This window comes from Nomascus leucogenys, chromosome 10 (genome assembly GCF_006542625.1).
Source record: "Nomascus leucogenys isolate Asia chromosome 10, Asia_NLE_v1, whole genome shotgun sequence".
NCBI classification, from domain to species: Eukaryota; Metazoa; Chordata; class Mammalia; order Primates; family Hylobatidae; genus Nomascus; species Nomascus leucogenys.
The window spans coordinates 42024604-42096692 of NC_044390.1; the positions used below are offsets into that span (position 1 = coordinate 42024604).

The following is a 72089-nucleotide window of genomic DNA, read 5'->3' on the forward strand; positions in this document are numbered from 1 at the left end:
TCTCTTCTGCTCATTTTGCATTTCTCTTCCTTTGTTAGTTTTTTAATGTGGAAACTGATACTCTTATTTTTGGATATTTTTTCTTTTGTTTAATGGGTTTACCTAACCCATTAAACTTAGGGTAAACCTAGCCTTCAGTTCTGACAATTTTCTCCTGTATTTTCTTCTGAACATTTTGTACTTTTATATTTTATGTTTTAATCTGTGATCCATTTTGAGTGAATTTGTGTTTAAAGTATGGGATTAAGTTGATGTTCACTTCTTTTGCCTATGGATGTTCAATTGCTCCAGCATTATTTGTTGAAAAGCCTTATCTGCCTTCATTTATTTGCTTTTACTGGTCTGTCAAAAATCAGTTGGTTATATTTCTTTGTACGTTTCTGGGTTATCTATTCTGTTATTTAGACCTACGTTGTTTATCCCTCCCCAGTACCACAGTCTCTTGTATCCTTAGCTATATAATAACCCATAACATCAGACAGGGTGATTCCCCCCAGCAAAGTCTTTAAAATCTGTCCACATTGACATCAACAGACACATTTGTTAGCGCCCTAAGAAATCCCTTCACTGTCAAGGCTTTGGTAACCTCTTCTTATGTGTCCTTGAGTCTCTAGACCACCTCTGATGGCCAGAAGTTTCCCAAGGGCTTCTGATACAAGAAACTGCCCTTCTCAAACTCATGCTATGCCTCCATTAAAACAAACTGACTAGCTACATACTAGGCTTTTCTAGAAATAGAGACTTTCACAGACCTAATACTTAGCTGCCCATTTGTTTTGAGTCAAGAAACAGCAACCTACAAACTTGGCATGGCTACCGAGGCCTCCTTAATACAGGATAGAGCCAAATCTGGGCCTTCTGGCGTATTCCATCTACAGGAGAGGTGGTCTCCTTTGTCCTCAGTCTCTTGCCACATGCCATGGTACTGGAGGAAGTCACCCCCTCTCCTAGACCAGTTGGCTACCTGGGGAGACCCTTGGGATTAACCAAGTAAACAGCAATAGCAGTTTGCAGACCATATGAACGACACTGCCAACCATCATAAATATTGATTTTTTGTGTGTTGTTTTTTAAATTAGTGGAATCTTGCTACTTTTGCTGTGGGCGGCAAGCCACCCAGGTGCCGAGGCAAGAGACCAAGGACACGAGCTGTTCCAGTATAATAAAATATAAAACAAGAATAGTCATACCAGATATAGCTTTTAGATATGATTATATATGAATATCATTAATCATTAGTTGGTAGTAATTACTCTTTATCCCAATATTATAATAATCCCCGCTCTATAATCATAACCTAGGAAAAACCAGGCCATACAGAGATAGGAGCTAAGGGGACATAGTGAGGAGTGACTAGAAGACAAGAGTGCGAGCCTTCTGTTATGCCTAGACAGGGCCACCAGAGGGCTCCTTGGTCTAGCGGTGACGCCAGCATCTGAGAAGATGCCCGTTGCTAGGCGGACCATGGTCTAGCGGTAGCAAAAGGTGTTAAGGAACAACACCCGCTACTTAGCAGACTGGGAAAGGGAGTCTCCTTTTCCCCGGGGGAGTTTAGAGAAGACTCTGCTCCTCCACCTTTTGTGGAGGGCCTGACACCAGTCAGGCTTTCCCACAGTTATCCGGAGGCCTAACCGTCTCCCTGTGATGCTGTGCTTCAGTGGTCATGCTCCTAGTCCACCTTCATGTTCCATCCTGTATGCCTGGCTCTGCCTTCTAGATAGCAATAGTAAATTAGTGAAAATACTGATAGTCTCTGATATGTAGAAATAATGACGTAAGCTGTCTTTCTCTTTGTCTTCTCTCTCTGCCTCGGCTGCCAGGCAGGGAAGGGCCCCCTGTCCAGTGGACATGTGACCCACGTGACCTTACCTATCATTGGAAAAGACTCACATTCTTTACCCTGCCCCTTTTGCTTTGTATCCAATAAAAGCGCAGCCAGACATTCGGGGCCACTACCGGTCTCTGCGCATTGGTGGTAGTGGTCCCCCGGGCCCAGCTGCCTTTTCTTTTATCTCTTTGTCTTGTGTCTTTATTTCTACATTCTCTCGTCGCTGCACACAGGGAGAGACCCACTGACCCTGTGGGGCTGGTCCCTACACTTTGCATCTTAGACAGGATGTCCCCAACAGTCAACACAATTGGCCAAACTTCAGGCAGTCATCTTAGCACTGGATGACCTGGTCAACAAATGGCCTCATCTTCACATTTATTGCAAACTATCGGGCCATTGCCTAAGACTTGTGCACTTCAGAGTAAAAACTCTAGGAATCTCCTACCTTACAGATACCTAAAATATAAATGTAAATCACACATGTCTCTAGATACACTATGGCCACAATACAAGGCCAAATAACTCCTTATTTCCTTCAGTGTTACATATTACTGATAATAACAAAGGCACACATTTCACTTCCCAGAATACACAATTCTGGGTTCTTGGTAAAGCTATCCAATGGAACTCTCATGTCCCTGATAGGTGCCAGATAGCCAATTTATTCTATTTTATTTTAATTTGTTATTTTTTTTTGTGGATACAGGGTCTCTTTACATTGCCCAGGCTGATCTCGAGCTCCTGGGCTCAAGTGAACCCCCCACCTCAGCCTCCAGACTTCCCATTTGAACTGTGCCCAGCTCAGATGCCCAGTTTGAGGTCTCAATTTTTCTTTCTTCTTTTTCTTGAGACAGAGTCTAGCTCTGTCGCCAGGCTGGAGTGCAGTGGCATGATCTTGGCTCACTGCAAGCTCCGCCTCCCAGGTTCATGCCTTTCTCCTGTCTCAGCCTCCTGAGTAGTTGGGACTACAGGTGCCCGCCACCATGCCCAGCTATTTTTTTTTTTTGTATTTTTTTTTTTTTTTTGAGACGGAGTCTTGCTCTGTCGCCCAGGCTGGAGTGCAGTGGCGTGATCTCGGCTCACTGCAAGCTCCACCTCCCGGGTTCACGCCATTCTCCTGCCTCAGCCTCCCGAGCAGCTGGGACTACAGGCGCCCACCACCATGCCCAGCTAATTTGTTGTATTTTTAGTAGAGACGGGGTTTCACCGTGTTAGCCAGGATGGTCTTCCCACAGGATGGTCTTCATCTCCTGATCTCGTGATCTGCCCGCCTCAGCCTCCCAAAGTGCTGGGATTACAGGCATGAGCCACCAAGCCTGGCATTTTTTTTTTTTTTTAAATAAGAATGTAGGTTCTATTATCACCATTTTAAAACAATGCTGTCAGGTGATAAGTGTAGTGCCTAATATCTAACTGGCTGCAAGGCAGTGGAATAACAATGATGACAGTTAACGTGAGTGCCATGGCTAAAGGCTTTCATTACATTGTTAACTGGTTTTAAAAAATAATGATGAATTATTTGAAGTTCAACAGTGGTTTAGGAGGTACAAGGTTTTTTATTCACTTGTTATACAATCACATTAGAATAAATACATCATATAAAATCTCATGCTGTCAATGCTGTAACCATTAAGTAATAATGTTTCCCACTTTTTCTGAATGGTCCACCAGTATAAATATCGGTATTACAAACCTAGAAATGACAAACGAAGATTCTTATGTTTTCTGAATTATATTATGAATTATCTTATAAGAAAGATGAGAATAGACCTGCCAATATTCTTCACATTTGAAAGTTTCCTACCAGCATAAATTCCCTGATGTTCAACAACGTTTGAGCCATACACAAAGCACTTCCCACATTCCTCAGACTCTTAGGGTATAACACTCATATGCTTTCTCAGATGCACTTTAAGGGCTGAACTGTATCTAAAGGTCTTCCCACATTTTTTACATTTAAAGGGTTTCTCACCAGTGTGTACCCGCTGATGTTCAGTAAGGAATGAATTAAGTCTAAAGGCCTTCCCACATTCCTTACATTCAAAAGGTTTCTCACCAGTGTGAACACTCTGATGTCCAATAAGTTGTCCATAAACAGTAAAGGCTTTCCCACATTTGTTACATTCATAGGGTTTCTCCCCAGTATGAATTCTTTGATGCTGAACAAGGTATGAGCCAGAACTGAAGGCCCTGCCACACCCCTTACACTCATAGGGCTTCTTACCAGTATGGATTCTGCCATGTCGTACAAGGCACGAGGCTTGACTAAAATTCTTTCCACATTCCTTACATTCATAGGGCTTTATATCAGTATGAATTTTCCGATGCTGTGTGAGATGTACGTGCACTCTGAAGGCCTTGCCACATTCCTTACACTCGTAGGGTTTCTCTCCAGTATGAACCCTTTGATGTACGGTAAGCTGATGGCGACTAATAAAGGCTTTGCCACATTCCTTACATTCATAGGGTTTCTCCCCAGTATGAATCCTCTGATGCTGAACAAGGTATGAGCCAGTACTAAAGGCCTTGCCACACTCCTTACATTCATAGGGCTTCTCGCCAGTGTGAAGTCTTCCATGTTGAACAAGATATGAGGCACGACTGAAGGTTTTCCCACATTCCTTGCATCCGTAGGGCTTTATCCCTGCGTGAATTCGCTGATGTGCATGAAGGAAGGAACTAAGTCTAAAGGCCTTTCCACATTCCTTACATTCAAAAGGTTTCTCACCAGTATGAATACTCTGATGTCAAGTAAGCTGTCCATACACAGTGAAGGCCTTCCCACACTCCTTACATTCATAGGGTTTCTCGCCAGTATGAATTCTCTGATGCTTAGCAAGGGGTGAGCTAGTGCTAAAGGCCTTCCCACATTCTTTGCATTCATAGGGTTTTTCACCAGTATGAATTCGCTGATGTTGAACCAGGTACGAAAAGGTACTGAAGGCCTTCCCACACTCCTCACACCCAAAGGGTTTTTCACCAGTGTGAGTACTCTGATGCCGGGTAAGCTTTCCATATACTAGAAAAGCTTTCCCACATTCCCCGCACTCATATGGTTTCTTCCCGGTATGAATACTCTTATGCACTGTAAGTTGATAGCTACTGCTAATAGTCTTTCCACATTGCTTACATTTGAGTGGCTTCTCACCAGTGCGAATTCTCCCATGCTTAACAAAGGCTGAGCCACTGATAAAGGCCTTACCACATTTCTCACATTTATAGGGTTTCTCACCAACATGCAATCTCTGATGTATGGTGAGTTGATGTCCATTACTAAAGTTCTTCCCACATTCTTTACATCTGTTGGGTTTTTCACTACTATGTATTCCTTCATGTTGAACAGGCTTTGAGTCTTGACAAAGAGTCTTTCCATATTCCTGACATTCACATGGTTTCTGTCTACTTATTTTCTGATGTAGAGCAAAAGATGGACAGTTTTCAGAGGTGGGCATTTCTTTACGGCCAATTGTATCATCTTCCAACTGCAAATCTGAAAGAAAATTTAAAAAATATCTTATTTTTCTATATGAAAAAAAGCTCTAGGGAAGAAAAGAGAAAAACTGAAAGTAACACCAACTAGAAATAAATAGCTCAGTAATATTAAAACACCATTATGAAATTCAAAAAAAAAAAGGAATGCAGAGATTAACAAGTATTTATGTAAAATAGAAAGGTTGGTGATTAGTGAAACAGTTTTCATTTAGGTGTGGATAAAAATCTTTGAAGAGCCTGTTAAAAAATGGATGTTCAAGCAGCATCCAGGCCCTCTGAATCAGATATAGGGGAAGTTCCTGGGCATCAATACTGTCAACCTTTCCAACAAATGTTTCTGATGCAGAAGAAATTTTTATAATCCATATTTTATTGTTCCTTCTAGGGGTTTCTTGTGGTGCTTACATTAAAATCCATGTATCTTTCCACAAATAATATGGTCCCTGCTCACCTCTCAGACCTCATATCAAGACACAACTCCCTCTGTCCCACACTGACCTAATTTCCCCTTTTAGCACCTTGACGTTCTTACAAATTTTCTCACCTTTTGCTTCCATGTGCAGGTGGCATCATCGCCTAAAAATCTTCTGGCATGTTTTATTTGTAGACTGGAGCTTTCTTATCCTATCCATGTTTAAAATAAAATGTCAATTTATCATGAATACGGTAAACTGCTAACTTTGTCTAAGGACGTCCATGTCTTTATTTTCTAGCATAGCACTTCATTCTTTTTTTTTTTTTTTCTTTTATTATACTTTAGGTTTTAGGGTACATGTGCACAATGTGCAGGTTTGTTACAGAAGTATACATGTGCCACGTTGGTGTGCTGCACCCATTAACTCGTCATTTAGCATTAGGTATATCTCCTAATGCTGCCCCTCCCCCTTCCCCCCACCCCACAACAGTCCCCGGAGTGTGATGTTCCCCCTTCCTGTGTCCATGAGTTCTCATTGTTCAATTCCCACCTATGAGTGAGAACATGCGGTGTTTGGTTTCTTGTCCTTGCGATAGTTTACTGAGAATGATGGTTTCCAGTTTCATCCATGTCTCTACAAAGGACATGAACTCATCATTTTTTATGGCTGCATAGTATTCCATGGTGTATATGTGCCACATTTTCTTAATCCAGTCTATCGTTGTTGGACATTTGGGTTGGTTCCAAGTCTTTGCTATTGTGAGTAGTGCCGCAATAAACATACGTGTGCATGTGTCTTTATAGCAGCATGATTTATAGTCTTTTGGGTATATACCCAGTAATGGGATGGCTGGGTCAAATGGTATTTCTAGTTCTAGATCCCTGAGGAATCGCCACACTGACTTCCACAATGGTTGAACTAGTTTACAGTCCCACCAACAGTGTAAAAGTGTTCCTGTTTCTCCACATCCTCTCCAGCACCTGTTGTTTCCTGACTTTTTAATGATGGCCATTCTAACTGGTGTGAGGTGGTATCTCATTGTGGTTTTGATTTGCATTTCTCTGATGGCCAGTGATGATGAGCATTTTTGCATGTGTTTTTTGGCTGCATAAATGTCTTCTTTTGAGAAGTATCTGTTCATGTCCTTTGCCCACTTTTTGATGGGGTTGTTTGTTTTTTCTTGTAAATTTGTTTGAGTTCATTGTAGATTCTGGATATTAGCCCTTTGTCAGATGAGTAGGTTGCAAAAATTTTCTCCCATTTTGTAGGTTGCCTGTTCACTCTGATGGTAGTTTCTTTTGCTGTGCAGAAGCTCTTTAGTTTAATTAGATCCCATTTGTCAATTTTAGCTTTTGTTGCCATTGCTTTTGGTGTTTTAGACATGAAGTCCTTGCCCAAGCACTTCATTCTTTGGTTTCCTACTGGTTTTCTTTTTCTTTTTTTCTTTGAGATAGGATCTCACTCTTGCCCAGCCTGGAGTGCAGTGGCACAACCACAGCTCAATGCAGCCTCAGCCTCCCAGGCTCAGGTGATTCCCTCCCACCTCAGCCTGTTGGGTAGCTGGGACTACAGCTGTGTGCCACCATGCCTAGCTAATTTTTTTGTAATTTTTATAGAGATGGGGTCTTGCCACATTGCCCAGACTGGTCTCCAATTCCTAGGCTCAAGTCCTCCCACTTCACCCTCCCAAAGTGCTGGGATTACAGGTGTGAGCCAATGAGTCCAGCCTCCTATACAAAAGAAATAATAGTAATAAAATATCTCCATACAAAGAATGATATTTTATAATTCCAATGAGAATTATCATTTGTTGTTAAAACCATGACAAGATATACTGCTAAACTGAAGAAATGTATACTCCTTGAGAATAAACTAAGATCACACAGATTATTGTTTAGTCACAAGGAGAAACATAATAATGTGGGGTTGGACCATTATCCCTGTAATCTAGTAGACAGTCTTTGAATGAGGAGCACAGCCAGACATTAGATGTCTCCTGATAAGATATACATTGCTTCCTTTGATATATTGAGACAAAACTGTTTACCACCTTTTAAAATATTACCATATTATTTGATAAGCCCATAGGACGAGATCACTGGGGTGGCCACTAAAGCACTGGGTTTGTACATAAAAACCAACTGCAAAACTGGATTAGATATGTTATCTCACTGAACTCAATATCTGCCTTTAGGATGGTTCCTGTTATCTCCCAGGATCACTGTGGCCCATTCATCCCCCTTGTCAGAAAAAAGAGACCTTTAGATAACTTAATTCAAAGAGGAGAGAAACTGGACCTTAGTTTGTGGCAAAAAAACTTCAGTCAGGCTGGGTGCAGTGGCTCACACCTGTAATCCCAGCACTTTGGGAAACTGGTGGGCAGATCATGAGGTCAGGAGTTCAAGACCAGTCTGGCCAACATGGCAAAACCCTGTCTCTACTAAAAATACAAAAATTAGCTGGGCATGGTGGCGGGCACTTGTAATCCCAGCTACTCGGGAGGCTGAGGCAGGAGAATCACTTGAACCCGCGAGGTGGAGGCCGCAGTAAGCCAAGATTGCACCATTGCACTCCAGCCTGGGCAACAGAGTGAGACTCCATCTCAAAAACAAAACAAAACAAAACAAAACTTCAGTCACCACTGAAAGAGAACTTTGGACTGTTTTCTTCTACCTCCGAGCCTTTTAATGTCATGCTACACAAGAGGACCCTCAAAATGGGGAGAACCATATTAGCACTGTAATCCAGATAACAGATCTGGACAATGTCACAAAGACACAAATTCATGTTCATGAAACTGGATAGGCAACTGGTTCAAAATCCATTGTTTAGAAAAAGTACCATGCCTTCCAAGCAAGAAACATTCTCATGAGAAGAATGTTGTACTCACATCTTTAAAGACCTCTGAAATCTTTAAAAACTCTAAAATGATTCAAGAAAGACACAAGAAATCAGGAAATTAGATAATTGGGATAATTCTTCTATATCTGGTTCTGTGGGCTCTTTGGATTAGGGATGGGATCTGTTCATGTGGTTGCATTTGGGTACAAGTCTTTGATCCTGGCCTAGAAGTGAACTATAAATTCTGATTGTAACCATTCTCTTAGGATTTGTCTATACTCTAGGGTTCAATGCCTAGAGTCATAAATGCTATTGTGCAACCATTTTCTTGTCAAACAATCCAAATGATATTCTATTTTTTTTTTTTTTGAGACAGAGTCTCACTCTGTTGCCCAGGCAGGAGTGCAGTGGTGCCATCTCAGCTCACTGCAACCTCTGCCTCTGGGGTTCAAGTGATTCTCCTGCCTCAGCCTCCCAAGTAGCTGGGATTACAGATGTGCACTACCACACCCAGCTAATTTTTGTATTTTTAGTAAAGACGGGGTTTCACTATGTTGGCCAGGCTGGTGTCGAACTCCTAACCTCAGGTGATCTGCCAGTCTCGACCTCCCAAACTGCTGGGATTACAGGTGTGTGCCACTGTGCCCAGCTCCAAATGATATTCGAAATAAAAGAATAGAAAAAAAACTTTTGGAGGTTGAAATGCCATAGTTGTGTACATTTGGATAATCATGGTCCCAAGAAGATAATGGCCTATCTTCGGATAAGGCTGAAGCATGACCAAAAAAGAGACAGGGGACACTGAGAACAGAAATCAATGAAATCCCGTATCTCTGTGTTAAAGAAAACTGAGACCAGCATACTTCCCCAAACCTGTCTTAACCTTCAGTATTCTATCAGGGCCCATTTTTAGTTTTTGAGTTTCTTTTTTGAGCAATTCTAACTATTTGTAAGAATTAGTATTTCATGACTTTTAGTCTTTCTTAAAGGCCTTCAAGAGAACAAAGAGAAAACTTACTTATTTTCAAAATATACTAAATTTCATTCAATTTTACAATTAGGGCTCTACTACACCTTTTTATAAAACTACAATCTACTACGAGACAGTAATCTTATTTTTTCCAGTAAGAATCATGTGTAAGAATAAGTTTCCTGGGAACATTTTTCTGTCTCATCATCCTAAGAGTTATTTCATCATTATTTGTCAATTATGCCCAAGCACGTGAAAAGAGAAAGACTAAATAAGAAAGTGGATGAACGATGGCACTGCCTAGAAAGATGATGCAGTAGTGAAATAAATCAACGCCATGCCATCCTTCCGTATCCTTACTGTGTTGCTCGAAAACCTGCACACCTTTGAAAGCTTGAAAAAAGTCTGGACACATCACCTGCATGTCTTTTTTTAAAAAAATTAGCTTTTAGGCTGGGCATGGTGGCTTATGCCTGTAATCCCAGCCCTTTGGGAAGCCAAGGAGGGTGGAACAGTCGAGGTCAGGAATTTGAGACCAGCCTGGCCAACATGGTGAAACCCCGTCTCTACTGAAAATACAAAATTATCCAGTGTAGTGGTGCATGCCTGTAATCCCAGCTACTCCGGAGGCTAGTGCAGGAGAATTGCTTGAACCTGGGAGGCGGAGGTTGCAGCGAGCTGAGATTGCGCCACGGCACTCCAGCCTGGGCAACAGAGCAAGACTCCATCTGAAAGAAAAGAGTAGAGAGAGGGGAAGGGAGGGGAGGGGAGGGGAGGGGAGGGGAGGGGAGGGGAGATGAGATGAGACACTGATAGGTAAGTTGCATGTGGACTGAGTGGAACTCTAAGTCTCTGATGGGAACTCCATACTCTGAGCTTCCCTAAATGTAGAATCTCTTTTAAATGGCACGTCTTCTGTGGGGACCTGGAAACCATGCCCGTGGAATTGCTATGGGTACTGAGTTCTGTGAAGTGCTTGTATCTTCTTTAAGTCGTGGCAGCTCGCCAACTCACCTGGTGTGTGTCTCGTCTTTCTGCACCTTACTTTTGGAGGGCTATGCAAGTGTATCCTGCGTGAACCACTGTAAGGATGCAGCCTGACAGAACAGGTGAGGCTGCCCTGCTGGCAAGCCGGGGTTCCTGCTATGGCATTTCCTAAACAGATAGAGCCAAGACAACCACAGGCAGTCTTAGTCTGAATGCGCAGTTGAGCCTAAGATGAACCTCCGGTGGGCACTGCAGGTGAAATGGGTTTTTGTGTGTTGGACTATCAAGAATCATATCCTTAATTCTTAGTATCTTCTGGAGTATTTAGGAATAAAGTCTTGCAATTGCACAACTTAAATGGTACAGCAAAAAATTTTTATATATACAGATATAGAGCAAAGTGGTAAATTATTAAGAACTAGTGAATCTAGGTGAAGATTATTATGGAGTTTTTAACTCAGTTGGCAAAATGCAAAAAAAGTTCCCAAATTCAGACTTTTAAGAATGGTATAATACTTCTAGATATTAAGAGATATTATAAAAAAAAAAGAAAATCCTCAAAGTAATATAAGGAGACCAATAGGATACAAGGTGTATTGGTTTGAACAGTATCCCCCAAACTCCTCTCCACCCAGTACTTCAGAATGTGACCTTATTTTTATTTTAATTTTTTATTATTATTTTTTAAAATCTCTTCAGAACCAAATGCCTCAAGAGGACTCATGAGTCCAAAAAGGACTCATTCTTGGCACTGCCTTGCCTCCCATTCTGTTTTTACCAGACCAGTCAGGCTTTCACCCCTAGATGCCCCTGAAAATTTCCTCCTTTAGCAAGGCTAAATATTGTGGTCAGACTGGGTGCCATGGCTCACACTTGTAATCCCAGCACTTTGGGAGGCCAAGGTGGGCAGATCACCTGAAGTCAGAAGTTTGAGACCAGCCTGGCCAACATGATGAAACTCCACCACTACTAAAAATACAAAAATTAGCCAGGCATGGTGGCAGGTGCCTGTAGTCCCAGCTACTCAAGAGGCTGAGGCAGGAGAATCACTTGAACTTTGGAGGCAGAGGTTGCAGTGAGCCAAGATTGCACCACTGCACTCCTGCCTGGGCAATAGAGTGGGACTCCGTCTTGAAAAAAAATATATATATATATATTGTGGTCAATTCTTATCACTGCTTAGCTTAGTTCACTTTTCAGGTGATCGTTCTTCTATTTTTTTTTTTCTTTTTAAGAGATGGGGTCTTGCTCTGTCACCCAGGCTGGAGGGCAGTGGTGTGATCATAGCTCACTGCAGCCTCGAACTCCTACGCTCAAGCAGTTTTCCTGCATCAGCCTCATGAGTAGCTAGGACTACAGGGGCATGACTCCATGCCTGGCTAATTTTTAAACTTTTTGTAGAGATGGGGGGGTCCTGCTATGTTGCCCAGGCTGGTCTCGAACTCCTGGCTTGAAGTGATTCCTCCTGCCTTGGCCTCCCAAAGTGTTAGGATTATAGGAATAAGCCACTGTGTCTGGCCTACTCTTCTATCTTGAAACACTTTCTTCATTTGTCTTTGGTGGCACCACTTTCTGGTTTTAATTCTACCTTAAAAGAGGCAGTCTCTTTTGCAGCCTCCTCTAGAAGACCTCTAAATGTTAAGAGTAGTCACTACTGGCCGGGTGCAGTAGCTCACACCTGTAATCCCTGCACTTTGGGAGGCTGAGACAGGTGGATCACCTAAGGTCAGGAGTTCGAAACCAGCCTGGCCAACATGATGAAACCCCATCTCTACTAAAAACATAAAAAATTAGTCAGGCATCATGGCAGGTGCCTATAATCCCAGCTACTCAGGAGGCTGAGGCAGGAGAATCACTTTAACCGGGGAGGCAGAGGTTGCAGTGAGCTGACATCACGCCACTGCACTCCAGCCTGGGCAACAAGAGTGAAACTCCGTCTCAAACAAAAACAGAAACAAAAACAAAAAAATAGTCACTACCTGCATTGACTCTCTAAGGGACCTCAGCCAGTGCCATGGCTTTAAATAGCAGCCAAATGCCAATGAATCCCAATTTTTTTTTTTTTTTTTTTTTTTTTTTTTTTTTTTTTTTTGAGACAGGGTTTTTCTCTGTTGCCTAGTCTAGAGTGCAGTGGTGTGATCATAACTCACTGCAGCCTTGACTTCCTGGGCTCAAGCCATCCTCCTGCCTCAGCATCCCAAGTAGCTGGGACTACAGGTATGTATCACCATGCATGGCTAATTTTTACATTTTATATAGAGATGGGATATCCCTATGTTGCCCAGGCTGGTCTCAAACTCCTGGGCTCAAGTGATCCTCCCAACTTGGCCTCCCTAATTGTTGGTATTCTAGGCATGAGCCACCAAGCACAGCTGCATCCCAAGTTATCACGTGTAAGCCTAAACTCTCCCTGAGCTCCAGACTTGCATATTCCACAGCCCACTTGGCATCTTTGCTTGGATGAGTAGTAGTCATCTCCAACTTAACATATGGAAAGCAGACACCTTTAGATCTGCCCTGCAACTTGCCCTTCCCTCTTTACCATCTCATGTGACTGTACCCCCATTCAGCTGCTCAAGTCCAAACCTGTTGATCCTTCTTGATTTCCCTCTTTGCCTCCATATCCATTTACAATCCACCAACATGTTGTGGGTTTTACATTAAAATGTATGATGAACACTCCGCCTTCTCATCACTGTCCACCATTAACATCCTAATCAAAACCACTCAGACCCCCAGCTTGCACTGCTCTTGCCCCCATTCAGACTACCCACTACAAATACCTGGAGTAATTATCTAAAAACATAAACTAGGATGATGGCTGATAGGGTTTGGTTGTGTCCCCACCAAAATCTCATCTTGAATTGTAGCTCCCATAATTCCCACGTGTTGTGGGAGGGACTTCGTGGGAGATAATTGAATCATGGGAGCGGTTTCCCCCATACTGTTCTCATGGTAGTGAATAAGTCTCATGAGATCTGTTGGCTTTCTAAGGGGAAATCCCTGTCACTTGGTCCTCATTCTCTCTTGACTGCTGCCATGTAAGACACGCCTTTTGCCTTCCGCCATGATTGTGAGGCCTCCTCAGCCACATGGAACTGTGAATCCATTAAACCTCTTTTTCCTTATAAATTACTCAGTCTTGGGTATGTTTTATCAGCAGCATGAAAACGGACTACCACAGTGGTGGAAGTGGTAGCATTGTTTTTGAATTTAAACAAATACCCCCATAAAAACAAACAGGATAGCAAAACTGTAAAAAAAAAAAAACTACAGACAACGTATACAACAAAACTACATGAAGAGGTACCCTCAAAATGGCAAAATTCTAGCAGACAAAGACAAAATACTACAGCTAAGACTTGTGTGGTCTAGGCATCTGTGCAGGAAAAGGCAGAGGGGGACAATGTGGGGTGTCTGACAGACCTGAGAACCTCAAAATAACCAGGTGTCCATAAGCATAGCAGGCTGATTTGAGAAGAGCAGGTAAGACTGGGGGTGAGAATATGGGATGCCTGGCAAAGTTTAAAGTGGCTAGAGGTGATTAATCAGGGAGGGAGAAAGGTAACTGTGATTAGGTAAAGGGCATGAAAACCTTAAGGGAAGGTAGAAGAGTTTTCTCTCTTCATTTGGAGAATCTGGGTTGAAGGGTATATGAAAATTCTTAGTACAACTTTCCAGCTTTTCTTTAAGCCTGACGTTATTTTATAAAAATTGTTTTAAAAAAATTTTTTTTTTTTTAGACGGAGTCTTGCTCTGTTGCCCAGGCTGGAGTGCAGTGGCACAATCTTGGCTCACTGCAAGCTCTGCCTCCCGGGTTAACGCCATTCTCCTGCCTCAGCCTCCCGAGTAGCTGGGACCACAGGTGCCCGCCACCATGCCCGGCTAATTTTTTGTATTTTTTTAGTAGAGACGGGGTTTCACCATGTTAGCCAGGACGGTCTCGATTTCCTGACCTCCTGATCCACCCACCTCGGCCTCCCAAAGTGCTGGGATTACAGATGTGAGCCACTGCGCCCAGCCTGTTTTTTAAATTTTTTATTTTACTTTAAGTTCTGGGATATGTGTGTAGAACGTGCAGGTCTGTTACATAGGTATACATGTGTCACGGTTGTTTGCTGCACCCATCAATCCGTCATCTAGGTTTTAAGCCCTGCGTGCATTATGTCTTTGTCCGAATGCTCTCCCTCTCGTTGTCCCCCAGCCCCCGTAAAAATGTTTTATCTTTTGACCAGAGTGATGGTAACAAAGGTATCTGCCTCATAATAACTCATCAAGCTGTACATTTTAATATGGTGTTTCTGGTATCTGTTTCCTATTTATTAGAATTTTCCAAAATTCAAAAATTGGAAAAATGTAAATTAGGTCACAGTTTCTAGTTACATTAGAAAATAATCCAAATTCCTGGCCAGGCACGATGGCTCATGCCTGTAATCTCAGTACTTTGGGAGGCCAAGGCAAGAGGATCACTTGAGCCCAGGAGTTCGAGACCAGCCTGAGCCACATAGTGAGACATTGTCTGTACTGAAGATTAAAAAAATTAGCCAGGTGTGGTGGTGTGCGCCAGTAGTCCCAGCTACTCAGGAGGCTGAGGCAGGAAAATGGCTTGAGCCCAGGAGTTCGAGGCTGCAGTGAGCTATGATTGCACCACGTATGCCAGCCTAGGTGACAAAAGAAGACTGTCTCATTCAAAAACAAAACAAAACAAATAAATTCAAATTCCTGCTAACACTCTAGCTTTTTTCTTCTTACTCCTCCCATTAATTCTGCCTGAGCCTACTTACTGCTCCTGAAGCACACAAAACTCATTCCCACCCAAAGCATCCACATCTGCTATTCCCTCTGCTTGGCATGTCTTACATAATTACACGGCCTGAACCCTCACTTCTTGTTCCTGTCTCTGTTCAACTATTACTATCTAAGAATATATGAATGAATCCAAATGTAAAAGAGGAGGTGAAAGCAGTGAAATTCAAAACACAGATGGAATAATGCACTGGGAAAGTGACTAAGTCCGTAATAAAATGAGAGGGAAACAAGAGGTGAGTGAGTGTTAAAATGGGTAAAGATGAAGTTCCTTTGGAGAGGCTGGTGAGATATTTCTTACCCAAGTCTCAGCCTTTTTCTACCCAGGCCCTAGGGCTTTGAAGGGAAACTTCTAAACATGGCAGAGATGCACCTCCTCCCTGACAGCTGGGCTGTTTCCAGCAATGATGGCCTTCCTACCTGCCATGCTCTTACTCACCTGTGCACCATCTTCTTCCATCTTTCCTCACTGTCACTTCAGGCTCTTTCCATTGTTCCAATAAGGCGATCACATGTGGTTTAGAAAGGGAATGTCCTGCTTATGAGATAAGAATGTAGAAAAGAAATAAAATATGAGTTCAAATATACTTTCAGCTTTGGTTAAATTTGCCATAAATGAAAGGTCAAACGATATTGGCCTTTATATCTCAGAGACGAGAAGGGCAAGGGGATTCATAATTCCAGACAGGTAGAGAAAGGTTTTATTTATGTAGAGACAGAGTCTCACTCTGTCGCCAGGCTGCAGTGCAGTGTGCGATCTCAGCTCACTGCAACCTCTACCTCCTGGGTTCAAGCAATTCTCCTGCCTCAGCCTCCCGAGTAGCTGGGACTATAGGCATGTGCCACCATGCCCAGCTAATTTTTGTATTTTTAGTACAGACGGATTTCACCATGTTGGCCAGGATGGTCTCGATCTCTTGACCTCGTGATCCACCCACCTTGGCCTCCCAAAGTGCTGGGATTACAGGCATGAACCACCACGCCCAGCTGAAAGGTTTTATTTTAAATGAAATCTATCACCTATCTATCTATCTATCTATCTATCTATCTATCTATCTATTATAAATATAGATAAGTGTATACTCATTTAAATATTTTTTGTGTCTTGATAAAAAACCAGGCCCGGTGGCTCATGCTTATAATCCCAGCACTTTGGGAGGCCAGGTGGGCAGATCACTTGAGGTCAGGAGTTCGAGACCAGCCTGGTCAACATGGTGAAACCCTGTTTCTACCAAAAATACAAAAATTAGCTGGGTGCGGTGGTGTACGCTTGTAATCCCAGCTACTAGGGAGGCTGAGGCAGGGGAATCGCTTGAACCTGGGAGGTGGAGGTTGCGCTGAGCTGAGATCATTACACTGCACCCCAGCCTGGGCAACAGAGTGAGACTATGTCTCAAAAAAAAAAAAAAAAAGAAAGAAAGTATGACACTGTGATTGGGAACATGGATTGTGGAACCTAAGTGCCTGGGTTCAAGTTTCTGCTACCGTCACCTATGGGCTGTGTGACCTTGTGTAACTCACTTAAACACACTGTGCTTTAGCATTCTCACCTAAAATGGTTAGCACCTATAGAGTGCTTGTAAGGATAAAAATCTGTTAATACAAATGTATATTAATATAAAGAGCAGAGAACAGTGAACCAGCACACAGTAAGCACACTGTGTGTTAATAACATTATTATTTTGCTAAGATAAAAACAAAGTCTCCTTAGACATCTATATCTATAGGATACAGATTTAATTTGCATTTACTCTTAAATGCAAAGTTCAGAGATGATGAATTTTAACCACAAAATCAGATTATTTTATATGAAATAAAATGAGGTAACTTCAGTTTTAAATGATTTGCTTATCCAATCCGCCGGCATATAAGTTGTATAGGTCTTCAGATAGAACAAATCAAGACCCTTTGTCTAGCTGTTTTGCCTGCAAGGTTGGTCAGATTTTCACAGAGCATTTAGAGCAATTTAGAGCAAACACATAATAGAAAACCTGGCCTCTTTTGTCAGTGTTTTGCAATAAACAATCTAGAATTCTAATCCTGTCACTGGATCATTTCCCACCTAACAAAGCTCAAATCATTTCTCTGGCAACAAGAAGAAATTGTGTTCAGTTCTTAAGATAGCCCTAAAATCTGCAATGGAGAAAGTATAACAGGGAGCAGATTCTCAATTATTTGAGAGAAGTACACTTACCCATTGACACCAAGTTTCTGTAGTTCTCCAACATGACATCTCTGTACAAGCCCCTCTGGGAAGAGTCCAGACGCTCCCACTCCTGCTGGGAGAAGGCTATGGCCACATCCTCAAATGTCACTGATCCCTGAAACTGCAAACCCACATATTTCTGGTAAAATCAAAGAAAATGCTTTCAAGGTGAAAGGAGAGGGAATAAAACGTTTCAGTGTAGTAAGGGAGCAATAACATAACAATCACATAGGCTGGAAGCTTATGATGTGGCAAGTGGATGAGCATGGTATCTGCATGTTCTGGAAGAATCCTGCTGCTATGGACAAAATGTCCTATATGTTGTAGGATATCACAATACTCCATATTTGTGGTGAAATGGATAAAATAATCCTAGTTTCCCTGTTAAGTAAAAGAGTATATACAAAGATATTGCCTGCTAGGTATCCAATGAAACAAATTCTCAAAAATGATTAGTCTCTATATTACTTTCCCTTTAAGAAGAAAATGGCTATGATTTCTTTTTCCAACTGTAGAATAAAATCTGTCTTAGAAAACAGCCATGACACAAATTTGTTGAATAACACCTCAAGCTTCAAGTTCATTATGTCAGATCGTAAGTGTTTTTCCTTATATTAATAAACACTTTTTTCCAAAGTGACATAAAAGTTATCTTGTGGATCTGTATTAAAGGTAAGTAACTTTGCAAGGCTGAGGTGGGTGGATCACATGAGGTCAGGAGTTCCAGACCAGCCTGGCCTATGTGGTGAAACTCATCACTACTAAAAATACAAAAATTAGCTGGGTGTTGTGGCATGTGCCTGTAATCCTAGCTACTTGGGAAGCTGAGGCAGGAGAATCACTTGAATCCAGGAGATGGAGGTTGCAGTGAGTCAAAATTGTGCCACTGTACTCTAGCCCGGGTGACAGAGCGAGACTCAGTCTCCAAAAAAAAAAAAAAAAAAAAAAAAAGAAAGAAAAAAAAAGTAATGATTTTATACTTATAAATGAAGACTGGACCAAATGCCTCAGTTTTCCCCAGTTCTGGTCATCTGTTCATCTACTACTGATAACAATATGCTGATAGTGTCATACAAGATCCTTAATACTTTGGCTGTTGTTTTTTTTAATTTTTTTTTTTGAGACAGAGTCTCACTGTGTTGCCCAGTCTGTAGTGCAGTGCTATGACCATAGCTCACTGCAACTTTGAACTCCTGGGCTCAAAGTGTCCTTCTGTCTGAGGGCCCCAAGTAGTTAGGACTACAGGCATGTGCCCCCATGCCTGGCTAATTAAAAAAATTTTTTTTGGTAGAGACAGGGTCTTGCTATGCTGCCCAGGCTGGTCTTGAACTCCTGGGCTCAAGTGATCCTCCCACCTGGGGCTCCCAAGGTCCTGGGTTTACAGGTGTGAGCCACTGCATCTGGCCATTTGGCTGTTCTTGAGTTAGTGGATTAGGGTGAAAAATGACTCAGAACCAAATGCATGTTGTCCAAGTCTGGCAGGTCCCATTCCATAACAAAATTGACCTCAGTATCACTCTCAGGCATCCCAAGAAGAACCATGATATCAATGTTTCACATCATAATCACATCCCCAATCAATCTTAAAAGCTTCATTGAGCATGTTATCTCATCATATTGAGACCAATCAATACAAAATTCCATCTTATCAGCTCTGTGGAAAACTCCAAATCTTCTGATGTGTGGCCAAATGAAGCCAACAGATCGAACTCATCAAACCACAGGTGGATGTAGGAAGCTCAAATACTTCTGCCACAGGACTTCAATCGTTCACTGCTTTATCACAGCCTTTCAGCTAAGACTTACTATTTACCTGCTTAGTAATTTGCTCAATGAATTCATGAACACCGATCAGAAATGAGGACCTCGTAAGGAGGAAACGATACTTTGACATCATTCTGCCAAATGGAATCAAGTAGGCAATTAGATGGTACACTCTGATGAAGGATGCTTCAGGTCAGTTAAGGAAAATAGCCACGTAATGTAAAAATCCCAATATTTCAAGAAGAAACACCAACTTACGTGCGCCATGCTTTGAGAACTGTAAGAACTGATCAGTCTTCACTGGGGTTCCTCTATCTGAGAAGTTCAAACACTAGAAAATCCAGAGAGAGGAAAAGGAGGCTTTAGTGTTCTCAATGACATACATTAATAAACCTTCCTGTCCCTTCATTTCAGCTTCCAAACTGTGCTACAAACACCCTCAAACAAAATTTGGAGAAGAACAGCAGAATTCAAACCCCAGTGAACTAAGCTGTACAGTTGATTGCAGAGGTGTGGCACTTCTTAAGGAAGGCAGAATCAGACACAGGCTTTCCCACCAGGCTCCCATTTTGGGAATGTTGATCTAGGTCTCAAATTGGATTGCACAATCTTCTCTTGAACAGATTCTCTTCACTCCATTCCCACGTTCTAAGCCTAAAAAAGAGTCCACATCACCCAATCCAGAGCTTCTTTAATGGTGGCAGTATAAATCTGAGGCTGGTCAAAACATGGGAGGTAGAGAACATAGGAGAAAATGACCAGGCAGCTACTAATATGGCTGTTTTCTCATCACTAAAATAGTAATAGGAATATCAGCTCCAACATGTGGTTGTCCTGAAGAATAAGAAAACCCACCCCAAAACTTAATAGAATACTTGCTTAACATGAGTTAGCTCTTTTGTTTTGTTTTGTTTTGTTTTTTTGAGACGGAGTCTCACCCTGTCATCCAGGCTGGAGTGAGTGCAGGGGCGCCATCTTGGCTTACTGCAACCTCCGCCACCCAGATTCAAGTGATTCTCCTGCCTCTGCCTCCCTCCCGAGTAGTCAGGACTACAGGCGCGTGGTCACACCCAGCTAAGTTTTGTATTTTTAGTAGAGACAGAATTTCACCATGTTGGCCAGGATGGTCTCCATCTCCTGACTTCGTGATCCGCCCGCCTCAGCCTCCCAAAGTGTTGGGATTACAGGCGTGAGCCACCGCGTGCAACCGAATTAGCTCTTATTATGGTAGTTCCCTCTAATCCACAGGGGGGAGATACACTCAAAGATCCTCAGTAGATGTCTGACCTAACCCCATATATACTATGTTTTTTCTTATACACACCTATGATTAAGTTTAATTTATAAATTAGGCACCATAAGAGACTTTTATTTTTCTGTTTGTTTGAGACAGGGTCTCACTCTGTTGCCCAGGCTGGAGGGCAGTCATGTGATCTTGACTCACTGCAACCTCCACCTCCTGGGAGCCTCCCTAGTAGCTGGGATTACAGGTGCCCACCACCATGCCTGGCTAATTTTTGTATTTTTACTAGAGACAGGGTTTCACCATGTTGGCCAGGCTGGTCTCGAACTCCTGACCTCAAGTGATCCACCCACCTCAGTCTTCCAAAGTGCTGGGATTACAGGCGTGAGCCACGGCACCCGGCCACCATAATTGAATAACAGCAATAACTAATAATAAAATAGAACAATTATAACAACATACTGTAATAAAAGTTATGTGAACATGCTCTCTCTCTCTCAAACTATCTTACTGTACCAAAATCACCTATTTTCAGATCATGGTTGACTGAGCGTAACTAAAACTGAAGAAAGTGAAACTGCCGATTAAGGGGGCACTACTGCATTGGAGTTACTACATAAACATTATACATCCTTTATTTCATTTTAATTAAAGAAACACTTTGTTTCCACTTAATTAATTTATGTATCTATTTTTTTTTTTAGAGACAGGATCTCACTCTGTCGCCCAGGCTGGATTGCGGTGGTGCCATCTCCGCTCACTGCAACCTCCACCACCTCCCAGCTTCAAGCACTTCTCCCACCTCCGCCTCTCAAGTAGCTGCGACTACAAGCGCACGCCACCACGCCTGGCTAATTTTTATATTTTTAGTAGAGACAGGGTTTCAGCATGTTGCCATGTTGCTGGTCTCAAACTCCTGAGCTCAGGCAATCTACCCGCCTCAGCTTCCCAAAGTGCTGGGATTACAGGCATGAGCCATGGCGCCCGACCTGTTTCCACTTTTTACTTAAAACGTAAGTTTCTCTGGCATGCTTTCTTTTAATTCTAACTAAAAAATTAAGAGCAACTCTTCTTTAAAAACAAACAAAAAACCAACAGAAAAGATTCTCTGACATTTCAATTTCCTCTGTCCCCTAGCAGCTAGAGAGAGAGAGCTACTGCCGTGGCATAATGCAAAATTGAAGAACCTTAAGAAAAGGCTGGGTCCTATTTCTGTGCAATATGGAGATTGATGGAAATGTTTACAGCTGTCATCTTGCTCTCCTTTCTTACATAATTTTGTCATTAGGAAAGTAATCTGCACAACAGATCCTTTGAAGTCCTTTTCCCTGCACTGATAATTTTCAGATGACGTTGCTCTCATCTTTAAAAGGTGTAAATACTTTATACAGTTTTTTCCAAACAAGAAGAGGCTTCCTGGCAATCCCATTTCTTCCCGCTGCATGCACAAGGTATCATATCTATCGTTTCCTTTTTAAACTGAGAGTTAAAGAGTCTTTTGCTCCTTTACATAAATCAATTACAGTGATTTTATCCAAAATAGCTCAGGTTCGCATGGAGGCCATGCACCCAGTCTTCGAGGGTGCACACCGGCCCCGTCCCACGCACCCTCCCTGACCTGCCGCTCCAGCACTCACGGGCCCAGGATCCTCGCCCGGTCCACCCAACGCTCACGCATGTCTCAGTCCGGGTTCCGCGCCGACCCGAGTCTGCAGAGTTCCCGGTGCTGTGTTCGTTTGCAGAAATTCAAGTTGCCTGGCGGGGCTGCTCCAACCTCGGAGCCGGGCGCTGACTTCTCCCTCGCTGAACTCCAAAGCTCGCTGCTGGGTCAACGACCACAATGAACTGGCGAGGTGGCAGAGGTTGAGGTCGTTCCAGCGGCCGCTGAGAAATGTAGTCTCAGGCTACATTGGCCGGATAGCAGCGGCCTGTGGGAAATGTAGTCCGGAGCCGTCACACCGCCGAGTATGCGCGGCGCAGTCCACAAGGCCGCCCACCCGCGCCCGGAGACTTCCGGGCGCTGCGGTTGGGCTGAGAGTGCGCACGCGCAGGCGGTCGCCGAGCTGGGCGCTGTAGAACTCCAAGCTGGGTGATTTTGGGAAGTCGGGGGGCGTCTGACACCTGAGGCCCGAAGTAGGTGGCCAACTTCTTAGAGGGCCAACCCAGGGCACTAACACACCAGGTCAGAAAAAGCAAAAGCAAAACAAACAAAAAATGATAATCTATACCAAAATATGTTATTACTTTAACACAAAAATATGAAAACTAGGTGTTTGAAATTATCTTTCCGTACTGTTTGCTTTTCGCTACAGAAATGCTATTATTTAACAGAACATTAATAGGATTTATAGTGGCAATTAGACTAATCACGTGTGAGAAAAATATATTTCTGTCCTCTGATACAGGAATTTTAAGTTTCTATTGAATATTTAAATTTTGTGGGTTCTATCTAAGATGCTAAATGTAAGACTTTTTAAAAGGAGAATGTAAATAAGACTAATCAAACAGATATTAACTATATGTAAAAGGCATTTATCTTTCTGTCCTATCGTACGTTTAGGAGATATTTACCCTTTCTGGTTCCTTTTCCAGTAATACTTCTCTGTATCATCTGCCTGTAGCCTTTATGGCATTCTTCTTTTGGTTTATGTAATGCTAAAACTGAATACAGGCAAACGTGAAATTCACCTTGACTGTCAGCTCCGCTTTTTGTTTGTTTTGTTTTTGTTTTGTTTTGAGACAGGGGCTCCCTCTGTCGCTCAGACTGGAATGCAGTGGCGCGATCTCGGCTCACTGTAACCTCTGCCTCCCAGGTTCAAGTGATTCTCCCACCTCGGCCTCCAGAGTAGCTGGGACTACAGGCGCGCGCCATTACACCTGGCTAATTTTTGTATATTTTTTGTAGAGGTGGGGTTTTGCCGTCTTGCCCAGGCTAGTCTCGAACTCCTGGGCTCAAGCTATCCACCTGCCTCAGCCTCCCAAAGTGCTGGGATAACAGGGTAAGTCACCGCGGCCAGCCGAGCTCTGTTCTTATTAAGCCCACATTACAGTGATTCCTGGAGTCAGTCCAGGGCGATGACATTGATAAGGAGGTGGGGAAGGGGAGTGCTGGGGAGGGAAGGGCGGGGTTCCTTTAAATGATATGGAAGGGGGGAAGGGAAGTGCTGGGTACAGGAGGGTGTGGTCCCTGGCTAGGGCTCCACCCCGGCCCTGTGCCCACTGACCTAGGTGAGGGCAGGCCTGTTTGTTTTCCTGCCCAAATGTTGCATTTCCCAAGACCACCCTGGCCTGCCACGCCCCCATCCTGTCCCTATAAATACTCTGAGACCCTAGCAAGCAGACACACAAGCCGCTGGACATCCAGAGGAGCATGTTGGCGGAAGAAGACATGACAGACGCTGACACGCGGGCAGGCCACCCACCAGAAGGACGCGGAGTTTGGCTGGGGCAGTCCAAAGAGAGCCGGTGTTGCGGAGCAGCCCGACTCCAGGGGAAAGCCATCTCCCTTCTGGCTCCCCCAACTGTTGAGAGCTACTTTCACTCAAAACCCTGCAGTCATCCTCCAAGGCCATGTGTGATCTGATTCTTCTGGTACACCAAGACAGGAACCCCGGGATACAGAAAGCCCTCTGTCCTTGCGATAAGGCAGGGATCTAATTGAATTGACTAACATAAGCCGCCTGCGGATGGCTAAACTAAAACAGCACTCTGTAACATGCCCACTGGGGCTTCAGCTGTAAACATTCACCCCTAGACACTGCCATGGGGTCGGAGCCCCACAGCCCGCCCCTCTGTGTACTCCCCTGGAGGTTTGAGCAGCGGGACACTGAAGAAGCGAGCCACACCCCCATCGCACGCCCTGCCAGGGGGACAAGGGAACGTTTCCCTTATCAACATCAACCTAAATAGCCTCGCATCAAAAGCATTTGACTGTCAATAGTTAGGATTTTCCCTACCAGCAGTAGCAAGTTTTTAGCTTTATTGGAATTAGTTTCCAGCTCTGCAAAAATGTTCATCCGCTTTGTAACTCCAGGCTTTTTTGGTAGAGCAGCTGTTAGTTGACCAGTCACTTCGCCTCTGTAAGTTCACCATATAGGCTATTCATGTCTAAAGTGTTCATTTTCAAACCCTCTGAAACTCATTGGATATCTATCATAATGTCTGAAGACAAATATTTCATTAACAAATAAGAAGGTGATAGACCTGGAGTGAGAATCCACCCAATTCATGTCAATCAGAGACAAATTTGCAAGATCCTGTGATTCCTGAACCAGCTGTGGTCACTGATCACTTCTGTCCTGGAGGAACTAGAGACATTCAAGACAAATAAGGACTCATCTATTCCCCTGATTAAAGGACTTTTCATAGAGGCTCCATTAGGGGCCAAATTATGTACAATGTGCTCTCTGAGATGGGGATGTGTAAATAGCTGTCAAAATGTCATCTGGGCAGAAATTTGTTTGTGAGGATAAATTTATGTTCGGGGTGAGGGGTGAATACAATAGAAATTTGTATTTTGCAGAGGGAAATGTGGGTTCCATGGTGGGTAGAAATACAATAGATTAGTAGAATACTTAGAATCTCAAAGAAATTTTTAAATCACAGGGTTTGTTTTTTCTTTTTTTGAGAAAATTTTTGAAATGATTTTGAAATGATTTATTCAAAAAGTGCCTCTCAAACACCAAGTGATCACTCCATAGATGACAGCTAAAGATCACAATCTTACTGCTATGCCCTTGTGTTTTCAGTGAAGACTTGTGTGACTATAGTGAGGTTCTAGGTGTTTAATCGTCGGAGGTAAATTGGAGATTTCAGATGAGGCTGTCTCATGGAAGAGGGAGGAAGGATACTCACAAACCCTACAGCCGGAATCTGAGCATCCAGTGGAAAATGACAGTCCCTGATCCCTCAGGAAACTTTCTCTGGCCTCTGTCAGTGATGTTCTAATCCAGGAGAGCAGAACTTTCCCCCCCTATAATGTTTCTCACTGCATTTCCTGAAATATATTTCATCTAAGTTCCATATGTTTATCTGAAAAGAATAGCCACTTACCAAATTGTGTTTCCAACTAGGATAGTGGCCGCAGTTGTATTATCTTGTGCATTTGTCAAGAGAGGTCATCCGAACGCTGAGATAAAGGCTTGGGATTCCATTGTCTCATCTCTTTCTGGGAGTGATTTTCCTCTCATCTGGAAGTGCAGAGACAGAGTCTTCATGGGGAACTGAGATTACCTCCAAAAAACATTTGTGAAGTGAGCGATTCCCAGAAGGCTGTTAATGTTGATTAATGAAATTATACAAAAAGAATCATAAGATAGCTGGAGAAGAAAATTATCTGTGATGCCTGGAAAAGATACGTCCCAGTGGGAGGTAAGTACAGAATACTGAGTTCTGAGATGTGAGGAAATTTAGTTGAAGTAATGGTTCTACTAGAATTGTGGCTACCATTCAATTTTTGTTTCTTCAAATTATGATTTATTTCTCTTCCTGATAACATTGAACAATCATAAATGTGGAAGGAAAGGAATCGTTGAGGGTAGATTTAGAGAGAGTAAGCAGGTGCCAAGCCATGGTTCCTGTGTGTTTTAGCAAATACTGAGCACGCGCCCTGTTGCAGATGCATTTCTAGATGTGTGAACAAAGAAATTTATCTACCTTAATTTGAACTGAGAGAAGCAGACAATAAATAATAAAGGAAATGTTATAAGTTACATAGTGACTTATAAGGTGTTATAAGTTATGTAACCTATGTTACATATATGTAACTTATGTTATAAGTTATAAGTTGTGTTATATACAAGTATATATTATATACAATATAACATATTATATACAATATAACATAACAAGTTAGTTATGTTATATATGTTATGTTATAACTTATGTTATAAGTTACATAGTGACTTATAAGGTGAAAAGTGCAATAGGAAAGGAAAAAGGAGGAGCAGAATCCAGTGATGAGAAGCCTGTGGAGTAGGAGGGACTCCAGTAGGGAATGGAGGGGGTAGGGTTGATCTCATAGGGAAAATGATGCTTGAGCAAATATTTAAAGGAGCTGAGGGAATAAGTGGTTTGTATTGGGGGAAATTCAGCCCCCGATATTTCACATAGGTTCTTTTCTATTTTCCCTAAGTGTCGGCCGGTCTGAGAAATAAAGGGAAAGAGTACAAAAGAGAGAAATTTTAAAGCTGGGCGTGGGTGTTTCTCATCGGGTGGGACAAGAGACTGAGAAAAGAAAGAGACACAGAGACAAAGTATACAGAAAGAAAAGTGGGCCCAGGGGACTGGCGCTCAGCATAGGGAGGACCTGTGCCGGCACTGGTCTCTGAGTTCCCTCAGTATTTATTGATGATTATCTCTACCATCTCGGAGAGGGGGATGTGGCAGGACAGTAGGGTAGTAGTGGGGAGAGGGTCAGCAGGAAAACATGTGAACAAAAATGTCTCTGTGTCATAAACAAGGTTAGAAAAGGTGCTGTGCTTTGATGTGCACATACATAAACATCTCTGGTGCATTAAAGAGCAGTATTGCCGCCAGCATGTCTCACCTCCAGCCTTAAGATGGTTTTCTCCTATCTCAGTAGATGGAACATACAATCAGGTTTTACACTGAGACATTCCATTGCCCAGGGATGAGCAGGAGACAAATGCCTTCCTCTTACCTCAACTGCAAAGAGGCCTTCCTCTTTTACTAATCCTCCTCAGCACAGGCCCCTTTATGGGTGTCAGACTGGGGGATGGTCAGGTCTTTCCCTTCCCACAAGGCCATATCTCAGACTATCGCATGGGGAGAAACCTTGGACAATACCTGGGCTTTCCTAGGCAGAGGTCCCTGTGGTCTTCCGCAGTGTATTGTGCCCCTGGGTACTTGAGATTAGAGAGTGGTGATGACTTTTAACAAGCATACTGCCTTCAGGCACTTGTTTAACAAAGCACATCCTGCATAGCCCTAAATCCATTAAACCTTGAGTCAACACAGCAGGTGTCTCTGCAAGCACAGGGCTGGGGCTAGGGTTACAGATTAACAGCATCTCAAGGCAGAAGGATTTTTCTTAGTACGAAACAAAATGGAGTCTCATGTCTACTTCTTTCTACATAGACACAGTAACAGTCTGATCTCTCTTTCTTTTTCTCACAATTTGGAGACACAGGAAGATGTTCCATGAAGAAGTGGTCAGAACAATGTCCTTTTGGCAGGAGGATGCCCACATTCATTGACTAGTTAATGTGAGAGCATAAAACCTAGCATTCCCTCCCAACTTGGGACCACACTGAAGGTCTTTTACAGATCCAGAGCTTCCTATGGGATTGGCTGAGGCCTTTGTTGTGAATGCATAACATGTCTACTCCCTCTGCCCAATCCTGTTTACTTCCTCCACCTTCCCTAGGTACTGAGGCCAAGAGCCATTCCAAGTAATTGTCCTGTGTGATAATCAACATCTCAATGTCTGCTTGCCTGCAAACCCAACCTGTGATAGAGTTAAATTAATTTGATGTTATCAAATATTCAGTTGAATTGTTAAAGCAAGCAATCTATATATGCTAGTAAAGAAAGTATCAATATAGGAAGAGGCTATCAGAAATAGAGATAACAGAACATCTTTTGTACTGCAGATTCAGAGGAAGACCAAGAAGCTATATTTTGAAGCATTGATCTAACAGCCTGGGTGACAGAACGAGACCCTATCTCAAGAAAAAATAATTATAATAAAAGGGTCAATTTAGACTAGGAGAATTCTGAGATCTCCTGGGCTTTTTCAGATGGTGGACTGAGGGCTGCAATTGGAGTCAGGTGGCCCATGTAACTGCATATTTCCATATGCAACTTCTATTTGGTGGAAATCAGAAGAGTTTAAAAAGCTAATAGGGGAATACAAGGACACAAGGGGTTTATCCATGAAAACATTTTAGATCTGGAAAGCCACTTTCTAAAACCACTAGCCTGGCATTGGTGCCATTCACAGTTTCCAAGTGGAAGTGGACAAGCATTTTAAAGGTATAGGGAAGGACTTTTCTCCAGCTCATATGGTGACAGCAAATTATGTGTAAGCATGACAACTAGAAATCATATTTTGTCCCAAACCAACATATAACATGTTCTGTCAGTGCAGGTGTGCCCTGAAGAGAAGATACAACAATAGGATTAAACTTACAAGGGAATTGTTGGGGCAAAGCACCTTTAAAGGATAAAGGGAAGCTAGAAGTGCAGAGAGAGAGCTTTCAGAACCCTGGCTGGGTGCGGTGGCTCATGCCTGTAATCCCAGCATTTTGGGAGGCTGAGACAGGCAGATCACCTGAGGTCAGGAGTTCAAGACCAGCCTGGCCAACATGGTGAAACCCCATCCCTACTAAAAATACAAAATTAGCCAGGCATGGTGGCACATGCCTGTAATCCGAGCTATTTGGGAGGCTGAGGCAGGAGAATTGCTTGAACCCGGGAGGTGGAGGTTGCAGTGAGCCGAGATCACACCACTGCACTCCAGCCTGGACAACAAGAGTGAAACTCTGTCTCAAAAAAAAATAAAAGAACTCAGTACCTGTGGGATTCCTGTTGTGTTATTTTATATATCTATATATCTATATCTATATATAGATATTGACCTGATATATCTCTCTCTCTCTATATATATATATATATTGAACTGATCAGTTCTTCCTGCCCACTGCACAGAAAAAATCAATCCACTGAGACCATGGCTTTGCAGTAAAGAAAAATTTTGATGAGAGGCTGGCCATGCCACGAGGGAGATGGAGTTATTACTCATCAATCTCCCTGAAATTTGGAGGCTGGGGTTTTTCAAAGATATTTTGGTGGGCAGGAGACTAGGGAATGGGTGCTGCCGATTGGTTGGGGAATGCAATTGTAGGGATGAGGAAAATGGTCCTTGTGCACTGAGTCTGCTTCTGGGTGGGGGCAACAGGACTGCTTGAGTCACAGGTTGGGTGGGGCCATCTGATTGTCAGAAATGCAAAAGCCTGAAAAGATATCTCAAAAGACCTGTCTTAGATTCCACAATAGTGATGTTAATTACCATTAACATAGTAATTAACATAGGAGGAGCTGGGGAAGTTGCAGATCTTGGGACCTCTGGAATAATGGCTGGTAATTGTTTAACTACACTTACATTTTAGTAGAATTCAGGCCCCTCTGATTTTCCTAACGTGGTAGCCTTTCATTAGTTTTACAAGGGTGGTTTAGTTTTTGGGAAGAGCTATTGTCTCCCAAAGTTAGTCTGACTTATGCCCAGGAATGACCAAGGGCAGTTTGGAGGTTAAAGGCAGGATGGAGTTGGTCAGAATTTTCTCTTACAATTTTTGCAAAGGCAGTTTTATATATATTGGTTTTCATCCACGGCTCCTGGCTCATAACTCTCGTAGCTCTTGTTACAGTCTTTTGTTATAATGTTGGGTGTGTTGGGCCCCAAGGGCAGACCTCAGGAAACAGAATCTCTCTCCTGCCCTCATTTCACCTGCCTCAGGGCATGACTGTAATCTTCCTGTGAAAAGTAAAGTAGAGGTTTCTCTTCAAAGACTTTCTTCCCTATGTAATTAGGAATAAATAGTAACTTCTCTTAGAAGCAAAATTTATTCAAAGACCTGTGCTAACATTCTTAAATATCTGCTAACCATAATAAAGAAATCAATGTACTTTATGTTCTTAGCTTCCACAATTTAGCCTAAATATTTGCCCTGAGATGCTTATGCTGGTCCAAGCAAGCATTAGGTCATAGCCTGTTCCTCTTCCTTATTTGAAGGTGTTTTTACCTTTCTCAGCATTCCACAAGTTACTTCCTCCTTCCTTTGTTCTCATCTGCCATTGCCTGTTTTAAAAACTTCTAAGTTGCTAGCCAGTCAGGACAAATACAGAATGTGAAGTCCCATTCCAGCCAATGGAAACTGGACACAGCAGTAGGGTGGACGCATCAGGTTGTAAATGACCCTGTCTCTTTGTTCAGTGTACTCTTATGGCAAAACTTCTGGCAAGTATACCCTTTCTGCAGAAAGCATAAAAATGACCTTGCTGAGAAAATTAAATTTATGTTCAAGTGCTATTTCCTTATGGCACCAGGAAACAAGCATTTCAAACATTCCCCTGCCTTTCTGATTGTGGGTCTGAAGACCCTCCCTTGAGCAGTTCCTGCCTCATATGCTGGGGGAAGGAATGCTTCAATAAGAACCCAAGAGGATTGGCTTTGGAGAGCTTTCAGATAGCTGAACACATGGGGGTTCCTGGAGGATGGTGTGCATGGGGAGGGCATGGAAGCTCTGTGCTCCTTCCCCCATACCACCTCTTCATCTGTGTCCTTTGTAATGCCATTTATAATAAAGTATAATAGTAAATGTAAATAAGTGCTTCCCTGAGTTCTGAGAACTGCTCCAGCAAATTAATCAAACCCAAAGAGGGGGCTGTGGGAACTGTAACTTGAAGTCTGTTGGTCAGAAGTTTTCGAAGACCGGACTTGTGATTGGTGTCTAAGGGTATGGAGGGGGCAGTCTTGGGAACTGAGCCCACCACCTGTGGGATATGGAGCTATCTGCAGGTAGGTAGTGTTGGAATTGAATTGGAAGACACCCAACTGGTGTCCACTTCCTGGTGTGTGGGGAAAGCCCCCACATTTCGTCACAGAAGGCTTATTCTGTGTTGATGATTGTGGTGGTGGTGTGAGTGCAGAGGAAAAACATGGTTGGAGAGAGTTTTTCCTCCACCTGTGAAAGCAGTGAAAGAAGGAAGGACTAGATAGCAAATGAGTCACATCTCAGCACACTTCTGATAAGTTTTTGACCAGGCCAGTGGGGAGTCCTGCAGCCACACAAACCCTGTAGAGGATTATCCCATTGGGCAGGAAAGGCCAGATTCTTGTACCTTTGTTGTACATGGTCATTAGATGGAAGGAGCCTAGGGGAAGGGAGGCCTGCAATAAACACTGTGGTGGATCTAAAGCACAGCTCCTGGAAGCTGTCCATTAGCTGTGCCTGTGCCCCAACAGGTCTCATGAAGGGAGTTCCAAGGGAGCACTTCCATGGCCACCACAGTCTACCCCTGGTGCTGCACAGAACCACTTTCCTGGGCACGTTCATGGAGCAGCTCTTCCAAGTCCCCCGGGGGAGCAGCCATGACTGCTAGCTAGTTCAAAAGGATCCTGCTGTGTCCCAGTAAACAGTGGCCTCTTTTGGAATTAGGACCACTAACCCAGCAGATCCTAAAGGTATGGGTACTCCAAGCAAATGTCTCATTTCTAGCATCTGGGCTTCTATGACATGATATTAGAAGTAGTCTATTTGTAGTTTGCTTCAGAAAGTGAAAATATTTCTCAATATTTTAGAGGAAGTTTCTGATCATGGCAGGGTGTCGGTAAATATTCTTCTCCTTACCTCCAAGGACAGTCCTTGTGGTGAGTCCTGCTAAAATGGCAGGGCACATGGCCAGTCCTTGGAGTAGTCTTTGGGAACAACCAGTGGAGCTCACATAGCACGTTTCAGCTGCAAAGATACAAACTTGGAGTCAGCCTGTTCTGTTTCCTGAAGACCCTCGCAGGCACCTGTGCTCACTAGGCTTCTTAGAGACTGCTCTGGCCAGCTCTTCCCCACACAACTAGTCAGGCTGGAGGTTCTGCTGCTTTCTGTGAAGGTCAGCCACTTGTTCTTTCCCCTCTGGAACATGTTAGCACCACCTTCACGATGCTCTCTTTCCCTGTTCTGAAGAACACACTTCAAAGGGTCCCCAGAGAGCATGGTGGGATATGTCTCCATATCTAAGGACAGGATCCGGGTCCTCAGAATCACCCCAAGAGGTGCTGAAGTAGCCCAGAACACAGTGTGGAGTGGCACTTCCCCTGCACGCCTCTGCAGAGTGGCCAGTTCTCTACAGGGATGCCATTTCCTTTTTTTCTCCATCCATTTCCTCTTCTCAAAATAACACATTTCCCCTCCCTCCCTCCCTCTCTCTTTTTCTTTCTTTCCCTTCCTTCCTTCTTTCCTTCCTTCCTTCTTTCCTTCCTTCCTTCCTTTCCCTTCCTTCCTTCCTTCTTTTCTTTTTTCTTTTCATCTCTTTTCTTTCTTCTTTTCATCTCTTTTCTTTCATCTTGCTCTATTGCCCAGGCTGCAGTGCAGTGGTGTGATCTCAGCTGACTGCAACCTCAGCCTCCCAGGTTCAAGTGATTCTCCTGCCTCAGCCTCCTGAGTAGCTGGGACTGCAGGTGCCCGCCACCACATGTGGCTATTTTTTTGTATTTTTAGTAGATACGGGGTTTTGCCATGTTGGCCAGGCTGGTCTTGAGCTCCTGACCTCAAGTGATCCGCCCACCTCAGCCTTCCAAAGTGCTGGGATTACAGGCGTGAGCCATCACACTCAGCTTCATCTTTGTGTCTTAGCCTTCTGTCTTTTCATTTTTCTGTCTACATTATCTGTGATTTCAGTTTTGTTTTTATTTTTAGAAGTTGGTCAGTAGATATGAATAAGGAGAGGGAGTGTTTGCAAGTTGACATATACTTTCTGAAATGTAGGATGAATGTATTTTCCCAAACTGAGTGTTGATATACATATAGGAAAAATCTCACAAAACAGGATGCAAATGAAATCAAATGGTGGATCGAAAAACAGTACCACAGAGGCCATGCAGGATTTCCATGTCCTTAAATGATGCTCAACTTATTGATAAATCTTTTACTTTAATTTTATTATTATTGTTATCATCATCATTATTTTTTTTTTGAGATAGAGTTTCGCTCTTGTTGCCCAGGCTGGAGTCCAGTGGTGGGATTACAGTTCACACTCAAACTCCTGGGCTCAAATGATCCACCTCTGCCTTCCAAGTAGCTGGGACTATAGGCGTGTGCCACCATGCCTGGCTAGACTTTTAATATTTTTATACTTATAAGATTGTTTATTTATTTAGAGATGGGGTCTCACTCTGTTGCCTAGGCTGGAGTGCAGTAGTGCGATCACAGCTCACTGCAGCCTCTATCTCTTGGGCTCAAGCAATCCTCCTGCCTCAGCCTCCTGAGTAGCTAATACCACAGGTATGTGCCACCACACCTGGCTAATTTTTAAATTTTTTTTGTAGAGACAGGGTCTCACTGTATTGCCCAGGCTGGTTTCGAACTCCTGGGGCTCAAGCAGTCTGCCTACCTCAGCCTCCCAAAATGCTGGGATTACAGGCATGAATGCCTGGCCTTATAAGATTATTTAAACAATCAATCTAAATTTTATATTTTCTTTAATAATAAAACATTGCTTTATTATTAAATGTTTAAAAATATTAACTATAAAATGCTTAATGTTTTTTCTACTTTGAAAATGTTATGCAACCCCTTGTTCTGTCAAGGCTAATTCATTATTCTTCAAGGTTGTTGTGACCTTCCTGCTCCTACCTATTATCGTGTGCAATCCAGGGAGCAGATTCATTCTTCCTATTCTTGGCTTCTTTCATCCATATCTGAAACTCTTTACTGTACTCAAATTCTTAGTATATCTTTTGTTTGTTACTGACACAGAAAGGGAAGAATACACATTTCTATGTAAAAAATGGTCATATAAAAAAACCCAGGATATATATACACATATGATATATGTCGTGTGTGTGTGTGTGTGTGTGTGTGTGTGTGTATGTTTTTCTCCTAGATGAAATGGACAAGTCTTGGAAACACACAAGCTACCAAAACTCAAGAAGAAATAGAAAATCCGAATAAACTTTAAGAGACTGAGTCAGTTTTCAGAAACCCCACACAAAGAAAAGCCCGGACTGGATGGCTTCTCTGATGAACTCTAAGCACAGCAACATGAACCTAGTGGGAACAGCAGATGGAAAGGAAATAGAGACAGGCCAGAGGTAACGTTCCATCACTATTGCCAAATCTGAGCCATCACTGTCCCTCACCCTGACCACAGCCTTAGCCTCTTGGTGTTCTCCTAGCTTCCATGCTCCTGCCCAGCTACAGAACAATGCTGTCAGAATGGCTGTTATTAAAAAGTCAACAGATCCTAGCGGGGTTGCAGAGAAACAGGAATATTTTACACGGTTTGTGGGCATGTAAATTATTTCAACCATTGTGGAAGATGGTGTGGCGATTCTTCAAAGATCTAGAACCAGAAATACCATTTGTCCCAGCAATTATATATGCAAAAGAATATAAATCATCCTGTTACAAAGATACACACACGTGTATGTTCACTGAAGCACTATTCACATTAGCAAAGACATGGAATCAACCCAAATGCCCATCAGTGGTAGACTGGATAAAGAAAATGTGGCACATATATACCATGGAATACTACGCAGCCATAAAAAGGAATGAGAACATGTCCTTTTCAGGGACATGGATGGAGCTGGAAGCCATTATCCCCAGCAAACTAACTCAGGAACACCACATGTTCTCACTTATAAGTGGGAGCTGAACAATGAGAACACATGGATACATGGAGGGGAACAACACACACTGGGGCTTGTTGGGAAGTGGGGTAGGGGGAGGGAGAGCATTAGGAAACATAGGTAATGCATGCTGGGCTTAATATCTAGTTGGTGGGTTGACAGGTGCAGCAAACCACCATGGCACATGTTTACCTGTGTAACAAACCTGCACATGTACATGGAACTTAGAATAAAAATTAAAATAAAAAAAAACCTAAGTCGGCCAGGCCATCCTCCAATCATTCCCATCTCTAAGTTAAAGGCCCCTTTCTGATGACTTCTAACAAGGCCTTCATAGACTGTGCCCTGTCCTCTGCGCTCTCCTCTTGCTCTCATGCTTGACTCCATGCTATCTCCATTGTCTTTAATATCTACTCCCTGGGACCCCGGGCAGCCTTCCTCTGGACCTTTGCAGTGGCTATTCCCACTCTCTGGGTTGTTCTTCCCTCAGATATCTGCATGGTTCCCTCAACTGCCTGCTTCTTGATTTTGCTGAAATTTCACCTTCCTAGCGGGGCCCATCCTGTCCATCCTGTGTAAACACAGAAACCCATGACTCTCCCTACTGCCAAATTTAGTTTCCCACAAACTGCTTTATCCTCTATAGCACTCGTTAACTAGCTAATCTACAAAATAATGCACATATTTTTTATGTGTGTTGTTCATGTTCTCCCCCCGTCCCCCATTAAGATAGAGGCACCAATAAGGCAGGAATTTACCTTTTTTGCAATTGATGCTACTTGAAATTGTCCCAAGTACATCCTTGATACTCAATAAGTATGTTAAATTGATAAATGAACGAATGGCCTTCTGAGTAGTACCTGGACTCCACAACTAAAAACCGAACTCACTATATGTTTGTCCAAATGAGTCATGTCCATTTGTCCAAGCCAGATGGCTAGAATAGCCCTGGCCTTGCTGTCACCTACTCCACTTTCTCTTCTGTTGCCTCCTTGCCATCCCCACTGTCAGGTCCTCACCTTTGCTTTAGTCACAGCTTTAGCCATTGTCTCACTTTGCTTTAGTCACAGCAAGGAGTCCCTTAGCCCCCTCACCCCTGGAGTGACACCCATCTAATCTCCCTTTCAGGTAGCCACAGTGTATTTCTCAAGCATACATAGAATTGTGCCACTTTTTTTTTGTTCCCAATCCTTTCGTGACTCCCTATATGCTCAGGATAATGACCAAATGTCCCATCATTGTATATATATTTGTCAAAATGTGTCCTTGCCAAATGCCGCAGCCACATCTCCCACTTTGGTTTCAGTTTCTATGCATACCTGACTATCTTCCTGGTGTCCCACTGGCTCTCTTTCTTCCCTGCCTCTTCACATGCTATTTTCTTGACCTTGGAAATAGCCCTTCTCCACCTAATTGGCTGTTCTTCCTTCTTTAAGGCACAATTCATGTTTTATCTCCCCCAGACTTAGTTTTATGTCCTCCTTCCTTTCCTGCTCCCTATCCCTATCACCATTCCTTCCAGTTGCAATTTCTGATTATTCATCTATCTCCCACACTGCATTGTAAATTCTGCCGGGCTGAAAGATGTCTTCTTCTTCTTTTTTTTTATTTTATTTGAGATGGGGTTTGACTCTGTCACCCAAATTGGAGTGCATTGGTGCAATCACAGCTCACTGCAGCCTTGACCTTCTGGTCTCAAGTGATCCTCCTGCTCTAGCCTCTCAAGCGTCTGGGACTACAGGTGCATGCCACCAAGCCCAGTTATTTTTTTTAATTTTGTAGAGATGGGGTCTTACCATGTTTCCCAGGCTAGTCTCCAGCTCCTGGCATCAAGTGATCCTCCTGCCACAGCCTCCCAAAGTGCTGGGGTTATAGGCATGAGTCACTGTGCCCAGCTAAGAGATGTCTTTCAACTCAATATGAGTAAGGCCTGAGAAAGACTCTCATGTAGAATCATAACTGTTTTATAAACTAATATGTAAGGAGCTGAGGAAATGCTCGCATGAGTCACTTTCACTAGCTTCTGATGGTTCTCCTGGCCTATGAAAATATGTTACTTCAGCACATAAGTCTAGCAGAGATGAGAACTGCTCTACCATCAGCCAGATCTGAATGAAATTGTAGCACTTGTGGGGTAATATTTTAGGGGTTTAGAGTACAGCCAGACTAGTTAGTTTTCCAAATAGGTCTCATCCGGGCATTTCCTTAATTTTTTTTTTTTTTTTTTTTTTTTTTTTTTTTTTTTTTTTTTGAGTTGGGAGTCTTGCTTTGTCGCCAGGCTGGAGTGCAGTGACATGATCTCAGCTCACTGCAACCTCTGCCTCCTGGATTCAAGAGATTCTTCTGCCTCAGCCTCCCAAGTAGCTAGGACTACAGGCATGTGCCACCATGCCAGGCTAATTTTTGTATTTTTAGTAGAGACAGGGTTTCACCATGTTGGCCAGTATGGTCTCAATCTCCTGACCTCATGATCTGACCACCTCAGCCTCCCAAAGTGCTGGGATTGCAGGCATGAGCCACCATGCCCAGCCAAATAACTTTATTTTTTTTTTAAAGCAGCATGCTAACAGCTTCTAAAAACAGGATATTTGTGCATATCTGTTATATATATGTGTATATACATATTCTCCTAGATGAAATGAAAAAATATGCTCACCTAGGCTTAACATTTTCAGTAATTACAGAGTAGGTACGAGCTTTTAGTTCCTTTGTTTCTACAGGCCCAAGAGCCTGGATACCAAATCCACTCTCTCTGGTTGAAGCATGAATGTTTGGGATGATTGACCTAGGTCAAAGTGAAAGAGACACTTCAGATGTTTAAGCATTTTTAGTTTTTTTGAGACAGAGTCTCGTTCTGTCACCCAGTCTGGAGTGCAGTGGTGCAATCTCGGCTCACTGCAACCTCCACCTCTTGGGTTCAAGTGATTCTCCTACCTCAGCCTCCTGAATAGCTGGGACTACAGGCACGCACCACCTCTCCTGGCTAATTTTTTAATTTTTAGCAGAGATGGAGTTTTACCATGTTGGCCGGGCTGGTCTTGAACTCCTGACCTCAGGTGATCCACCCACCTTGGCCTCCGAAAGTGCTGGGATTACAGGTTTGAGCCACCACCCCCCGGCCAGTTAAGCATTTTGAAAGGATAAAATTGTCAAATGTCATCCAACACATGTCCAGGATATCTGGCCTACATTGAGGTCAGATGGTTGGGGGAGAAGCACAGAGGGAGGAGGAAAGGACAAGTCATCCCATCTTTTATATAATCTAGGAAAGAAAGGTGAGGGCCCACCAAGGCAAATGGGTGATGGGAAATGAGACAGCTGCAGGTAGCACTGAGCATCCTTCTAGTTTCATGACAGGAAAATTGGGCCGGGGGTTAGGTCTGGCAGGCTGACAGTCAAAGCCAGGGATGCATGGTAATGATACCTAAATAGTTTTCTCTACTCCTCACAGTGGAACTGCTTGATACCACTGTGTTGACTTCTGACTGGTCTCATCTGCCTCACAATGTGTGGGCTTCCACCTTGTTTAGCAGGACAGAGAGCAGGTTTGGTTTGTTTGACATCTCTAGGTGGGACTGAGCCTCTGTCCCAAAGTGTAAGGTCTATTCATGACTGATAGTGGCCTCTCTTTGCTTCTAGAGGAAGCTTTTGCTCCATAGTTGATGAGATCCCCATTCTTTCACCAAATAAAATAAATTGATTGGTCACCCCAAATCTCTTGTCTCCAGTGAGCCCTGAGCATGCAAAAAAAGTGCCCCCAAAGCAAGACTGTTGCTTGCCATGTCCACACCAGAAAGGAAATTGCTCTGACCAAAGCTAGGAACACAAATGCTTCCAAGCACATGTATTTTCTCAATGGTTCTGAAAGGGGGCTGAGCACAGTGGCTCACGTCTGTAATCCCAGGACTTTGGGAGGCTGAGGTGAGGTCGGGAGTTCAAGACCAGCCTGGCCAACATGGTGAAACCTTGTTTGTACTAAAAATACAAAAATTAGCCAGGTGTGGTGGTAGGCACCTGTAATACCAGCTACTCAGGAAGCTGAGGCAGGGAGAATTGCTTGAACCTGGGAGGTGGAGGTTGCAGTGAGCCAAGATCATGCCATGGCCCTCCAGCCTGGGAAACAGAGTGAGACTCCATCTCAAAAAAAAAAAAAAAGTCAAAGGTGCTACTCTGAATGGATGGACTCTGGGTGTTCTGACTGAAGGCAAGATTAGGAGTGGCTCCCTAATATTATATGCTGTTATACCCTCTGATTACAACAAATATGGTCTGGTCAGGACTATCTCAATCATTGTAGAAAGAGACATATATACAAACACAGGTATGGTGTGGTCTCCACCCATTATAGCCCTGTGCTTTGTCCAGGTGAGCCCTTACTGCTCTGATTGGGAGACAGGAATACAAGGACTTTTAAACACACATTTGCACCTGCAACAGATGTGCTACACCCAGTTGAACCCCAGGTACTCTGACTGAGGTCATAAGCTTTGTACTGAAGTCATCTGTCTCCAACCAGAGGTATGGCACTATCCTCTCTGATAGCAATTCAAGAGCACAGTGCTGGCATCTGGTGAAGGCCTTCTTGCTGTGTCATTACATGGTGGAACACATCACATGGCAAGAGCAAGATCCTGTCAGTTCAGGTGTCTCTTCCTCTTACCAGTCCCATCATAGGGGTCCACCCCGATGACTTTATCTAATCCTCGTTACCTCCCAAAGGCCCCCACCTTCAAACATATTTACATATGAATTTGGGGATTGAGTTTTTAATACACGAAATTTGGTTGACACATTCAAACCATAGCAGATGCCAAAGGTGGACACGGGGGAGTCAAATTCCCAAAAGCTGGCTGACTGGTGCTGTCATTGGGTTCCAGGGCTGCAGTAGAGGTTAAGTAGGAAGGGTTTTGGGGGGCTGCCAGGTTCTTCAAAGGGAAACAGCTGTTAACATTGCAGGGAGAGACAGGAAGATAACAGACGGGGAAATGGGCATGGTATCCATGTTGATTTCATCAGAGTCAAAGGCAGGCTTGGATGCCAAGTCTGAAGAGGGTCTGCTTACTATAGTGGAGGTGACTGCAGAAGCAGTGGTAGGTGGGCCAGAAAAGACAGGGCATTGAAGAGAGTGGTTTCCTGTTGAGGCCTGTCAGGAACCCTAGATTTCAGCTGACAGATATTTCCTGGGTCAAAAGGCAATGTTGGAAATTCAGGTAGGGCTGTTGACCATAAAAGCAGGTAAGCTGGTGGAGACTGCGTTCTTTACAAGGGATATATGCTCCATACTGGGATGGAACTGGTCAAATGGGAGGATACTCATCCTGGATCCTAGGGGAGACCAGGAGATGAAAACCTGTGAAAAGGGATTGGTATCCATGTAGTTTATACCAAAGTACAAAGTTGGCTTGAGGTTGAGTCTGCAGATTACTGGCTGTGATAGTGAAAATGCCTGAGGCACCAGTGATGGGCCGGTCTGTGAAGATGGGCATACAGGTGGAAGAGTCTGTAAGAAAAAGGGAGAAAAATCCACAATGACTCAATTCTGATTAGATGACTAGATAGATTCTGATTAGATTGCTAGACTGATAGATGACTCAATTCTGCAGGAGGTAGACTTGAAGCAAAGGCCAAGGGGTTAGGAGATGTGATGAGGTTAAAAGTAGAGATCTAGGCCAGGCGTGGTTGCTCACACCTGTAATCTCAGCACTTTGGGAGGCCGAGGCAGGCAGATCACGAGGTCAGGAGATAGAGACCATCCTGGCCAATATGGTGAAGGCTTATCTCTACTAAAAATACAAAAAATTAGCTGGGCATGGTGGCACATGCCTGTAGTCCCAGCTGCTCTGGAGGCTGAGGCAGGAGAATCACTTGAACCTGGGAGGCAGAGGTTGCACTGAGCCAAGTTCACACCACTGCACTCCAGCCTGGTGACAGTGCGAGACTCCGTCTTAAAAAAAAAAAAGTAGAGATCTGGGCTGGGTATGGTGGCTCACATTTGTAATCCCAGCACTTTTGAGAGGCTGATGCAGAAGGATCACTCGAAAGCAGGAGTTCCAGACCAGCCTGGGCAACATAGCAAGACTCCATCTCTAGAAGAAAAAAATGCCTGTAGTCCTAGCTGCTCTGGAGGCCGAGGTGGGAGGATTGCTTGAGCCCAGGAGTTTTAGGCTGCAGTGAGCCATGATTGCACCACTACATTCCAACCTGGGTGACAGAGCAGGACCCTGCCCCACCACCCCCCAAAAAAATCTGCAGATGAGGGACTGAAATGGAAATGGCTTTTATTCCCATAAAGGGGAACTTCCAAAATGATATTGAACCTAAGGGGAGAAACAAAAAGAACAGGAAAAAAAAAAAAAAAAGGAGAGTTAGGATATGGGCATTTCATTTAATGATCTGTATATGGGGTGAGGACTGGTACAGGGGCAGAAGGCACTGGGGGCCTGGAAGACAGGACAGCCAAGTCAGTGGCTGATAAACATGGTAATGTCAGCAAACTACAAGGTGAAAATGGCCAAGGGTGGGGTGCCTGCCATCCCTGAAACAAGCAGGAAGAAAGAAGGGGCAGGCTGAGAGGCACTGCACTGCTATCTGAAGGGGCCTTGGCTTTATCATCTAAGAACATGTGGTTAGACTGGGGCTCTGCTTTCTTCTTCAAGCCTCGATCTTCTCCAATGACTATACAAAAAAGCTTAGGAGAGTTTGGGGAGCTCACCTTGACCTCAAAAAATAGCGGCAGTGGCAGCAGCAGGTGCGTTGGAACTTTGTTTACAGAGTCTACAACTGGCAGAGGTGGGTTGAGAGTTCCTGTTTGAAACCCTTCCTCCCTGCATCTTCTCTGTCTTCAGAGAGAAATGGACCTCCAGAGAGGTAGGAATCCCCTAGCAGCACTGCCTGAGCTGGTGATGGCATGGCCTTTGATGAATGAGCTCATACAATACCTCTTCACTTTCTCATCTAAGTCGTCTTCTGGGGGTTGGAGTGGAGGTTTCCCTTCAATGGCCCGGGTAGGATTTCTTTGTCTTGGGGGTAGATCTGATGACTCACTCCCACTGCGATTGGTGGGGGTAAGGGAGCTTCTCTGATCGCGCTGGGGTCACTATTTATACTCATCCTCCACCTTCACTATCCCTGGCTGCTGTCTCCTAGGGTCCTCATCTCAGTCTTCCTGGGCAGCGATCTAGGCAGTATGGATGGGACCGACCTCACAGAGGAGACTGCCTACTCAGACAGCAATGGAGGAGAGTCGGTTTGCGGCCTGGATGACAGATCGTAACTGTCTTGAGTGGCTGGACATCTTAGAGTGAACAGCAGACAGCACCGGCTTCATGTGAGAGTCCCGCCTGGACATTGAGGATGGATCCGAGAGAGAAGCACAGAGCCTGACGGATCAGACACCACCACCCCTTAGCGGCGACGAAACCGAGGGGTAAACGCGCTGGATCTCGGGAAGCACTTGTCTAGCTAGGCCAAGGAGAGAGGCGCAGGGAGAGCGAGGTGATCCAGACCAGACAGGGAACCCTGTGGGGCGTGGCGGGGCCGGGGGTGAAGCTTGCAGAGGTAGTTGCCCGTGAAGAGCAGCTTGTGCGCTGTTGGATCCTTGGAGTGGAGTGGGAACTCCGAGGCGAAGCGCAGCCTGTTCAGCCCGATGCCGGTGAGCGGCCGTTGGAACGCGTGGCAGAGAAAGCTTGCGCGAGCTCAGGGCACCAAGAAATACAACAAAGGGCCAACGGGGAGGTCCAACGGTCCGACCCCAGCCGGACTCGAGCTCACTCGGTTGCAGGCGTTAGGCTCCCAGCGGCTCTCCGCCGTTAAGTGGAGATTGTTCAGGACTGTGGAGGCTCGCTCGGCACCTGGCCTGAAGGCGGGAGATTTGGCAACCAGAGCGCGTGGGTGCGCCGGCTCTTGCCGCTGGGGACTCTGGAGGCAGACCTTGCCCAAAGCCAGAGGCGGGAACTCCCCAGATCCTCCCAGGGTAGGGAGCTGGCTCACAGGGAAGGTGCCTGGGGAGGGGCCGGGCGGTGCTGTCTCCTGACTCCTCCCAGGCAGCCCCGCCGCTGCAGCCGGCCTGGGCTAAGGTGGGGAGAAGACACCAGCACAGGCAGGGAGCAAGAGCCCCCAGCTGCTTCCTTTCAGGCAGCCGCCACAGAGGACCCAGTTTCCCTTCTCTCTTCTCTATGCAGGTAGCATGGGAGGATGCTGCGTCCTCCGGGAAGCTCTCTAGCGCTTTTCCGAGTCCTGGAGCCAGGCGGGACTTCTCTATGGTCGCCTAGAAGGGTATGAACTTAGGGCATCCGCATCTGGGCTGTGAAGGTTTCTGACTTGGGGACCAGGTGCTCAGACCTTCCTGGATGTTGCTTTCCACAATATCTCTACCTGGCAGGCAGGTTCTCTTCATTTTGCAAATTTGGTGAAACAGCATTTGTAAAACTTCAGAACCTTCCTTGGCTCACACAGGTGGTAGTGGCCCTGTCAGGATTTGACCCAGACTCTCGGATTCCAGAGTTCCTGAATTTAACCACTTGTACTGTGATGCCTCCTTATCATGTGTGCATCGTGCATTACTATTTTTTATAGCCTGTAGGGTACTTAGCACCATGCACACCTACAGTGATCACAGGCACTGCCTACTGGAAGGTCTTCTTTGGCTGGGTTCCAGTTTCCTCAGACGATGTAGGGCAGGGAGTTCCACTTGTCAGCGTATCCCACAGGGCTTTTCTCTTCAAATGGACCCCAGCAGCCAACCACACAGCTGTCTCAGCAAGCGTAGGAGATGGCACATCAAGTAGATGCAAGATTCAACCTGGCTTAAAATCCTTGTGCCCCAAGAGACCAGGATCTCCTGCAATAATTCCACAAAACAGATTTCAGAGTTTGGCCAAAATGGAAAACTTAGCAATACTAACTTTTCTAATCCATCTCATGGGATATATCTCTATATATTATAAACTTTTACATTTTTTTCTCAGCAATGTTTTATACCAAGGGTCAGCAAATTTCAGCCCATGGGCCAAATGTGGCCTATAGTCTGTTTTAGTTTTATTTTTGAGAGGGAGTCTCGCTCTGTCACCCAGGCTGGAGTGCAGTGGCACGATCTTGGCTCACTGCAACCTCCACCCACCCCCGGGTTCAAGCGATTCTCCTGCTTCAGCTTCCTGAGTAGCTGAGATTACAGGCGCCCACCACCACGCCCGGCCAATTTTTGCATAAAGCAGAGATGGGTTTCACCTTGTTGGTCAGGCTGGTCTCGAACTCCTGACCTCAAATGATCCGCCTGCTTTGGCCTCCCAAAGTGCTGGGATTACGAGTGTGAGCCACCATGCCCCACTCATAGCCTGTTTTTGTAAGTCCAGTTAGCTAAGAATGATGTTAACGTCTTTAAAAGGTCTTTAAAAACAACAGAAAATTCCAGAGAATATGTGACAGAGATCATACGTGACCTATAAAACCTATATTATTTACTCCCCGGCCCTTTACAGAGAAAGTTTGCAGCTACTCTTTTGTAGTTTTCTGTGTATAGGTCTTACTTGGCTTTTGCTAATTTATCCCTAAGTATGTTATGGGATTTGCAAATGTTATTTTCAAATAGTTCATTGGTAGAACACAGAAAATGCATTAAATATATATGTATATATATAGTACTTGTATACACACATACATATATACACACACACCTTATATTATTGGGATCTTGCTAAATTCACTGTTTATTTTTGATAGATTTTTTTGCAGATTCCTTTGGGTTTTCTACATATATTTTCCATGCATCATGTATGAATAAAATCAGTTTTACTTCTGTTTCCACCTGCATGCCTTTTATTTCTCTTTCTTACCTTCTACGTTTGCAGAGACCAACAATTGTCAGCACAGCAAAACTGGGCATTTCTTTTCTTACTGAGCTTTGCAGCTACCTACACAGTTGTGTGTGGCATCTCCTCCTGGGGGCAAGGACATGAGATGACATCAAGTGGGTGCAGGATCTATCCTGGCTTAAAAGCCTTATGCCCCATGGACACCAATATCTCTGGTAATAATTTCATAGACAACTTTCAGAGTCCTGGTTGAAATGGATGACTTACCTTTCTTAAATGTCATCTTAAGTGGATGACTTAACTTTTTCCAGTCCACTATCATGGTATGCATTTTGTGTGTATGTGTGTGTGTACATATAGATGGACATTTATATATACATATATGTATGCATGTACTCATATATATGTATATATACATGCACATATATATCTATGTCTATCTATCTATCTATTGGTATGTAGTAGGATACAGCAAAAATAATTGCTTTTTTATATGGCACCTCAGTAAATTCCTTTCTTATCTCTTGTAGTTTCTTTGTATATCAGGTAGTGTTTTCTACATATACAATTATGTTTTCTATGCATATTCTTTTTAATCTGTATGATTTTATTTTTCTTACCTTTTACAGTTACTGTGATCTCCCGTAAAATGTTTAATACAAGTGGAGACAATAGATAACCTTTTCCAACTCCTGATCGGGGCGGGGGGGAAAAGTGCTCAGTGTGCTATTAACTTAAGGCTTTTATAGATGTGCTTTATCATGTAAAGGCTGTTCCCTTCAATTCTTTCTATACTGAGAAATTTTTTCAAAGAGGTGTTACATTTTTTCAACCCATGTCACAAATCTGCATATGTACTCCCCTAAACCTAAAATAAAAGTTGGAAAGAAAACTAAAACTATTACTTGAAACCCAAGTTGTCATAGAAAAGATGTTTTTATAAATTAAGTAATGATTGCTTGTGAACTATTGTGTCTGGAGTCAAAGGTGTATTAAAATTAATCTCAGAACTCTTGCCATAACTACAAAAACAAATGTGCCAGGCCACAAAAAAATACATCTTAAAAAGTTTTGTGCATCAAAAGACACTATCTAACAGAGTGAAAAGACAACCCAGGCAATTGGAAAAAATACTTGTAAATCATATATTTGAGAAGGGATGGATATCCAGAATTAGAATTTTTTTCAATTACTTTGTCCAAAGCTATTGAGATAATCATATGACTTTTTATTTGTTCTCTTAATGTGGTGAATTACATTTTAAATTTTGAGTGTTAGACCAACCTTACATATCTGGGACAAACCCTACTTGGTCGTGCTAGGTCATTCTTTTCTATTTGGTTGAATTTAATTCCCAAAGATGTTGTGAAAGAATTTTATGTCAGCCGGGCGCAGTGGCTCATGCCTGTAATCCCAGCATTTTGGGAGGCTGAGGTGGGTGGATCACCTGAGGTCAGGAGTTTGAGACCAGCCTGACCAACGTGGTGAAACCCTGTCTCTACTAAAAATACAAAAATTAACCGGGAGTGGTGGTGCATGCCTGTAGTTCCAGCTACTCGGGACACTGAGACAGGAGAATTGCTTGAACCTCCCAGGCAGAGGTTGCAGTGAGCACTTGTGCCACTGCACTCCAGCCTGGGTGACAGAACGAGAAGAAAAAAAAAAAAATTTTATGTGTATGTTCATGAGGTTTATTAATCTATTGTATCCCTTTCTTGCTAGGTTTTTATATTAGGGTAATGTCAGTTACACAGAATGAGTTAGGAAAAATTGCTTTCTTTATTCTCTGAAAGAGTATGTTTAATACTGGTAAAACATCTTTCTTATATGTTTGATAGAATTCACCATTAAAATCATTTGGACCTGCAGTTTTCTTTTTGGAAAGATATTTTTAGTTCCTTTTTGTACTTCTAATAATCTTTCAGATCTGCATTCATGCCCCGTTTTTATTCATGATATTGGTAATTTTTGTTTTGTTTTTACACTTTATTGAGCTATAGTTCACATAGCCATATAACTTACTCATTCAAAGTGTATAATTCAGTGTTTTGTAGTATATTTATAGATACGTACAACCATTACTAGAGTCCATTCTAGAACCTTTTATCATCTCAAGAAAACCCTCTACTTTTCAGCTACAAGCCTATATCCTTCAACCCTTGGAAGCCACTGATCTGCTTTCTGTTTCTATGGATCCCCTGTTCTGGACATTTCATATAAATGAACCGTATGATATATGGTCTTTTGTGTCTGGCTTTTTTCGCTTGGCATAATGTTTTCAAGATTCATCCATGTTGTAGCATGGGTGTTTTTATGGCTAAATAATATGTGTTTTTATGACCAAATAACATTCTATTATCTGGATGTACTACTTTCGTTTACCCATTAATCACCTGGACATTTGGATTGTTTCTACCTTTTAGCCATTATGAATAATGCTGCAAACACTCATATACAAGTTTTTGTGTGGGCTTGGGTTGCTTTCATTTATCTTGGGTACATGCTTTGAAGTAGAATTACTGGGTAATACAGTAACTCTTTTTGATAGTTTGAGAAACTGATAGATCGTTTTCCAAAGTGGCTACACCATTCAACATTCCCATCAACAGTGTTCGAAGTTCCAGGTTCTAACTTCCCCAGGTTTTTGCCAACACTTTTTGTTATCTGACTTTTTGATTCTAGCCATCCTAGTGGGTATGAAATGGCACATCATTGTGGTTTTGATTTGCATTTCTCTAATGACTAGTGTTGCTAACCATCTTTTTGTTTGCAAATTGACCATTTGTATGTCTTCTTTGGAGAAATGTCTATTTGTATCCTTTGCTTATTTTTAAATAGGTTTTTATCTTTTATTATTGAGTTGTAAGAGTTATACATTATGAGTATAAGACTCTTACCAAGTATATGATTTGCAAATATTTTTCCCCATTCTATGGGAAAGTAAAATCCTATGGGTTTACTTTCAATTTCTTGATGCTATCTTTTGAAGCACAAAAGTTATTCATTTTAATGTAGCAAAAAATTTATCTAGTTTATCTTTTGCTTGTTATTTGCTGTCACATCTAAGAAACCATTCCCAAAATCAATGTCATGAAGCTTTTTCTATATGTTTTCTTCTAAGAGTTTTATAGTTTTAACTCTTAATTTATGTAGTCGATTCACCTTGAGTTAATTTTTGTATATGGTGCAAGGCAATGGTCCAACTTTATTCTTTTGCATGTGACTATCCAGTTGCCCCAGCACTATTTGTTGAAAGATTACTTTTCCCCCATTGAATGGTCTCAGCACCTTTATTAAAAAATCAGTTGACCAAAGATATATGGGTTTTATACTGGTACTAGGTCCAAAATGGTAGAGTAGAAGCAAGCTGGCTTCACTCTCACCACAGAAAACAGAAACAAATATCCAGCACAAAGATAATCACCAGCAATATCCCAGAACTCAAATAAGAGGGTCTCCTGGGCAGAAACCCCTAGTCAGCCTTCCCACCCTGCCAGGGTAGCCCCTTTGGGACCTCCCTCATTCGGGATGGGCAAAGCTCAAAATGTTCACTAGAGCAAAGACACACCTGGGCTTAAGGTGCCACCTAGCACCATAAAGCAGAGAGTGACCTAGTGAAGAAGATACTCGACAGATAAACTGCAAAGAATCTCTAAGCAAACATATATAAGAAAAACAAAAACAAACCAGACAGAGAAAGCTGGAATAACTAACACATTCTTCAATGCAAAGACATAGATGTAGATCCATAAGAAACAACAGCAGACAGGGAACTATGACCTCCCCAAACGGACAAAGTAAGGAGCCAGTGACCAACCCTAGCAAGATGACAATAGGCAAACTCTATGATCAGGAATTCAGAACAGCAGTTTTAAGGCAACACAGTGATTTCCAAGATAATACCGAAAAGCAATTCAGAAATTTATCAGAGAAATGTAACAAAATGATTGAAATAATTAAAAAATCGAACAGAAGATTTATGGGTTTATTTCATGCAATTGTAGACAATTCTATTTTATTGATCTATATGTCTATCCTTGTGCCAATACCACACAGTCTTGATTACTATTGCATTGCAATAACTCTTGTTTTCTTTTGTTTTGTTTTTGTTGTTTTTGAGACAGGGCCTTGCTGTGTCATCCAGGCTGGAGTGCAGTGATAGGAGCATGGCTTACTGCAGCCTCGACCTCCCAGCTTCAAGCAATGCTCCCACCTTGGCCTCCCAAAGTGCTGGTATTACAGGCATGAGCCACCATGCTTGGCCCATTGCCATTGCAGTAAGATTTGAAATCAATAAGTTTGAGTTCTCCTACTTTGTTTTTCTTTTTCTGTCTTTCTTCTTCTTCTTTTTTTTTTCTTTCTTTTTTTTTTTTTTTTGAGACGGAGTCTCACTCTGTCACCAGGCTGGCGTGCAGTGGCGTGATCTCGGCTCACTGCAACATCTGACTCCCTGGTTCAGGCAATTCTCCTGCCTCATCCTCTCGAGTAGCTGGGATTATAGGCACGTGCCAGCACGCCTGCCTAATTTTTGTATTTTTAATAGAGACGGGGTTTTACCATGTTGGCCAGGATGGTCTTGATCTCTTGATCTCGATCTGCCCGCCTTGGCCTCCCAAAGTGCTGGGATTACAGGCATGAGCCACCATACCTGGCCTAGTTTTTATGTTTTTAGTAGAGACGGAATTTCACCATGTTGGTCAGGCTGGTCTCGAATTCCTTACCTCAGGTGATCTGCCCGCCTTGGCCTCCCAAAGTCCTAGAATCACAGGCGTGAGCCACCGCACCTGGCTGTTTTTCTTTTTCAAAATGTTTGGCTACTTAGGATTCCTTACAATTCCATAAGAATTTTGCAATCACCTTATCACTTTCTACAAAGTGGCCAGCTGGGATTCTGCTAGAGACTGCATTGAATCTGTAGATCAGTTTGGGGAATATTGTCATCTTAAACAATATCAAGCCTTCTTATTTGTGAATGTGCATTCTTTTTCCTATTCTGTAGATATTTTTGACTCTCTTTAAACAATGTTTTGTAGTTTTCAGAGTATATGTTGAAAATGTTTTTGTTAAATTTATTCCTAAATGTTTTACTCTTTATGATGTTATTGTAAATGAAGTTGTTTACTTAATTTTGGTTTTGGATGATTCATTGCAAGTGTATAGAAATACAATTGATTTTTGTATATCAATTTATATCTTATAATACTGCTGAACTAGTTTATTAGTTCTAATAGATTTTTCATTGGATTCTTTTGGACATTCCCCACAAAATAACTCTAATCTGCAAATTTCCCTAGCTAGAGACTCAAGTACAATAATAAATAAAAGTGATGAGAGTAGACATTATAATCTTGTTTTTTTGTTTTGTTTTGTTTGTTTGTTTTTTTGAGACAGAGTCTCACTTTGTCACCCAGGCTGGAATGCAGTGGCATGATTACAGCTTACCACAGCCTTGACCTCCTGGGCTCAGGTGATCCTCCCACCTCAGCCTCCCAAGTAGTTGGGACTACAGGTGCCCACCACCATGCCTGGCTAATTTTTTTGTGATTTTTGTAGAGACAGGGTTTCACCATGTTACCTAGGCTGGTCTTGAACTCCTGGGCTCAAGCAATCTGCCTGCCTCAACCTCTGAAAGTGGTAGGATTACAGACATGAGCCACTATGCCCAGCCTATAATCTTGTTTGTAAACTTAGAGGGAAAGCATCCAACTTTAATCATTATGATGTTTGCCGTGGGTTTTTTGTACTTGCTCTTATCAGGTTGAGGAAGTTCATTTTTATACTACTTTGTTGAGTTTTAAAAAAATTATTATTATGGCCAGGCATGGTGGCTCACACCTGCAATCCTAGCACTTTGGAAGGCCAAGGCCAGCAGATTGCTTGAGCTCAGCAGTTTGAGAACAGCCTGGGCAACATGGCAAAACTCCATCTCTATATTAAAAAATAAAAATAATTAAAAAAATTATTATTATGAAAACATGTTGAATTTTGTCATATGCTTCTTCTGCATGTGTTGAAATGACCATATGATTTGTTTTTTGTTCTACTGATATTGTGTATTACAATAGTTTATTTTTGGGTGTTAAACCAACCTTGCATTGCTGGCATACATTCTTTTTACATATTGCTGGGCTTTGTTTACTAGTATTCTGTTGAGAGTTTTGAATCCATATTCTCATATCCATAAGAATCATATTGGCCTGTACTTTACTCTTCTTATGATGTCTTTGTCTTGTTTTGGTATCAAGGTAATACTGGCTTCATAAAATGAGCTAACTGTCCATAAAATGAACAGTTCACAAAGAATTGGTATTAATTCTTTGTTAAATGTTTAGCAAAATTCAGCAGTAGATCCATCTGGACCTGGAATTTTTTTTTTTTTTTTTTTTTTTTAGATGGAGTCTTGCTCTGTTGCCCAGGCTGGAGTGCAGTGCAGTGGAGTGATATTGGATCACTGCAGCCTCCGCATCCTGGGTTCAAGTGATTCTCCTGCCTCAGCCTCCTGAGTAGCTGGGACTACAGGCATGCACCACCACACCTGGCTAATTTTTTTTTTTTTTTTTTGTATTTTTAGTAGAGATGGGTTTCATCATGCTGACCAGGTTGGTCTTGAACTCCTGACCTCAAGTGATCTGCATGGCTTGGCCTCCCACAGTGCTGGGATTACAGGAGTGAGCCACTCCTCCTGGCCTGGACCTGGAATTTTTTGTGGGTGGTTTTTTGATTATGAATTAATTACTCCTCACTTGTTGTATGCCTATTTAGATTATCCTATTTCTTCTCAAGTTAGCTTTCATAGTTTCTATGATTCTAGGGATTTGTTCATTTCACCTAAATTATATAATTTCTAAGTATAAAATTGTTCATAGTATTCCTTTATAGTTCTTTTAATTTCTATAATGTTGGTAGTAATGTTTCCTCTTTCATTTCTGATTTTGGTAATTTGAATCTTTTCTCCTTTTATCTTGGTCAGTATAGCTAAATGTTTGCCAATTTTTTGTTGAATGGACTGATATTTTATTATTGAGTTGTAGCAGTCCTTTGTTAGACACATATTTTGCAAATATTTTTTCTTATTATGGTTTACCTTTTCATTTTTTGAATTCTGCCTTTTTCAAGCAGTATTTTTTTTTTTTTTTTTTTTTTTGAGATGGAGTCTCACTCTGTCGCCCAGGCTGGACTGCAGTGGCACGATCTCCACTCACTGCAACCTCCCCCTCCTAGGTTAAAGCGATTCTCCTGCCTCAGCCTCCCAAGTAGCTGGGACTACAGGCACACACCACCATGCCCAGCTAATTTTTTTGTACTTTTAGTAGAGACAGGGTTTCACCATGTTGGCCAGGATGGTCTCGATCTTTTGACCTCGTGATCCGCCTGCCTCGGCCTCCCAAAGTGCTGGGATTACAGGTGTAAGCCGTGCCCAGCCTGTTTTGTTTTGAGACAGAGTCTCGCCCTGTCTCCCAGGCTGGAGCGCAATGGCACAATCTCAGCTCACTGCAACCTCTGTCTCCTCCCGGGTTCAAACGATTCTCCTGCCTCAGTCTCCCAAGTAGCTGGGATTACAGGTGCCTGCCACGACACCCAGCTAATTTTCGTATTTTTAGTAGAGATGGAGTTTCACCATGTTGGCCAGGATCGTCTCAAACTCCTGACCCCATGGTCTGGCCACCTCGGCCTTCCAAAGTGCTGGAATTACAGGCGTGAGCTACCACGCCCAGGCTGAGTTCTCAGGTTTCTTATGGATTCTTTAGAATTCTCTATATGTACGATCATGTCATCTGCAAACATGGACAATTTTACATCTTTCTTTCTAATTTGGATGCCTTTTATTTATTTTACTTGCTTAATTGTTCTGGCCAGCACTTCCAGTAGTAAGTTAAATAGAAGTAGTAAGAGCAGTAATCCTTGCCTTGTTCTTAATTTTAGAGGAAAAGCTTTCAGTTTTTCACTGTTGACTGTATGTTAGCTATGGCTTTTTCCTATTGGCCTTTACAGTGTTGAGATACATTCCATGTAACCTAATTTGTTGAGATATTTTTCCTTATGAAAGGGTGTCAAATTTCATCAAATGCCTTTTCTGCATATTCCAATTTCCAAAAGCTGAGTTGTGCTGCCATTGGGTTTCAGAGCCACATAAAATGATTTTTATCCTTTATTATGTTAATGCAGTAAATCACATTAATTGATTTTCATATATTGATCCATCCTTGCATCTCAGGGATAAATCCCACTTGATTATGGTGCCTGATTATTTTAATGTGCTGTTAAATTCAATTCGCTAATATTTTGCTAAGGATTTTCGTATCTACGTTCATCAGGGATATTGGCCAAGAGTTTTTTGTTGTGCTGTCTTTGGCATTGGTGTCAGGGTAATGTTGGCCTCATAAAATGAGTTTGGAAGTGTACTCTCCTCATCAATGTTCAATTTCCACATATTTGTGAATTTTCCAGTTTTCCTTCTGGTGTTAATTTCTAGTTTCATTCCACTTTGCTCAGAAAATATATTTGATATGATCTTGTTATTTGATCATTTTCCTTAGCTTCAGCTGGCTCTCCTAAACTGTGAATTATCTTAGAAAAGACTGTATTTTCAGGAATTAAGTCTAGTGCAGACATAGCAGGACTCTATAGCCAGCCAGATCTAGATAAAATTATAATTGATCTATACCCGAGAATATTTTATGTGGGCTTGAGAATAATGTGTATTCTGTTGCTATTGGGTGAGATGTTCTGTATATGCCTGTTAGGCCTATTTGGTCTTCAGTGTTGTTTAAGTCTTGATTTTACTAATTGATCTTCTGTCTGCATGTTCTATCCATACAGAAAGTTAGGAATTGAAGTCTCCTATTATTATTATAAAGTGTCTATTTCTCTCTTTACTCCTGCCAATGTTTGCTTTATATATTTAGGTGTTCTTATGTTTGGTTCATATATATTTATAATTGTTATATTTTCCTGATGAATTAACCATGTATCATTATATAATGTCCTTCTCTGTCTCTTACGGTAGTTTTTGACTTAAAGTCTATTTTGTCTAATATAAGTGTAGCCACCTGACTCACTTCTGGTTACTATTTGCATGGAATATCTTTTTCCATTCATTCACTTTCAAACAATGTATGTCCTTAAATCTAAAGTGAGTTTCCTGTAAACAGAATATAGTTGGGTAATTCTTTTTATCCATCCAGCTACTCTGTGTCTTTTGATTGAGAAATTTATTTATATTTAAAGTAATTATCAATAGGGAAGGATTTACTATTTTTTTGTTCATTGTTGTTAGTCTAGTTCTGTTAGTTTCTGAAGAAATTATATTCTTAGTTTCTTGTTCCTACTGCTCCCATATCCCTACTAGTAACCCCTCCAATTTTACTTTTGATATATTCACCCATCACTCCTACTATATTGTAAATTCCTTTGAGCAATAGATGCCTTTCAGCTATATGTCACTAGGCTCAAGCACAATGTCTAGTGTAGAATCAACCCTGAATAAGTATTTAGTAAAATAATATGTCTAAGCTAAGGGAAATGCTTACATTTTTCTTTTTCCCCCAGCTTCAGCTCGTTCTCCTGAACAGTGAATTATCTTAGGAAAGATTGTATTTTCAGGAATTAAGTCTACTGGAGGCACAGCAGGACTCCACAGCCAGCTAGATTCAGATAAAATGGTAAGGACTGTAATTTGCTATTTTAGGGTTTTATACTAGAGCCAGACCAATTACTTTTCCAAATAGACCTTATCTAGGTATTTTCTTGAAAAAATGATCTTTTCTGAATTTTCATGGAGCATGAAAACACTTCTATATAATATGTGACATCCTAGTCTTAAAATTTCCAATAATCACAAAGGAGCCATGAGCTTTTTCTTCCTTTTTTTCTTCTAGACACAAGGGCCTCTATGCCATACCCATCCTCTCTGGTCTAGGTGTGAATATGTGGAGATGATTTTCTTAAGTCTAAATGAAAGAGAAAGACACAAATGAGACATTTAATTATTTTCAACCAAATTTGTTAATTTCGTTTCCCTAACACACATCGGGGGTGGTCTGGCCTATAACCAAATCAGAGTGATGGAAGAGGGGCACAGAGGGAAAAGGCAAGGGAGGGTCACCCATCCCTTCCTCCTTTGAGCTTCCCTTCCTCATGGCTGCTATCCCTTACATCAAAACACAGAGATGTAAGATGTCGGCCTGTGCAGTTGTAAAGTGTGGCTATGCCACATCCTATTTGCTGAGCCATAGAACTTTGAAAAGTTACATCTGCCTCAACACAGCACCACTTACAGAAAGAAGTCAATTCTTCTTCCACAGTTGAGTAAAAGAGAAAAGATATGTGAGCAGAGAGGATCAATGAACAAAAGCAAGGCATTCTCTCTGTCTCTCTCTCTATATATATACACACACACGTGTGATGTATATATGTATATACATATACACACACATATAATGTGTGTGTGTGTATATATATGTGTGTGTGTGTGTGTGTGTGTGTGTTTATCAATCTAGGAAAGAAAGAAAAGGGCCCATTGAGGCAAATGGGCCAGACAAAAGGAGGCAGCTACAGGCAGCAGGGGGTCCTGCCAGTGTAAGACAAGAGGAAAACTGGCCCATAGCTTGATTCTACCAGACTGAGAAGTTGAAACTGGGTATGGTGTGGTGGATACTTACTGATCTTTTTCTTCTTTCCACAGTAGACCGCCTCAAGGCCAGTGTGTTGACTTCTGACCAGTCTCATCTGAACCCACAGCCTTTAACATATATACAAAACACCCTGAAGGGTTGGGCTGCCAGCTTTCTTTAGGATGATAGAGGGCAGGTTAAGTTTGTTTGACATAACTGGAAGAGGCAGAGCCTCTTCCTAATGGAGCAAGGTCCATTTATGGCAAATTGTGGTTCCCCACCACTCTCAGCTACTTCTGGATAGCTTTTGCTTAGAGTTGATGAGATATTGTTTCTTTCACTAGAAGAAAGTGAATGAGTTGGTGATCTCAAACTTCGGTCTCCAAAGGAAGCCTGGGCAGGTGACAAAGGTGTCCTAAGCGAGACTGCTGCTTCCATGCTCATGCTGGAGGTACATTTGCTCTGAAAGACGGAGCAAAAGTGCTGAAGCTTAGCACAGAGGATTAATGAACAAGAACAAGGCTATATTATATTATATTATATTTGTATAGCAATCTGGGAAAGAAAGAACGGGACTTGTTAAGGCAAATGGGCAAAAGAAAATGGGATATCTATAGGCAGCAAGGGGTCCTGCCAGTCTAAGACTAATGGAAAACTGGCCCATAGCCAGGTATTTTCTCAGTGGTGTTCATTACACCAAGTCAAAGGGCTACTTTGTCTAGATAGAGCCCAGGTGTTCTGAGTGAGTGCAGGAATAGAAGGCGTCTCCCCAAAAGTGTATGTATGGTGTTCTCCTGTGAGACTGTAACAGATGTGCCCTGAGCAAGACCACGCCAGCAGCTGTGAATGATGGTGAGCATACAAATACCCTGGAGCACAGAAATGGGGCTGCCTCCGCCCAGTGTATCGCCTGTGCTCCAGACTGTGTACCCCAGGTCCTCTGCCAGCAGCATCTCTAATCACAGGTGAAATGCCAGCCCTTCAAACAGTACAGGTGGGCCCTAGGTGTCTGATGGAAGGAATGAATGGATATATCATGTGGCATGCATTCCTTCTCAGTGGTGCAGGTATCTCCAGCAGGTTTGCTCTGGCCAGGTGGGCCCCAGTACTTAGACCATATGCAGGAAGAGAAGACTCTCCAAAAATAGTTATGATGTTGGCCCCTTCCATTGCAACACATGTGCCCTGGACAGGTGGGATTCAGGTGTTCTGGCTATAGGTAGGAATGTAAAGGCATCCAAGCATAGATGCAGTGCTGGTCCCTTATATTGCAACAGGTGTACTTTAGTTAGGTGTGCCCCAGATGGCTTGACTGGGGCAGGAAGAGAAGGATCTCAGCACAGGTATGGTGCTGGTCCCTTCCACTGGAACACAAGCACTCTGGCCAAACAGGTCCTAGGTGATCTCAACAAAAGGGGGAGCAACCATGTCTTCTGAAACACTCCTTCTCAGTGATCACAGATCTTCCAGTAGTGGTAGGAGTGTTTTGGCTGGGCTGGCACCAGGTGCTCTAACTACAGGTGGGAAGGAAAGTGTTTCCCAGGACAGATTTGATTTGCTCTCAGCAGTGCAGGCTTCTCCAATTGCAGCAGGGGTACATCAGGGCTGACAGGACCCTGGTGCTCAGGTCTAAGCCTCCCCCATCATGAGCTATGGTACTGGCTGTCCCCCAGCCATTTTGCTCCAAAGCTAAGTGATCTAGATGTGATGGTAGACTGGGTGGTAGACCCAATGACCCCAAAGCTTTTGCTATCCATAAGGGCTTCAGATCCCACAAATACAAATTGGTTTGGATTGGCATCAGCAAGAAATGAGCAATAGTCATCAGTGTTGTGCTTTCTGGTAGCATTTCATGGCAAGAGTAAGAGTTGCCACACCAATGGGTAAAACACCCGAGGCACCACCATGGGCTGGCTGAATGCTGACACTGATGCCAAGGTGGATACGGGAGTGTCTAGTTCCCAAAAGCCAACTGAGTTGTGCTGCCATTGGGTTCTAGGGCTGCAGTAGAGGTTAAGTATGAGGGGCTTTCAGGGGCTGGCAGGTTTCTCAAAGGGAAACAGCTGTTAACATTGCAGGGAGAGCTAGGATGATAATAGATAGGGAAATGGGCATGGTACCTATGTTGATTTCCTTAGAGGCAAAGTCAGGCGGAGACACCGAGTCTGAAGACGGGTTGTATACTGGAGTGAAGGTGACTGCAGAATCAGTGGTAGGTGGGCCAGAAAAGACAGGCATTGGGGAGAGTGGTTCCCTGGCAAGGCCCTGAATCAGGACCCCCAGATTTCAGCTGATAAGTGTTTCCTGAATCGAAAGCAAGCTTAGAAGTTCAAGTAGGGCTGCTGACCATAAAACCAGATGGGCTGGTGGGGATGGTGGCCTTTGCAGGGGATATCTGCTCCACACTGGGATGGATCTGGTCCAATGGGAGAAAGCTCACCCCGGATCTTGAGGGAGACCTGAAGAAGAAAGCTTGGAAGGAAGAGTACTATCCACATCAATTATAATACAGTCCACGCAGGCTGGGAAGTCCAGTCTGCAGACAGGCTGCCTGGCATGCTAGAAGTGACTGCAGAAGCAGTGATGGGTTGGCTGGTAAAGACAGGGGTACTGGTGCAAGCAACTTGAGGAGGGGTCTGTAAGAAAAGAGGAGGAGAATCCACATGCACAGGTGTATATGACTCCATTCTGCAGAAGGCAAGCTTTAAGGAGAGGGAGAAAGTTCTAGGACGTGTGGGTTAGGCAGAAGTAGAGGATCCTGCAACTATGACTGAGGGATTGGAATGCAGAGGGCCCCTGTTCTCATTATTAAGTGGAATAGCAAATATAGGTTGGAATCCAAAGCGAGAAATAGCAGGAAGAGCAAAAGGAGAGTCAGGAACTGTGCATCTTATTTCATGATCAGTATCTGATGTGTGTGTAGGTACAGGGGCAGAGAGTATGGGTGGCCTAACAGGCCAGCCAAGTCAGTGACTGCTAATTTGGTAGTTTCTGGAATCTGCAAGGAAAAGGTGACCAATGGCAAAGGATCTGTGGCCTTCACAGCAGATAGGGGGAACAGGCAGACTGAGCTGCTGTGCTGTCTGAAGGGGCCTCCGAATTTTTCTCCCACCTTGAGGTTCCCTTCGTGTTCAGGGTTCTCCAAGCTTAGGTCTCTGCAGTAACTATGCAGGGAAGGTAGGAAATGGGGACAGCTCTCCTCACTCTCACAACAGTGGCAATGGGGACAGCAATGACAGCAGCAGGGGCATTGACAATTTCTGTTTACAGAGCCTACAACTGGCAGATGTGAGTGGAGAATTTCTCATTGACTGAGTATCTGAAAGCTTTTCTCTGTGAGTTGTTGTCTTTGACTTCAATGTGGCTGGAGAGCTGAGTTGATAATGGCCTTCATCAAGCTCTTCCTTTCTCTGGCAGCAGGAAGGAGAATGTGGCTGGCCATACAGTGCTGCTGCACCTCCTTCACTGCCATGAAGAGGCAGGAAGCCTCCAGCAGGCAGGACTATCTGGGCTGGTGATGGCATGATTTTTTGTGAAGGAACTCATAGAAGACATCTGTAAAATCTAACCTCAGCTGTCTTCTGAGTGATTGGAATAGAGGCTTATCTTCAAGGGTCCAGGACTGCTCCCAAATATGTGATGCTTCTGTTGGTTGCTAGGGACCTAAATGCTGATGGTACTCTCCCACTGCTATAGGGGCCCCTTTTCTCTAACTCTGTCTTCTCTACACTGAGGATCTTCCTCCTTCAGTATCCGTTTCCTTCATGCCCCTGGTATCTTCATCTCGGCCTCCTTTAAGCAAGGATCTGGGGGGAGGTGTGAGTGGCTGTCCCAGGCCTTAGAGGTGACTGCCTGATCAGGTGACGAGGGAGGAGAGTCCATTTGTGCCTTGGAGGAGGGATCTTTGTCATTCTGGAGTGGCCACTTTGTGGTACAAGCAGACAGCAATGTCATTTTCAGAGAGTCCCCTTAGGATCATCAGAGAGTAACATTGAGACTTCCTGATGGGACACTGTCCTTTAGGGGTATATGACACCAGGATCCCAATAGGACCACCAGGGAAAAAGCCAAAGTGGAGTGATCCCAGCCAGAAGGGGGAGCATGCTGGGTCAGGTTGAACGAGTGCATGATAGCATGGCCAGGCATGCGAGCAGGAGGGGGGCAAAGCTTGCTAAGCAAGTTGCCTATGAAGGATAGTTTGTGCGCTGCCGGGTCCTGGGAGGATAGACATTTGGAGAGGTCTCCTAACTACCTGCTACCTCCATGGCAAACCAGGTACTGTTCAGCTTGATGCATGTGACACATGGGACATGCGACAGAGAAAAAGTGCCCCAGCTAAGGGCATATTGCCAGCAAAATGCATGAGGAAAAGCACCGAAGGGCAAGAGGTCCAGAGGCTGAACCCCAGCAGGACTCTCTAGTACTTCTTGGCATTCCTACCGTGGGTTGCAGGTGTTTGGCACCAGACAGTCTCGGTGGCAAGGTGGGACTGTCCAAGACTGAACTCCAGGAGCCTACATAACTGTCACTTCCATGTCTGCAGGCACCTCAGTGCCACAGGGCGAATTTACCTCAGCCTGTTCCTTTCAGACAACTGCTGCAGATGACACCAGTTCACCATCACCACCTATCCCCACTCCTCCAGGCTGGTAGGTCAAGGCTCCAACACCAGCTCCTCCAGGGGCCTCCCTAGCTCTTCTTCAGTTCCAGGAGCTGGGTGCACCTTTTCTGTGGCCACCCAGGACAGGCGAATATCCCAAGCATCTCTGGGGAGCTGCTAGGCTTTCTGAGGTGGCAATGAGGATACCACATCACATTCTTTCCTGGCAGGCAGTTTATCTTCACTTATTTTTACAAATTTAGTAAGACAGAATTTAAGCCATAAAACCTTCCTTGTGTCACATGTGTACTAGTGGCTCACATTCCACACTGGGTGGAATTTGAACCCTGGTTGTCTGATTCCAGAGCTCATACATTTAACCACCAGACTATGATGACTTCCCATCATGTAGACATCACATATTACCAGTTTTGACAGTTTGTAGGGTACTTAGTACAATTACACCTCCATAATGAACACAGGCACTGCCTATGGCTTTTCTCCTTTATTCTCTTAATATGGTGAATTACATTTATTTTTTAAATGTTAAACCAACCTTGCATTCTGGGAAAAATCCCACCCCAAAGTGGTCATGTTAGATCATACATATTTATAATTGTTATATCTTCTTGATAAGCTGACCCTTTTATCAGTATATAATGTCTCTCCTTTTAATAGTCTTTTTTTTGCTTTGAGACAGTCTCACTCTGTTGCCAGGCCGGAGTGCAATGGTGTGATCTCGGTTCACTGCAAACTCTGACTCCCTGGTTCAAGTGATTCTCCTGCCTCAGCCTCCCGAGTAGCTGGGATTACAGGCACATGCCACCACGCCCAGCTAATTTTTGTATTTTTGGTAGAAACAGGGTTTCACTGTGTTGGCCAAGATGGTCTGTAACTCCTGACCTCATGATCCACCCACCTCGGCCTCCCAAAGTGCTGGGATTACAGGTGTGAGCCGTCACGCCTGGCCCTTTTAATAGTTTTTAACTTTAAGTCCAATATTAATATAGCCACTTCAGCTCTTGTTTGGTCATTATTTTTATTGGATAACATTTGCCATCCTTTCACTTTCAACCTATATGTGTCTTTGGATCTAAACAAGTCTTGTTTAGACAGCATATCATTGGGTCTTGGTTTTCATCTATTATGCCAATATCCACATGTTTATTGGAGAGTTTAATTCATTTTCATTTTAAGTAATTACTGATAAGGTAGAACTTCCACCATTTTATTTGTTTTCTGTATATCTTATGCCTTTTTTATTCTTTTCCTCCATTACTGCCTTTTTTGTGTTTAACTGATATTTCATAATAAATGTTTTTGATCCCCTCTTTATGATCTTATGTATATTTTTAAAGATACTTCCTTGTGGTTTCCATGGGAATTATATTTAACATCCTATAACAATGTAGTTTGAAATTATTGCAAGTTAACTTAAGTGGCATATAAAGTATCTACTCCTATACAGCTCCTCCCCCTTTATCTTGTCAAAGATTACCTCCTTATGTAATGTGTGTCCAGTAATATACACTTATAATTTTTCTGTACTCATCTCTTAAATTATGTAAGAAAAAGTGGATTTACAAGCCAAAAGCACAGCAACACTGGCTCCTATATTTGCTTGTGTAGTTATCATTACCAGACATCTTTGTTTCTTCCTATGGCCTTGTGTTACTGTCTAATGCTCTTTCTCTTCAATTTGAAAGGCTCATTTTAGAGTCTCCTGTAGGAAACAAACTCCTTCAGATTTTGTTTACCTGGGAATATCTTAATTTCTGCCTCATTTTTGAAGGACTGTTTTGCTAGATATAGAATTCTCGGTTGACAGTTCATCTTTTTCTTTTAGCAACCTAATACCTCTGGCTTTTACGGTTTCCAATGAGAAACTGGTTGTTGGGTGGGCATGGTGGCCCATGCCTGTAATCCCAGCACTTTGAGAGGCAAAGCCAGGAGGATTCTTGAGTCCAGGAGTTCAAGACCAGCCTGGGCAGCATAGTGAAACTCATCTCTGCAGAAACAATAATAATAATAATAAGAAGAAGAATAAGAATTTAAAAATTAGCCAGGCATGGTGGCATGCACCTGTAGTCCTAGCTACTCAGGAGGCTGAGGTTGGAGCCCAGAAGGTCGAGGATACAGTGAGTCATGATCATGCCACTGCACTCCAGCCTAGGCAAAAGTGAGACTGAGTATCCTTTGTACATGATAAGTTGCTTCCCTCTTGTTGCTTTTAAGAGAATTTGTGCTTGTCTTTCAACAGTTTGATTGTAATGTATTTCAATGTGTATCTCTTTCAGTTTATTCTGTGTGGAGTTTGTTGATTGGTATGTCCCCACCCAAATCTCATCTTGAATTGTAATTCGTGTAATCCCCATGTGTCATGGGAGGAACCCAGTGGGAGGTAATTGAATTATGGCGGCGATTACCCCTATGCTGCTGTTCTTAAAATAGTGAGTGAGTTTTCACCAGATCTGATGGTTTTATAATGGACTTTTTCCCCTTTGCTTGACACTTCTCTCTCCTGCTGCCTTGTGAAGAAGTATGTGTTTGCTTCCCCTTCCACCATGATTATAAGTTTCCTGAGGCCTTCCCAGCCATGCAGAACTGTGAGTCAATTAAACCTCCATCCTTTATAAATTACTCAGTGTTGGGTATTTCTTCATAGCAGCATTAGAATGGACTAATACATTGATCATAGATTCATGCATTTCATCAAATTTGGGAAGCTTTCAGGCATTCTTTCTTCAAATGTTATTTCTTCCTCTTTTTCTCTCTTTGCTTCTGGGAATCCCTTACTCCATATGTTAACATGCCTAATGGTGTCCTGCAGGTCTTATGTTTTTTTCACTTCATCTTTTTTTCCTGCTCCTCAGACTAGATACTTTTCATTGTTTTGTGTTCATGTTCACTGAATCTGTCTTCTGCCTGCTCAAATCTACTGTTGAACCCCAATAGTGAGTTTTTCACTGTAATTATTGTACTTTTCAGCTTCAGAATTTTTTGGTTCCTTTTTGTAATTTCTATCTCTTTATTGATATTCACAACTTATTCAAACATCATTTTTCTGATTTCCTTAATTCTTTGTCCATGTTTTTCTTTCATTCTTTGACCATATTTAAAATGGTTGTTTCAAAGTCTTCATCTTGTAAGTCCAATATCTGAGCTTCCTGAGGAATAGTTTCTGTCAATTTATTTTTTCCCTTTGAATGGGCCATTTGAAAGTGACAGTATGATAATTCTGGAAATCGTATTTTCACCTTACTCAGGGTTTGCTGATTTATTTTAATTATTGGAAGCTATAGTAGTTCGATTGTTTACTGACTTTTCTCAACTACTTTTGCATAGACTGTTTTTCTTGTTACGTGTCACAACTGATGTCTCTCTTCCGTAGCTTGTGTTCAGCTACTGTTTTGACCAAGTATTACTTGAATGCCAGGGGCAAAAAAGAGAGAAAGATAAAGTGTATTAGGATTCTCCAGGGAGACAGAATAAATAGGATATATTGATAGAGATACAGACATATGAGAGGGGATTTATTAGGGGGATTGGCTTATGTAATTATAGAAGCTGAGAAGTCCTGAGACAGGGCATCTGCAAGCTGGAGACCCGAGGATGCTTGTAGCATGGCCCAGTCCAAGTCTAAAGGTCTCAGAACCAGGGAAGCTGATGGTGTAACTCTCAGTTTGAGGCCAAAGGCCTGAGAACCCAGGAATCACTGGTCTAAGTCCTGGAGTCCAAAAGCTGGGGAGCCTAGAGTTGTTGTCCAGGGACAGCAGAGGAAGAATGTATCCCAGTTCCCACAGATAGATTGACACATTCACCTTTTCTCTGGTTTTGTTCTCTCCAGACCCCAAGCAGATTGGATGGTGCCCACCCACACTGAGGATGAATCTTCCCCACCTAGTCCATTCAGACTCACATGGTAATCTCCTGTGAAAACATCCTCACAGACACACACAAAAAAATGCTTTACCCAATTTCTAGGCATTCCTCAATCCAGCCAGACTGACAGCTGAAATTAACTATCAGAGAGAAAGGCATTGGGGCAGGGCAATAAACAAACAAACAAACAAAAAACAGATGAAGGAAGAAGAAGCTATCTCTTCCAGTATTTTCAGACTAGCTCTGTGCTATGGCCCTCATCAACACTTAGCAAGGCTTTTATTGAGTCTAGGGACCAGCCCAAGGTGAAAGCTAAGGTTCTGTCTTTTCAGGTCTTTCTGAACATGTGTCTTGCCTTGAACATGCATGGAATTTTCTAAATTAAGCCATATTTAAGGGTGCTTTTAATGCCCTAATTTCCCAGAGCAACTCTCTTCCTACTCTTCCTCTCTGGCTTAGGTGGTCTATTGTTTCTTTCAACCATAACTTTTGCCCTACACGACTTCAGGTTGTTTGCATTACAATATTTTCAAGCAATGTCTGTCACTTTTCCAGCCCGTGTGACTTGAAGTTAGATTAATTGGAAATGAACACTTTGCATTGGTCCTTCATGTGTCCCCTAAGCAGGCTAGCACAGCAATACACGATAATTTGTGAGTAAGGTCTGCTCTGCTCCCTCTGGAACCAGGGAACAGGATCCTATGGTGGGAATGAGAACTGAAGTCTTCAGAACTGCCACTAAGCTGAAAAGTGTGTGGGGCAAAGGCCAGTAAGAATGCACAAGGCTTTCCTACCACTTCAACTTAGCTTTTTCTTGATTCAGCATCTTCTTGGTTGGTGTAAACCTTTGACGGTTTTCCAGAGTTCTAGCAAAGTTGTTCCTAACAATTTCTGCTGGTTTTTGTTTGTCTGTTTGTAGAGATGGGGGCCTGCTATGTTGCCCAGGCTGATCTCAAACACTTGGCCTCAAGCAATCCTCCCAGCTCAGCCTCCCAAAGTGCTGGGATTACAAGCATGAGCCACCATGGCTGGCCCTGCTTTTTATTTATGTTTCAGTGGGAGGATGAAAGTTTGTAGCTGCCTACTCCACTATTTTGCTGATGTCACTGTTAATTACATTTCATTTTCCTATTTTAGCTTGTTATTTTTAATAGAACAGATGATGTGCAAAACCGCGATTATAACGTATTTACTGATTTTGTTAAAATGAAGGCAAGAAAAATAAATTTTGTAGAGTAAATATAGACTAATAAAATAAATTTTTTGTAATGTCAACCCAAATGAGGGACTGAGACAGAGATCACAATCTAATGAGGTTTACTAATCTGGAGCTTGAGAGTGCACATCAGGGAAGCCAGGATTACAGCAGTCTGTAACTGAGTTCCAAAGTCAATTACATAAAGCACAGTATTAACATATATTTTTTTAATGGGGGATACTGTGGTACAGAGGGTGGGCAGTGAAGTAACCATTACATTCCTGTGATTTTGATCGGTGTTTAGAGAGGTTATACATAAAGTAAAGCAAATGTGTGGTTGAGTGGGTAGGAGATGGAGGCATCTTAGGGCCTGGTAGAAGGATAATTGATTTTATCTTGCCTTGTTTTACATCTGATAAACAAGTTTACAACCAGTACCCATCAGTGAAATATTTAACAGACTCTAGGTACACAGGAAGTGGTCAACTTTAGTTTATAGGCCTTGGGATTGAAGCTGACACATGTCTATCTATGGGAGGTTGCAATACATATCTTTGACTAGCATAGCTGCTCTTGCACATACACACATTCCTGAGCTAGTGTTAGTTTACAATAGGCCTGTGTTAGTTTCGTTTTACTTATTTTCACAATAATGAACCCAAACTTCACCAGCCTATCAAGAGAACACATAGGCATGCATAATAACAATAATGAAATTTCCTCATCTTTGATATTTTTTGGGCAACTTCTAGTCCTATAAAATCCATGGATTTTCAAATTTGTTTCTATTTTGTCATTATGAAAAAATATTTATCAAGGTAGGAGGATAAGACATATTTCATTGAATTGTGTTTTTGTTCAACTTATTACTTTTACAACTTAGACCCAGGAATACAGTTCTCCAGTGTACTTTTACCCTCCAGTGAACTTTTACACACAGGAACAGGCATGGCTAGGTCCCTGGCAATTGGAAAACCAGTTATTTTCTGAAAGATTAAGGGTCATGGTCTCACAGTTTAAAAAATTACAAAACACATGAGGAAATAAATTATCATGATGGAAATACAACAGAAAACATGCATGCACAGACACACAAAATATACAATCTGACCAGCTGGACTGAACATGCTTGAATTATTGAATATAATACAAAATATACTTCTCTAATAGGGTTAGAGTTTGGAAGTAAGGTATTAAGTTTATGAGATCAGAGGGTAGGTCAAGAAGTTCAATATGCATCTATCAGACTTCTAGCAGGAGCTAACCTAAAGATGAGGGAATAATATATTCATGTATGGGAATCTGACACATGACTGAGGAGGCAACACAGATTAGCTGAGAAAAGATGGCACAATCAATAAAGCATGCTTGAATAATTGATTGGCTATGATACTGTAAAAATGAAAACAAATCCCTAACTTCAGATTATATTACAAATTCAATTAGAATCACTTGAGGCCAGGAGTTCAAGACCAGCCTGGTCAACATGGTAAAACCCTGTCTCTACTAAAAATATAAAAATTAGCTGGGCGTGGTGACGCACACCTGTAATCCCAGCTACTCAGGAGGCTGAGGCAGTAGAATTGCTTGAACTTGGGAGGCGGAGGTTGCAGTGAGCTAAGATCGCATCACTGCACTCCAGCCTGGGTGGCACAGTGAGACTTTGTCTCAAAAAAAGGAAAAGAAAAATTCAATTAAAAGAAAATATAGGAAAATAGTTTGATTTCAAGGTAAAGAAGAATGTTTAAAGACAATGCAATAAGCATAAGCCCCAAAGGAAAACACAACTAAATTCAAGGACTTTGTTAATCAAAGATGTCACAAAGAGCATGAAAACATATACCCCAACTGGAAGAAGATATCTGCATCATATATAACTGGAAAGGACTCATGTAAAGAACACTAATGATTCAATAAGGAAATTAAACATAGGCCAATAGAAATGTGGGGAAATACATGCTATTAGGCGTTTCACAGAAAGGAAAACTCAAGTAGCCATTGTATTAGTCCATTTTCATACTGCTATGAAGAAATACTAGAGACGAAGTTTAATGGACTCACAGTTCCAACATGGCTGGGGAGGCCTCACAATCATGGCAGAAGTTGAAGGAGGAGCAAAGTCACGTCTTTACATGGCAGCAGACAAGAGAGCACGTGCAGGAGAACTGCCCTTTGTAAAACCATGAGATCTCATGAGATTTATTCACTATCACAACGAGAGACATGGGAATGATTCACTTACCTCCCACCAGGTCCCTCCCATGATATGTGGGGATTATGGGAGCTACAATTCAAGATGAGATTTGGGTGGGGCACAGCCAAACTACACCAGCCATTAAATATAAAAAGATGTCTAACTTTATTATTTAATGCAAGTCAAGCAAATTAAAACCAGAATGAGCTGTTAGTTCATATCCACTAGGTGGCAGAAATTTAAAAGCTGGATAATTCAATCATTTAGCATTACCTAATAAAGTTGAATATGTACATATTGTACAATGAGAAAATTTAACTCCTACAATTCTAAACCCTGGATAAACTGGGTGTCTCCACAATGAGATGCCATCTCACACCAGTCAAAATGGCTATTATTAAAAAGTCAAAAACTAACAGATGCTAGTGAGGTTGTAGAGAAAAAGGAACACTTATACATTGTTGGTGAGAGTGTAAATTAGTTCAACCATTTTGGAAGATGGTGTGGAGATTCCTCAAAGACCTAAAGACAGAAATACCATTTGACCCAGCAGTCCCATTACTGGGTATATACCCAAAGGAATGTAAGTTGTCCTACTATAAAAAAGACACATGCATGTGTATGTTCATTGCATCACTATTCACAATAGCAAAGACATGGAATCAACCCAAATGCCCATCAATGATAGACTGGATAAAGAAAATGTGGTACATATATACCATGGAATACTATGCAGCTGTAAAAAGGAAGAAGATCAAGTCCTTTGAAGGGACATAGATGGAGCTGGAGGCCATATCTTTAGCAAACTAATGCAGAAACAGAAAACAAAATACTGCATGTTCTCACCTGTAAGTGGGAGCTAAATGATGGAACACATGGACACATAGAGTAGAACAACACACAGTGGGGCCTATTGGAGCTTGCAGGGTGGGTGGAGGGAAAGGACCAGGAAAAATAACTATTGAGTATCACTTAATACCTGGGTGATAAAATAATCTCTACAACAAACCCCAAACCTGTACATCCTGTACATGTATCCCTGAACTTAAAAGTTAAAACATTTTTTAAACAAAATATATTAAAAGTTTTTAAAAATTGGGTGTGTCCAGCAAACAGATCTGTTTATAATGTCAAGAACTTGGGAACAGTACAATGAATAAATAAATTGTAAATACAAAAAAATACTACACAGACATTAAAATGAATAAACTCCAAGTTGAAAAATTGATGCATAATGCTGAGCAAAAGAAAAGGTTCCAGGTGAATATATACAGTATGATTCTGCTTATCTTTTTTTTTTTTTTGAGACAGAGTCTCGCTTTGTTGCCCAGGCTGGAGTGCAGTGGCATGATCTCAGCTCACTGTAACCTCCACCTCCCAGGTTCAAGCGGTTCTCATGCTTCAGACTCCTGAGTAGCTGGGATTACAGGCGCCCACCACCACGCCTGGCTATTTTTTTTGTATTTTTAGTAGAGAGGAGGTTTCACCGTGTTAGCCAGGATGGTCTCGATCTCCTGACTTCACCAAGAGCTACACTGTGAACCACAAGAAGACTTAAAGCTATTGTTTTGAAAATTCACAGATTGCCAGGTGGGGTGGTTCATGCCTGTAATACCAGCACTTTGGGAGGCTGAGGTGGGTGGATCACCTGAAGTCGGGAGTTCGAGACCAGCCTGACCAACATGGAGAAACCCCGTCTCTACTAAAAATACAAAATTAGCTGGACGTGGTGGCACATGCTTGTAATCCCAGCTACTTGGGAGGCTGAGACAGGAGAATCGCTTGAACCTGGGAGGCGGAGGTTGCGGTGAGCTGAGACTGTGCCATTGCACTCCAGCCTGGGCGACAAGAGCAAAGCTCCATCTCAAAAAAAAAAGAAAAAGAAAAAGAAAAGAAAATGCACAGATAAGTACACAAACCCTTGAAACACAGGCAGCGAGTATAGGAAAAGCCATAAGTGGACTCCAGGCCTCCCTGTACTCCCTAGCCAATGTTGCCTTAGACAACAGATTGGCTCTAGACTATCTTCTGGCTGAACAATGAGGAGTATGTGAAGTAGTAAGTCACTCCTGTTGTTCTTATGTTAACAATTCAGGGATAATTGAACTGCAAGTTCAAAATATCTGCCAAGGCCAAGCATGGTGGCTCACACCTGTAATCCCAGCACTTTGGGAGGCCAAGGTAGGAAGATCACCTGAGCCCAGGGATTTGAGACCAGCCTGAGCAATACAGTGAGACCATGTCTCTATGAAAAATAAATTTAAAAAAATAGCTGGGCACAGCAGTGTGCGCCCGTGGTCCCAGCTACTTGGAAGGCTGAGGCGGGAGGGTTGCTTGAGTCTGAGAGAGTGAGGCAGCAGTGAGCATGATCATGCCATTGCACTCCAGCTTGGGTCACAGAGTGAGACCTTGTCTCAAAAAAAAAAAAAAAAGGATTTACCAGCAGGCCACCTGGCTACATAATTTTACTAACCCCACCAGTCAAACCATCTGAGACTCAATCAAAGGATACCTACCAAATATGACATGGTTTTTACTCTTACTAGGGCCTTTAATAGCTCAATTACCACTGATCTTTGGCCCTTGCTTGTTTAATCTCTTAGTATAGTTTGTGTCTTCTAGATTACATAAATTCCATGTGAAGATGTCACAAGGCTTCCGACCCATCCCATCTTCTGACCCAGAAAATAAAGACATCCTGCCTTTGGGCCCCTTATATCAGGCATTCAGAGATGTTTACTCCTCCAAAGCTAGGCAGGACCTATGCCTATAAGATCAGCAAGAAGCAGTTGCAGAAGATGGACCTCTACCCTTCTACAACCCCTTAAGATTAAGAAGGAGGGCCAGGCATGGTGACTGACCCTTTTAATCCTAGCACTTCGGGAGGCTGAGGCCAGTGGCTCACTTAAGGTCAGGAATTCGAGACCAACCTGGCCAACATGGTGAAACCCTGTCTCTACTAAAAATAGAAAAATTAGCCAAGCATGGTGATGCATGCTTGTAATCCTAGCTACTTGGAAGGCTGAGGTGGGAGGATTGCTTCAACCTGGGAGGTGGAGGTTGCAGTGAGCCAAGATTGCACCACTGCACTCCAGCCTGGGTGACAGAGCAAGACTTTGTCTCAAAAAAAAAAAAAAAAAAAAAGATTAAGGAGGAGTGTATAATCTCTGAGGGGGGAATGAGGTCGAAGATCAGTTTGACTTGTTTTCTGAGCACCAGTCACAAGGCCCCGCTGATCAAAACAGGATCTGAGCAAAACAGGATGTAGCAAAGAAACCGGCCAAAACCAGCTAAAACCAAGATGTTGCCCTTGTTGCTCATTATACATTAATTATAACTCATTAACATGCTAAAAGAAACTCCCACCAGTGCCGTGACAGTTTACAAATGCCATGCAACTCCCAGAAGCCACCTTATACGGTGATATGGTTTGGCTCTGTGTCCCCACCCAAATCTCATCTTGTAGCTCCTATAATTCCCATATGTTGTGGGAGGAACCCAGTAGGAGATGATTGAATCATGGGGCGGCAGGGAGGAGTCTTTCCCTTGCTGTCCTTGTGATACTGGATGGGTCTCACGAGATCTGATGGTTTTAAAAACAGGAGTCTCTCAGCACAAGCTCTCTTTTTGCCTGCTGCCATCCACATAAGATGTGACTTTCCCCCCCTTGCCTTCTGCCATGATTGTGAGGCCTCCCTAGCCATGTGGAACTGTAAGTCCAATAAGCCTCCTTCTTTGGTAAATTGCCCAGTCTTGGAGATGTCTTTATCTGCAGCATGAAAACTGACTAATATATATGATTTTAAAAAGGGAGGACCCCTCAGTTACTGGAACCTCCACCCCTTTTTCAGAAAACTCATGAATAACCCACCTCTCATTTAGCATATAATTCAGGAATAGCCATAAATACAGCTAGCCAGCAATCCACGAGGGCTCCTGCTACTACTCTGCTGCGGAGCAGCCATTTTCCTGACCTCTGTGGCTCTAATAAACTGCTTTCACTTTGCTCTGTCAGCTTGCTCTTGAATTCTTTCCAGTGCAAAACCAAGAACCCTCCTGAGCTGAGCCCCAATTCTGGGGTTCACCTACATCAGAAGCCAAGGGTAGGCCACATAAGCTTACCAGAACTTACAGCATTATTTTTATTTCATTGTTGTATTTTGATGGAAACTGATTTGTGAAAAGTGAAACTAGTTTTCCCATTTATAAGCAATGCAAGATTCCCTTTATGAAGAAACCAATTTAAGTAAACAAAATGTGTGTCAATTTAAAGAATAGCAGTTTATACTAATGGTCACAGCCAACGTCCCCTGAGCACTGACCCTATGCCAGGCCCTGTTCCAGTCACTCTCCCTGCTCCACTGATTAGCCCTCCCTGGTGAAGTGTGGGCTTTTCCCCAAAGCTGCTGACTCTGGACACAATTGGCTTCCCTCTAGGAAGCTGCTGCCCAAAGAGAACAATAACATTTTTGAGCATGACTTATTTTTTTAATATGCTTGTTAATTTGAGGTATACCATAAGGCATACCTCAGCAAAATGTTCAGTCCTAAGTGTTCATTTCAATTCATATTTAATCTGTATCCCCACTTACAGTAACTTCTACTAGATCGAGCTACGAGGCATTCTGAATCCCCAGTAGGCTCCCCCTGCATCTCCCAGTCAGTTCCCCCGAAAGGCATCACTGTGCTGACTTCCATCCCCATACATTGGATTGGCTTCTTCTTGAAGGTTATATGTATGGATTCACATGGTGTGCATGGCTTTTTGTCCAGGGTCTTTCGCTTGGTATCCTGTTTGTGAGATTCATAGCATGAGGATTAATTTCTTTTTTTTTTTTTCCAAGACAGAATCTTGCTCTGTTGCACAGG

At 42.8% G+C, this 72089-nt stretch overlaps 1 protein-coding gene and 3 long non-coding RNA genes across 4 annotated transcripts; 2 read left to right on the forward strand and 2 right to left on the reverse strand.

The window, feature by feature from the left end:
* Positions 1–3367: 3367 nt before the first annotated feature.
* On the reverse strand, positions 3368–22510 carry ZNF30 (zinc finger protein 30). Its single transcript, XM_030820206.1, is given in 5 exon segments — positions 3368–5321; positions 15783–15878; positions 17538–17670; positions 19572–19644; positions 22194–22510. Coding segments are annotated over 4 exon segments (1854 nt in total). The 5' UTR covers positions 19581–19644; positions 22194–22510; the 3' UTR covers positions 3368–3705.
* A 1204-nt stretch (positions 22511–23714) lies between these two features.
* On the forward strand, positions 23715–42289 carry LOC115836948. Its single transcript, XR_004031958.1, has 3 exons — positions 23715–25926; positions 34177–34384; positions 42071–42289. It is a non-coding gene; the product is annotated as an uncharacterized LOC115836948 (long non-coding RNA).
* On the reverse strand, positions 39680–42542 carry LOC100596495. The gene is made up of 2 exons (XR_123107.4): positions 41637–42542; positions 39680–40424 (listed from the first exon to the last, which is right to left on the reverse strand). It is a non-coding gene; the product is annotated as an uncharacterized LOC100596495 (long non-coding RNA).
* Positions 42543–48919: 6377 nt separating this feature from the next.
* Positions 48920–55746, forward strand: LOC105738345. Its single transcript, XR_001114131.2, has 3 exons — positions 48920–49010; positions 54283–54395; positions 55418–55746. It is a non-coding gene; the product is annotated as an uncharacterized LOC105738345 (long non-coding RNA).
* Positions 55747–72089: the final 16343 nt, after the last annotated feature.